The sequence below is a fragment of the Raphanus sativus genome, chromosome 3 (assembly GCF_000801105.2).
Source record: "Raphanus sativus cultivar WK10039 chromosome 3, ASM80110v3, whole genome shotgun sequence".
Classification (NCBI taxonomy): domain Eukaryota; kingdom Viridiplantae; phylum Streptophyta; class Magnoliopsida; order Brassicales; family Brassicaceae; genus Raphanus; species Raphanus sativus.
The window spans coordinates 1,226,915-1,298,650 of NC_079513.1; the positions used below are offsets into that span (position 1 = coordinate 1,226,915).

Genomic DNA, 71,736 nt, shown 5'->3' on the forward strand with positions numbered 1-71,736 from the left:
AAATAGATGAATATTCTCCAACAAAATTCATCTATTTTGATATACACAGTTAAGATTCATTCTATTAAATAAATTTATTATTTAAATTAGGAAAAAACATTAAATACTTAAAGTTATCATTTAAATAAGGAAAAGACAAAATTCTCTACTATCTTTGTTACCAAACAAATTTTTTTTTTTTAAAGATTCCTATCCCTATTACCAAAAAGAAGCTTAAAGTACTTCTACTTTAATAAGTTAGATATAAAACTGAACCACTCTTAAATCAACTTGTTCCATATCATTCCAAACATATGAGAAAAAATATCCGACTCATTTACAATGTAAGCATACAAAGACCATGTATGCTTATGCTCATTGATCTTCCAAAAACCAAATAATTGTGGCATAGACCAACATAGACTCATATTCGTAATACTAACTTTACTTTCATATATTTACTCTTCACCTACATCATATCACAACATACACAGTTATGCAAGAACATGATTTTTTTTGTTCAAACAACCAAATAATGGTGGCATATGGTCAGTAGATTTTTTAAATATGTTTTTTATATATTAAATTTTACGAGACTATGTGTATAAGTTTTTTTTTGAAAAAAGACATAACTATGTGTATAAGTTAAAAGGTAAAAGGTATGACAAGGCAAATTATTATACTAAAAATGAAAGAAGATTAAATACAAACTAATAACAAATACAACACAAATTATAACACTATTAAATTCTATATATATTTACTAAAATATTATATATATGTCTAATATGTATATATATATATATATAAATGTTACACAAAATATATATAATATTATATACACATATTATATATACCATATATTATTAATTGAAATTTGACAAATCAATTTCCGTCCTTTAGGGCGGGTCCTAATCTAGGTCATGATTAAAAGGTACTATGAATGAGATGAAATAGAATAACTTCCATTATTCTATCCTTTTCCAATCCTTTTTCTTAATTCTTTTCATTCAGTATATTCCTGTAATTTTTCATGCATATTTAGTTTTTTAACATTTGTATAAAATACACTATTGGTTATGAGAATTTTTCATAATGTTAGGTAAAAGTATTGTTAAGTGATATATCTTCTTTTACCAAAAAAAAGTGATATATCTTCAGTTATTGGAGCGGGGCATCCTTTTGTGATTGTAGGTGAAAATATGTGAGCGTGTGAAATGTCACGTGTGAGATGTGATGACATGCAAACGTAATGCTGTTGCAGTGATTTCCTTCACTTCGCTCCATTTTAACACTTCAAATATTTATGGGACATCACGGCGACGAGAAAAAGGCATACAATCATTCACCAAAAGATTAGATTTTAGCATATGTTTGAGTGAAAAAGGTAATAAGCTCATTATCTCAGAGCCCATAATGTACAAAAAGCGAGTGATGTCTCACAAGATATCGATACGTCAACTTTTTCTGACATCAACTTTAAAAAATGTGAAGTCTCACTACAAGAAAAATGCGTTTTAATAGCGGACGAATAATGCTATATAACGATATGATAGCGGTTTCTTAAGCGCTGTATCATCGCCCGTCATAATAGGTCGAGAGCATTAAATAGCGTTATTTCGTTGTGCTATATTTGCTTCCGCTACGATAGCGTTTTTATTTCTACAATTAAATATTCTTTAATAGCGTATATTTTTTGTTATTATTTCCATCATAAAAAAATTAAAAAAAAATTAAAAATTGAAAATTAAAAACATAATAAAAATTTAAATTTGTTTATATATTTAATTTTTTTATTAAATAAAATGATTTATAATTAAACAGGTTTACAAAAACAAAATATGATTTACAAATTAAAAATCTTAAACCAAAACCTACTAAACCTACTAAACCAAAAACCTAAACCAAGATTAAACCTAATTACTAACTAAACCTATCCAGCCGCCGCACATCCACCTTCATCGTTCTTCAGCTTCTGATCTTCAGACTCTTCGTGCCTCCACCTCCTTTGCCGCAGAGCTCCGCCTCCACCTTGTCTGTTCGCTTACTCCAACCATCACGAACTCCTCCACCACTTCTCTTTCCCATTTCACCATCTTCTCGCACCACCACTTCTCTGACTCCACTTCTCTTTCCCGTTTCACCATCTTCCTACTTTTCCCTAAAAAGCAAAAAACGTTTCAATCAATTTTGAATCCAGGTTTCTGGGTCACTGTAGTAAGAAATAACAAGAACATACCTTGCTGAGAATCAAATCGAATAAAGGAAACACGGCTAGAGGTTGCGAGAGATGGTGATTGAGAGAGAGGCAGAGACATAGAGAGAGAGAGAGAGAGAGAGAGAGAGAGAGAGAGAGAGAGAGAGAGAGAGAGAGATATGGTGGTTGTGACTCTGGAACGGCAAAAGAACGGACGTGGTGTGGTGGTGGTGATTGAGAAATATACAGATTCAAAGGAGAAGAAGAGATTTGTTTAAGATCTGAAACTAAAAAAAAAATAAAGATGTCGTGACAATGAAAGAGAGAGATGTGAGATGTGTGATTGCTAGCCATAGGATCAAAAAATAATCAATGGTCAAGATTGCTATCCTTGTCTTTGAGAGATTGACCAATAAAAAGAAAGAAAAAATAAATAAAACATTAATTTGTGGCCTTTAGATTGAAATCAATCAATGGTCTAAAATTAACTCATTAGAAAACTTTTTCTTTTCATATAATTATAATTTATATGTAATTTCGACCAAAAAAATATAATTAATGTAGTTATAGTTTGGAGGTAAAGTTTCAAAAAAGATTGAAAAATTTATAAATTTTTAAGTTATGAATCAATTTTATAAGGGTTTGGACTATGAGGGTTAAAGGGTTTGGATATTGATTTAAGATTTGATATTAACTTTTGAAAAATATTACTTTTGAGTTTTATTAAGATTTAAAGTTAAAGTAAAGATTTGATGTTAGATATTAGAGTTTAAAGATTGTGTTAATAGTTTAGGGTTTAATGTATCGGGTATAAAGATTGAAAAGCCAAACATAGCATTTCAAATTTTAAAATAAAAAAACTTGAGTTCAAATTCAAGATTTGAAGTTATATTACGAAAATATAAGAGTTTTAAGGTTTATATTTAGAGTTTAGTGTTTACAACTTGTTTAGGGTTTAGAGATATAAAAACCTAAATATAGCGTTTAAATTGTTTTGTTATCAAACATATGCTATCATAGCGTTTCAAAATATACTACTCTATCATAGCGTTTCCAAAAATACAAACGCTATCTAAAACTAATGGATATGTCAACCATAGCAGAAAGCGAAAAAACGCTATCCTGGTCTGCTATTAAAACGCATTTTTCTTGTAGTGTCTTTTTAATAGTTTGATCAAATTTCTCAAAACTTTATTGTAAGAATCTATTAACATTAGCTAAGGCAAATCCAATAAACTTTGAACGTTCTTCTGCTTCTTCCTCTTCCAGATTAATACAACAGTTTGTGCGATCACATGCATACTCTTATTACGTAACCCTTAATTTGAGGCTCTTCTATATATAGCTTATGTTGCAATTGAGAAATATGAACATGGTGGTGAAACCCTTTCTTCCTCTTACTCGGCATGTGTGGTGGAAATGGAATTAAAAGGAGCACATGCCATGCAAACCTTCTCGGGTGCTTAAATTTCAACTCCACAGTTTGGAAGGGATCACGTGTTAATATAATCACATTGTTTTAGCTTAATGAACTTGAAAAGTAGCACTAAAGCCACAAATACTAGTTTCCGAGGAAACACAAGATTATAATTTACTCTTTTTAACGGTTTAAAAGAGGTTGCGTGAAGATTCGTTTCTGCCTCATGAACGAAATAAATGAATGTCATTGCTAATTGACGACAGAGCTAAAATTATAATCACATAAAGAAGATGGACATATGGTTGATTGGAAAGTTTGGAGGCTAACAATCTGTTATTCTATTTTTCTTAAAACAAATGTTAAATAAGTCAAAATCCACATACAGGTTGTATAGAAATTTTGTCCTCACAAGTTTCACAAGTTCACAACTTATAACCGAAATAATATTTTTGGATTCTAAATTTAAAACTAAAATAAAATTATAAATTATAAAACATATCATTATATAATTTTTAATTTTTGAAATATTTTAGTTAACAAGTAAAGAGTATAAATCACTGTTTCAAATTTTAGTCTTTTTCTTCATTGCATACAAGGTTCAAAAAGAACTATTTGTTAAACAAGAGAATCATCTTTTATATCTTAAAACATTCAAATACGTACAGTTTTAATAATAATTTCTATTAAAATTATTTGTAAAATGTTATAAGATGATAAAAATATAGATACCAAAATATTAATGAATATAATACAAGATAAATGCAATTATTTTATAATAATGACAAGTTAGGGTTAAACCTATAAATTTTATAGGTTGAGGGGTCCAATGACGTTTTGTGTATGTGAATTGTGAAACTGTACCGTAGTAATTATTTGTTTAGTTTTCTTTTAAAAATTTAATTATTTGTTTGGTTAGCTTGAATAATTGTTTCTTATCATATATTTTTTTGTCTTCAACTTAAACAAACTCATACTGACTATTTAAACTACATCGGTAACTCCACATCCATGTGAACAACGAAATACAGTATTTTTGATACTTCGTGTCATACTATATGTCCTTAAATTCTGTGTTAATGATATATAAATGATCTCTGATTTAAGAAATTTCTTTTACAGGGATTTTGATATCTTCTAAATAATTTGTAAAAGCTGGATCACTGTTTTCGTTCTGAAACCATATCATCAACTGAGAATAATCTGTTGCAAACGTGATCTGAAACTGACGCAAATTCCTCATACACTTCATTGCCTAAAGTAGCGCTTCCACCTCCGCGTGAGAAGGGGAGAAAGAGTAGCCCTGACATTTCTTTCCCCTGTCAAACCTTCAAAACTTTCTAGAATACTATACCAACATTGTCTTAAAAAACTCCTCATCTTTCTAAAAACCATCTGTAAAACACCAACATCCTGAAAAATTAGCGGTAGATTCAAAACCTCTACATGTTGTGAAGCCCTCTTGTGTGTTCAACATTTGTGCTTCATTCCAAAGTGTTGATTCTATTTCCGCAAATTGAACGCCATGGGATCAATGTTAATATTACTGAAAATTTTATTATTCTTTCATTTTCAAATATACCATAGAAACCATGCAAATTGATGATTATCCAATTTTTAGGTGAACTTTCCAGAATAGATGATCCATATTGTGAAGAGAGAATTAGTGGAAAAATAACTAAATTTGATGGTATTTATGAAATGGTCCAAACCTGACGCGTTGGATTGCATTCGAAAGCACATGGTTTATCGATTCCTCTGAAGCCCACATCTGGCATAACATATTCCCCTTGTAGTCATCTCGCTTGCAGATTTTTCTTAATTGCTATACACCTTGATACTAATTGCCATAAGAAATGTTTAATCTTTGGTGGACACCGTACTTTACAACATAAAGTTTTCAGTATATCAATTATGGGTCCAAACACTACTGGTGGTTTTCCCCGTCTGAATAAATCTGTTCTACTTGGTAACCTGATTTGACCGTGTAGTTCCTATTTTTCTATGACATGTCATCCATCTATATCTACCATATGAATAATGTTCAGTGGTATACTTTCTATTATTTGTATATTCTGGGGATCCACCAAAACCTGAATTGCCTACAAGTTCCAAGTTTGCGAATTGTTTTTTTATTGTATTGTTAAAAATTATAATTTATAAATGTAAATTTTTCTCTTTCCTCTGATTAAATTGAAAACTTTAGTTCTATTTTAGAATCAATTTACCCTGATGAATTAAAAATTATACTCAATTACCATTACTAAAAAGTTGTTTCCATTTTAATTTTCTTTTTGAGAAAAACATATAGAGAATAAAAGTATTTACAAAATAGATAGACATTATATATTTAAGGAGAAATTCTGATGTTGCCAAAAAGTTTGATACCACTTATTAAATTTACCTTCAAAAGATAATCATAAACCATTTATAGTTTTTAACTTAATTTTATTATAAAATACTAAATTACCTCTCATAAATTATTTATAAATGTTTATAATAAAGTTTATAAACTTAACTATCCCTATAAATAATAAATCCTAAGCAATAATCACTAAACCCCAAAACCCAAATATTAAAGTATTTTTGAGTGAGTATATTATTAAAAAGAGGTATCATTATGGTATTTCAAATAATTTTTCTATATAAACGGATTTTATTTTTCTTACTTTATATTTTCCTTAAACAACATAAATAAAAAGGAAATATCTATACATTTTCAAAATGTATATTCTTATATATAAAATATAATTTACAAAAAATGACAAAAAGTAAAAATTTAGATATATAAAATATTTTATGATTATATTTTAATCAAATGAATATAAAAGAAATTAATTTTTAGCAAAATAAACTGATCATCTAATATCATATTTCTCAAATCACATACTAAATTAAGGAAAATATAAAATTATAAAATAGTATTTTACCTAAATTTCATAGATATAATTTATAAAATGTCTTCACAATCCTAATCAAGTGATTAACCAATTAATAGGACTTACATATTTTTATATATTCATAAATGTACATGAATTTTCAAAATATTATAAACTATGTTTACTAATGCAATTCCAACATTATACTTTTGTTTTCTTTTGCTTAAAATAACAATGTAGAATTATACAACATATATAAAATATATTAAAAACTCTTAGATGAAAAAATGAAATAAAATAAAATATTTAACCTTATTAAAGTGAAATAGAACCATTGTTTAATTTTTAATAATATATGCAACTCAAAATACCTAAAAATGAACACTTGAACTGATTCAAAATATTATGTAATGAGGTTAAATATCTAATTAAGACGAGAAAATACAGATAAATGCAATATTTTGAATATTTGGGGTATAATTACCTTATAAAATTGTAACTAATCGATGAAGTTCAATTTTATGTTTCTTATACAATTCTTACCCCCTTAACATTTCAAATTTAATAATTTTATCCAATATAACATATATCAAAATTTTAAAATATTACAAGTATTGATTAATGAAATTACGTCTTCATATTTTTCTCAAAAAACATATATCAAACTATAAAAACTTTTATAAATATATTACAAAACTAAAAGAATGATACGAACTAAATGATATTAAAAGAATAATTCAATTTTAAATTGATTTTAAATTTTTTGTTTAATATTTAAAATATATGGAGTTCAACAATACATGAACCGATCTAAATGAGATATGTTATTGGATGTATTAAGTCTTATTTGGCATAATACTATTAGTGTTTTGGTGTAGGTACTCTTTAATTTGTATAGTGAAATCAGGAGTTTTGTTAAATATTAAATGAAATGATATAAATTTATGATATGAGATATTAATTAATTATGTTAAGCATAAATATAGGAGTGATATTTCTTGTAATTATCAAAATAAATCAAAGACAGATTTTAAGAGATTTTATTTTAATATTGTAGATAATAATGTATTATTTTATCACAATATATTTAGTATGTTCAAATTAAAATCATGTTATGAATTGAAATAGGATTTTAAATTAATAGATTAGAATCATTAGATGTTACCAATTGAAATCTAAAACTGTAGCTTCGATTTGATACTATTGGACAGCATCTCATTTTTTGTCTCCTCTGTTTTATTCTTTCACGACTCTATTTTTTTGGTAAGAAAATATTAATACATTGAAAATGAACGAACAGCCCACGAAGTCCAACAAAAACAATTTATCTATCTTGTTTGATATTGTTGTCGGGCCTATGGGTCTACAGTTTGTTGTCATGTAGTATAACCTGCTTCACGTGCAAAACGACTATAGTCCTGTTCGTTTCGTCTAACACTGACACAGCGGTAGCGTCAAAAAATTAAAGCTTTAGAAATGGAAACACACAGCATCAGTGAAGCACCATTAACTGAATTTTACGTTGCTGCAGCAATAAACGGGAAATAAAACGGACGCTGAACATTGGCGTTTAATCAGCAGCAAATCTGATGCGACTACTTTGGCTGTTGACACTGATATTTTTTTCCTCTTTACAGTACATTTTTCTGCCGCTGCCGCTGAATCCGGCGATAATGAAACGAACAAGCCTTATAAGTCTAAGGGGGTCTAATTGAATTGTTGAAACAGAGAAAATTCAAATCAACTTATGGTCAAAAAATTTAAAAGTTTATATAGAAAAAGATTTGATAAAGTCTATGCAAATGACACTTTTAAGAGTTAAGATTTGGTTCCTCACATCATAGAAACATTAGAAAAAACATTATGTAGTTAGAACTTAGAAGTCCATTAGACACATAACATAAGATATGGTACAGCCGTACAAGTCGTTGTTGGCCGTCATCCAATACATTAAAGACATAAAGTTGGTGGCCAAACTATTTCATTCCACAAAATCTATAACCAATTTCCACCGGTAATCACAAACCGGTTTCGTCTGCTTGAAAGAAGAAGAAACATAACAAACCTTGTACCGGCATTACCCGGTTCATATACAATCATAACACCCCAACCCATCCTGTATACTGACGAAAGAAAAAAAAAGAGAACTGAATCAAGTTTTAACCCAATAAAAAGGATGAAATCAAATTCTAACCCATCTGATGAGTAAAAAGCACACTTTACATTTATCAAAACAAACAAATAACATGAAGACTGAAAGCGCATTATCAGCATCATTTGGTTGTGTTGTTTCACTTTTCATGAAGCTAATGATCTTGGAACTCTCATACCAAACCCATGCTTCGTCTTCTCAATCCTGTTTCACAATTTATTATCAAAACATTTTCAACAAATATCTCAGAACCTAACCTAAAAAGACAGTATGTATCATGTGTAACTTTGCTTACGTTGGGGCTAATCTGCCAAGGCTTTTAAGTTCTTCCCCTGAGTCTCCATCAAGGATTCTTCCTGAGATATCAAGAATGTAAGAACGGTTCTTGTCTCGAGGAAGACCACGACCCACTAGTAATTCCAAGTCTCTCTTGTGAAGCTCTCTTCCGTTCACATACACTTCCGTGTTTCCTGCAGCGCACCTATCCGGCATTGGATGGCTAAACTCCTCAATAAATGGCTGCAACAACAACAAGTAGCTTCTTCATCAGTTTCAGTTAGGCCAAGGCGTTTTTAACCGAGCCGAAGTCTCAAACTTAATCTGCACCGAAAGACCCTAAATCCTAGCCGAACCGTTGTAAAGAAATATTCAAACGGACTTCAAGAGCTCTGTACTTTCTGAGTACAGGTACAACCCGAATTGAGTCGAAATCCTAACTATGAAAATATCTGAAATTTGTTAAATATGTTAATCATTTTATATATGCTAAGTTAATCTAGATATTTTAGAGTACTTTTAAAGATTTTTGTAGTTTTTTTATTTGTTATTTTGAATACTTCTTAGTTAGTTTAAGTAGTTTAACTAGTTTTTAATTAGATTTTTAAATTATTTATATATTTTGAGTATTTCTGGTCAATTTTGTTTAGTTTCGTTTTTAGATTTCTAGGCTAACACAATCCGAACCGAATTTAGAAGGAACCTCACCTAACCGATTTCAGTTAGTAAAATCCGAATGGAACTTATCTATCTATCTATCTATCTATCTATACTATAATTTGCGAAGTGATTTTTCGCAATGGAGTTCTCACGTTAAAAGTTAGAGTGGTTAATATCGATACTACCCTTAATGAATTTGTATATAATTTATTATATAATTAAAAACGAATTTTAAGTGAATAATATTATTATTTATATCTTATATTTAATTATAAATTAATATTGTCAAAAATATAAAGGTAATTCTTATATATATTATGTTGTTATCTGAAAAAATATTTTTAATTTAAAAGTTAAAAACAAATTTTAAGTTAATAATATTATATTTATATGTTATATTAAATTATAAATTAATATTAATATATATAAGAATTAAAACGTATTTATAAATAATATTATATTTATATTTTATATTACATTATAAATTAATATTAATATATATAAGAATTAAAAATGAATTTATATTGATCATTTAGATTTATTTATTAAAAGAATATTAATAAATTAGATTAAAAGAATTATGCTCTCACGTTTAGATTTAGAGTGTTAAATTTTTTTATTATTCTTAATAAATAATTATGTTATATTTGGTAATATATAATTACCCATAAATTCAAAACAAATTTCATTAGTTTGGTATTCATCATTATCTAAAAGATTATATATTATATTATCTAAAAATATTTTACGTCATATATTTTAAAAATAAGAAATTGCCAAAAATACCATTTTCATAGTACCACTTTTCATGTTTACACTAACCACTTTTACTACTATTTTTAATGAAGGGTTTAGAATTGAAGGTTTAGGATTTAGAGTTTAGATTTAATGTTTTAGGGTTTAAGGTATATAGTTTAGGGTTTAGAGTTGAGGATTTAGGGTTTAGAGTTGAGGATTTAGGGTTTATAGTTTAGACTTTAGGGTTTAGGGTTTAGGATATTGAATTTAGGGTATATAGTTTAGGGTTTAGAGTTTAGAGTTGAAGATTTTGGGTTTAGAGTTTAGAATTGGAGGTTTAGTATTTAGAATTTGGGATTAGAATTTTGAAAAGCATATAAATACAAAGATATACGAGTTTTTACCATTTTAATAAATAAGGTATTTTTGAAAATGTGTCTTTAGTGGTGGTAAAGATGAATAATGGTACCTTGAAAATAGTATTTTTGAAAATGCCCCTAAAAATAAATATAATTTATGTATATGAATATTTTAAGTTTATTTTACGTAACAAAAGATATTTTATCAAAAAAAATTGAACACAGAAGATAATATATAATTAATTATTAAATATTTCAAAACCACGAGAATAGTTTTATCTTAAGGTTTTTGAATTTATAGTATATCTGATTATAATTTTTTTTAAACTATTAAGCCCGTAAATGCGGACAAAACACCTAGTGAGCATGGTAAAGAATATCCAAAATCTGATCAACCTAACCGAATGGGCCTAGTTTCACTGTTTCAGTAACTAAACTGAGAGAAGAATGTAAGGGGACTTACAGGTATTATACCAAGACACGGTTTGCCCATTACACCCCAGAACCCAGCTCGGTAGTCATACCTGCATCAGAGACATAAAGTTAGAAATCAAACAAGTAAACAAGCGCCAAAAAAAAAAAGACAAGACAAGGTTGAAGTTCATGGCATATTACCAATACTTTCCAGCTTGGATTGGTCCAGCTAGTTTCTCAGCACTGCTAACTAGCTCTTCTGGTATAAGATGTCCATTGACCCACACTTCTATTGACTTCCCTCCATCTTCTGTTCTGTTCTTGTCTTCTCTTCCGTTTGAATCTTCAGAGATGTCGGTTGTGTTAGAGTATCCATTGTAAGAAACCTCTGTCTCTGTAGCCACTACTGATTCAGGAGGCTTTACCGAGTCTTGTTTCTTGAAAAACTCTTCCTTATCAGGCTTGTGATAACCTAACTCTGCCATCCCATAAGCGAATGCAGCTCTGTTTACATTAGAATGCTCAAAGAGTTCAAGAAGACTTGCACTCTCAGGAGCAGCAGGTTCTGAGCCTCTAACTCGTCTACGAACAGATTTAACCTCTTTCTGTTGTTGTTCACAAGAAACACTCGATCTTTCTTCATCATCATCTGAGTGTTGAGATTCAGACCTGATGGTGTCCCCTTGATTCTTTACTTCTTGTACAGGTTCTTCTCCAACAACTGTCTCTGTTGTTCCTTCATTACCAGAAGTGAAAACGAGTTTCTTATCGATGATTCTGAAACTAGTGACTTGAGAGCAAGCACCACACTGAAGCTTATGGTGCCTCTCCGGAGACAAAAGCTTCTTCTTCTTAGGCAAGTACAAGAGCTCAAAGCAACTAGGACAAGCTATAAAAGGAGCACCACCAGCAAGAGGATGGCAACAACGACGAGCATCATCGCTATCAGAAACAGCTTTCTTAACATACCCACGAGCAAAAGCACCACCGCCCATCTCAGAATCAAGATCACTAGGCCACCTAGCGTAACCACCACCACCACCACCACCTCGAGGAGGAGCTGGAGAGCTCATGGAAGAAGGAAAACTAGGACTGTGGTTGTAAGGCGTTGTGAGTCTCTGGTGAGAAGAAGCAGGGCTGTAGGGAGGTATCATATCACCGTACCTACTAGGAGTAGGTGGATAATATGAATGTGGGTCAACATATTGACCACCTCCAGGGGGAGGATAACCTTGAAATGGAGGTGGTCTTCCATAAGGGTCTTGTTGATGATGATGATAAGGTTGAGGAGGGTAAGGATAAGGATGGTGGTGGTAATAAGAAGGTCCAGGACTAGGACTAGGACTAGGACTATGGACATGGATTGGTCTGAGGAATTGATGATTCTCGTTAACTGCACCACCACTACCACCACCACGAATGAGATGATCTTTGATGGAATCTAACCGTTTAAGAAGCTCGGCTCGCTCTTGCTCTGAGTACTCAATAGGGATGTTCTTAGAGGGAGAATCTGAACCAAGGTCTTGGCTTTTGCCAGATCTTTGAGACCCGTTTGTAGATTGCTTCTTCTTCCCCTTGAGACTCTCTTGGCTTCTTGAAGAGCCAGCATCTGATCGAACATCTGGTTCACCTCGTGACCTCATATAATCCAAAGGTGATATCTTTCAGGGTAATTGAACTGCAATTCAGAAGAAAGTCTTCGACTTTAGATTAGAATTCGAACACAAACAACACTGTGTGTCTCTTAATCGAATCAGAACACAACAACTTTTGAGTTGATGGGCACAATCGAACGAAGAATCAAAGAGAGAAGGGAACGAACCTTAGAAGAATGGCGTTTGCTGAGTTAGTTAGTTAGGTGAGCCGATGGATTGTGAATTGTGATGATGATTGAAATAAATGCAACAAGACGAGAAACCAAACCCTTTAATCCTCAACTAATTTTCAAAATGGGGGTCTGTCTCTATGTTTTTTGTTGAATGAATATTTCAGAAAAATAATGAAAGTCAAAAGGGGCTTTTTTAAAAAATTTCTTTCCTTCTCGAAGTATATAAAAAAGGGGATGAATCGTCTGTTTCTTGGGATTCTAATAAATGTCTGCTTACTTTACCTACAAATCCTGAGCTGTAAATTTTAGAGTAAATTTGGTCAATATCCTAAAAGAATCAACTAATTAGCTAAATACCCTGAACAAAATTGTGTGGAGATGATAATGCAAGTAGGAGATGCAAATTGACAAAACTGTCCTTATGTTACATAGGAAATTATTTTACGGTAGGCTAATATTAGTTTTGGGTTATGTTATTGGAAATTATCAATTTGTGGGGTTAAAAGAGATGTGTCGTAATGGATAAAAACAAGAAAACAACAAGACACGTGTAAGGTTGGGAACCAACATCTGAACAGAAAGAAGTTCAGTTTGTCCCAATACCATTTGATTCATGAAACATCCATTTTACAAACATAAATATGTAGAATATGTAGAATTATATAAATAATAAGTTTAATAGATTATATAGATGAAAATGATGTTGTAGATATGTAGAATTATATAAATAATAAGTTAAATAGAAACGTTAAATTTATAAATGGACTGGTATGATATATTGATAACCACTGTAGTCATGAGACATCGATTTTGTACACTTTTGATAAGAAGAATTTTTTTTTTAATTATTATGAATTGTGGCCAAAAATATATTTATTGGGTGAATAAATTAGTGGCCTAGTACGATTTGGATTCATGAAACATCGATTTTACGCTATAAATATGTCGCAGTAATTGTTCTAGCCGGCTAGAAATAAGATTATACATAATAAACATGATGGAGATATGTAGAATTAGCGCATAAAGGGGTAAAGGTCTAGGTGATTATTCTAGCCTGTTATTAATAATATTACATAAATAATAAGTTACGTAGCAAAGTAATAATGAAAAGAAAAGTTTAGTTAATTTGGTAACATGCTAAAAAGTTATTTGGCAAAGTGGCTGTCTGACTTAGACGGTGAAATTGTCCTTTTAACAAATGGTTATAAGTTATTAGCGAGAAGTTATAAGTCATTGACGAGTTAACTTTAATTGTGAGCAGATTAAATATAAATTGGTGGGATAAATGGGAAAACATTATTGAGTTAATGCTATCAAATACTTCATACAACCAAACTTCATACATGTAATAATGAAGAAGGAGGTTTAGTTAGTTTGCTAACAAGCTAAAAAATTATTTATTGAGGTGGTTGTCTGACTTAGACGGTAAGATTGTTTTCTTAACGAGTTATTAACGAGTTAGAAACATATGGGGCCTAAACGATATAAGATGAAGCTACAGAGACCAGTGGTGCGAATTCTGGATAGTCGTTTGGTCTAGATTCATGATTAGAAGTTTGGGTCAAAATCAAGAGATAATTTCTTCAATTATGGAAGTTTAGGGCAACATATAAATATATCAAGACTTTAGGGACCAGGTGTGTAAAAGGTTAAAATTGGCCATTGTTGCCTTCGATCGAGCTCACTGCGATCTATGACGGCGAGCTTCATTCCGATGATGACCACGGCCTCGACGGTGGAGCTGAGCATGGCGAGGAGATGAGCTGTGACGACAAGAAATGCCGTGGTGAATTGCGACAGAGTTGACTACGAGGAAGACGAAGTAGATTCATGGTTTGGTTCGAGTTTTGATGCTGAGGATAAGAACACGACGAGGAAGACAGAGACGTCGCAGAAGAGTGCGTAAGTGGTCCTATCGTGACAGAGAGCCGGCACAGATCTGAGTACGAAGACGGAGTTTGAGATGTTTTGGTTATAACGACTGGGAAAATTTTGTGAAGTTAATATTATATATTAAGTGGTCTGACACAAGTATATTTTATGTATAGATGGATAATCAGAAAAGTAATCTAAAGAAAATGTGGGTATCGTAACTGATAATCGAAGAATAGATGATATAAGGATATAATGGTCATAATAAAATTGACAATTACTATGACGACAAAATATGGGTATAGAGCTAATTATGTGATCTTTCTTATGTATACAATGCAAATCCCTATATACTAAAGCGCAAGTCGCCTTGCGAATCAAAGTATGACACGTGGAAAATTTTTACAAAATAATTAAAAAAGAAAAAATAATATTTAGAAAATGAATTGCAAACATGATTTCTTGCTTAAAAAAAAGACGATGGTCTCTCCAAACTTCCCATTCTCCATGATCCACCTTTTTCGTCCACAACTTTTTATTCTCTCATTTTCTATAAATTTGAATCCTGAGAGGAACTCCCAATCCGCCGAAAACAAAATTGGAAAAATCATACTCTCCATGTTCTTCAGTTTTTTTTTTCTCTTTCAGTTTCAATATTCTATTTCAAATTTCAAATTGGGGTTATAAAAACATCAAGAGTTTGGTGAGTTCTATTTTTCAAGTAAACGTTCAGCAACCTATACCAGTGACGCTGGAGATTCATCCGTGTAAAGATTCATCATGATAAAAGTCAGCCAGAATTGAAAGAGAAGGGAGGAGCAAGATAGGAAGCAGACGTATAGAACGATCAGAACATTGGATTTTGATAAAAGGTAAAAGGCTTCTATTAATTAACGTCCACCAAAAGGATTAGATTACTGAATTATTTTCATTGTGCAAAATAATTTACAGCAAAATGTAGACTGAAATACTATGGTGAGGATGTTAATACATTTTCTATAATTCTAATGTTTCGGTTATTATTGTAGGCTATGAACTTCAAGTGATGAAAAGATGGTAAACTTGGTACTGCCATAGGAACATTGATTAACTTCGAAGACCAAATCAAAACAGGTATATATTAGCTACATTTTAATAATATTTTTTTTTTTCAAGAAATTGGCCGGCATTCTCTGCATGTATAATTTATTTTTCAGATGTTGATATAAGAATACACAATGTAAAGAAAACCTATTTTTCAACTTTACTGCATCTTCTTGACTATCAGGAATAAACAGACACTAAAAAAACAAATTCTCTAATGTTTTTATTCTCTAATGTAACATTTCAAACGTCTTCGTTATTGAAATATATACAAGATTGGTTAGAAAATCTGAAATTTGGAAAATTCATTTTCTTTTTCTTCTCTGTGTTCTTCAATACTGACCAATGTGCCACTATCAATTGAACATATAATTTTAAGTATGCTTTACAATTATCATTAATTCTATAAGAGTATTAACTCGATTATGATTATTGATTGTGTATATATAAATACTCGATTAGACTAGAACGAGTATTAATTTTGTATATAAAAATATTAAATATAATGTATATAAATTTAACAATAATAAAGGTTATTTTTCATCTTAAAAAGATAAAATTTGATGTTATATTCTACAATAGTCTAATATAAAATATTGATAGCTTTTCAAAATAAAAAAAGTATATATTTGTGGCTGACAAAAAAAATATTAAATATTTTTAATGGAAATATTTAATATACAATGTTTGATACACAATCAATACACAATGTTTTTAATGGTTTATTTTAGAACTGGCTTTCTTCTTTTAGATGTTCGATATATTAATAAACAATGGTTAAAGAATAATAGGAAGATCAATGATTTATATTATCTACGTGTTTTGAAGTTTTTATGCACTATCTATTTCTTATAAATATAAGTTATTTTATACATAAAACTTTTAGTAATATAAAAAAATTATGAAGAAATACTCCCATGCGAAGCATGGGCTCAATACTAGTACTCTATATTTTACTATTTATGCCTTAAATTAAACATTAACATTTGAAAATTTGTTTGCTTTTCTCGGATAAGGCAAAGATTAAGTCTTGATTGGAAGAGCATTAGCATTATGCTCCACATTATCCAATCAACATTTGTTAGAAAAACATTTATAAAAGTATTTACTAAATGCTAATGCTCTCCAAATGCTCTTTAGCAAATGCTCTCATATGAAGTTTTTAGAAAAGCATTTGCATTTATAATTTATAAATTTAAGAAATAAATATAATTAATTCACTTATTTTATTTAATAATATCAAAAAATTATTTTTATATCCAGAAAATGAAAATTTGATTTATAAAAATAAATATAAATATTTTTAAATAGTATTTCACATTTAAATGTAATTTAATTATATAAATTATATTATATTTTAAATGCAAAATATTATTATTAAAAGATAGATATTTTAATTGTAAATTTTATTTTTAAATTTGATTTAGAAAATTTTCGATATAAACATATTTTTGAAATTAGTAAATAAAATAAATTAATTATATCTCTTTATATATTAATATATAAAATAAAAAGATATATAATGATAATTTATTTATTTTGTTTAATAATATTCAAATAATTTATATCCAAAAATAAATTTATATTTTTTAATAATATTCAAAATTATTTTATATCCAAAAATAAATTTATATTTTTTAAAAATTATATTTTTAAAAAATAATAATATTGCACATTTAAAATTTAATTTAATTTATGTTATTATTTGAGATTCATTATTTTTAATAACAAATATATTATTAATATATATATTATATTTTAATATATATAATTTAAAATAAATATATTATATACTAACTTTTATAAAAGAATTAAAATTGTATACTGTTAATGCTCTACCAATCATCTTATTAAAATTTTTAATAAGAACATACAGCTTTTACAGTATACTGCTTCTACAGCATACTGCTACTGCTTCTTCATCAGCTGTACCAATGGAGGCCAAGACTTCAAGCGCATAGTTTGATGATAAGACTTGAAAAATTAAGGAGGAACCAAGAAAAATGAAGCAAATAAGGCGCGTACGTACAGAAAAAGCGTGTGAAAGTACAAATCTGAATCAGTGTTTGAGCGGACTGGGTCTCGTTGACCCTTGCGATTAGGAGACCACAACCAAATCATTATTTTTCCATTTTACTTTTCTTTTTTTTTTGAGAAAGTACTTTTCTTTTATAATACAAAAAGATTACATAAAACTGGTGAATATGACTGTTTACCGACAAGTAACTAAATACATTTTCAGTAATCGCATTTTTTCCAATAAAGTGAACTACAAAATAATATTCAATTACTAGGAAAAACTCGAATTTTTATTCATCAATACTTACCGGTTTCATGTTCAAAATTACGACTAGTAGATGTCAAAGCAAAAAAAAAAAAATTACTAGTAATACGTATCAGGTATCACACAACCTTGTGCTAATTTCAGCATGATTTATTTATAATATTCACTAAAAATTTAATATATTGGCCGTTTAATTCTAACAAGAGACAAAATAATTTTGAAGTTAAATAAAGTCACCACCTAGTGTTTTCTCTTTATCCACAAATCATTACGTGCTTTTGTAACTATTAGCACAAACGTCGGTTTCAATTTTGGAAGCTTTTCATATCCATAACAAAAGTTATGTAGTATGTCAACTGTCAAGTAATGCTTCCATGTTCAGGATAGGTTCTGAAATTAAACTTAAACCATTTCCAATCCACTTCTATTTCATCTCTATAATTTTTTCTGAAATAAAAAATCTATATTATTAAAACTGAAGTACCTTTGGTCCTGTTTAAAAATAAAGATAGCATACTAAATGAGGATTGTTTGGAAACAAGGATAGCAGTTTAATTACTTCTTTTTATTTGTACATTTAACCATTGTTTTATAATAAATTAAGAATTTTTTGTATTTCTTTCTTATTTGCAGATTCTTCCATTTCATTTAAAATCAAATATTTAAATCAATTAATTACAATGAAAAAGAAATACAAAAAAATATTTAACTTACTAATATAGATGTTTTCTGATCTGAAAAAGGAATATACTCAGTTAAGCTTATTGATTTGAAATCATAGTTTCCCGAAAATAATTATATTTAACAAACTAATATACTGTGATTCTCTACAAATCTAACATTCTAATTTAGATTTTTATTCGTTTTTATATAAAATAATATATCCCAATTCTTTAAATAATTCAAATTGTATGTAGCATATAGTATATATTAATATGCTACATCCATTTTTCAAGAACAAATATCATAAAATTAATATTAATTCATTGAAAACTAATGGAAAAAATTAAATCATTTTAAATAAATAAATAAAAAGCAATAAGTTAATATATGAATATTACAATTACATCGAATCGCATCAAATTATAAAATTATAAATATAATATTACGTACAGATAAAAAATTTATTATCACACATCTAAATTATAAAATAATAAATTCTACTATAAATGTAATTCACAAACATAAAAATATAAATGAGTATTTTATAAAATCAGTGGTTTCTGAATAAAATATAAATGAGTATTTTATAAAAATGAGTGGTTTTTTAAAATAATTCAAATTGTATGTAGCATATAGTATATATTAATATTCTACATCCATTTTTCAAAAACAAATATCATAAAATTAATAATAATCATAGAAAACTAATGAAAAAAAAATTAAAAACTTTGAAACATGGATAAAAGTATGCCAAGAAGAAAAAAATAATGGCTTATGTTATTAATAAAATTGAAAATCCATTATATCAGTTTCGAAATATACAAAATGGACTAATCTAATTACCTAAAAACATTGTTTTGTCTAAAATAATCATAAAATAAAATTTAAATTTTATATAGATATTTCAAATCAAAATAATAATTTAAAATATGCATATATTCAAAATTTTATTTTTACTAAAATATTTTCCAATAACCATTATTAAAAAATGTTAAGAAAAATACAACAAAAAGATTAATTTTATACACCAACTTAAATTATGGTTTTTATATTTCACATTAAACTTTAAGAATATAATATATATGATTGTTTATAAGATTAATACATATAAAATACTATTACTTATATGATTATTTATATGATGGACCAATTTTTTTTTGGCGTCGAAAGACTACTCTATTGTTTATATGGTGGACCAATACAATTAATTATATGATGACATATATATGATACATAATAGTGACTAGGGCTGGGTGTTCAGGTATCCATTCCGGTTCGTTTCGGATCTGTTTGGGTTTACGGTTTCCAGGGTCAAAGTTTTCAGCCCTATTCATATATTTTTAAATTTCAGTTTGAATTATTACTAAGGCTGGGCGTTCAAGTATTCATTCGGGTCCGTTTCATATCTGCTTGGGTTTTGGGTTTCCAAGGTCAAAGATTACAGCCCCATTAAGATATTTCTAAATTTCAATTCGAATTATATTCGGATTTTCGTGGGTTCACTTCGAGTTCGGATAACCCATATAAATTATTTTTTAAAAATTTATTATATATTTTGAATTTCTTAAAATCTATAAATAAAATAATATATTGTATATAAATTTGAATAGCGTATGTCAGAATACCTAAACTTAACATATAAATTGGTTTGGTTTAAATTTTGGATCAAAAATGAATAATTATTTTAAATATTTTTGGTGTTTTGAGTGTACTTCCACTATGTTAGATATTTATATTTGACTATTTTATATACTTTCAAATATTTAAACCAACCAAAAAGTATCATATATATTTTGGGTGTTTTTATATACATTAAAACTAAAAATAATTAATATATATAAGTATATAAATTTTTTCGGATACATTTTGATATCCAAAATACTTTGGTTCGAATTGGTTATGGTTTCAGTTGTCTAAATATCAAAATTTTGAACAATTTGGATATTTAAACAATTTTGGTTCGGGTTTGGTATTACTCTTTCGGATCGTGATCGGTTTGGTTCTTCAGATTTAAATTTTTATCCAGTTTTGATATTGACATGAAAAATAAATAGCAATATATTTTTGAAATATACACCCGTACGGGTGTGCGGATCAAAATTTAATTTAAATTACAATGTAAATATTTAACTAATATAGAAATATGTCACATTGTTTAAATAAAATATCAATGTAAAAGTATTGTACAGTTACATTTGAAAATCATTTATTTTAACAACAAATCAAATAAATATGTTGATTGGAGAGAAAACAAAACAAAGCCAGAGAAACCATAGTTTATCAGAGACACTCTATGTGTCGAATCTATTATAAAGAAAATTTCATTAAGATAAATACATTCAATAACTACAAACAAATAATATATTTTATAAAAATCAAAAATAATATCCGCGTTTTCAAAATGCGGGTCAAAATCTAGTCTCCATTATAATAGTAGATCTACTCCAATTCATATTTTTGTAATAGAATTTTCCTATTTATAGAAAAAATATAGAAATACTATTTTCACCTATAAATATAAAATAAAATATAGCATTGTTATATTGTTTTTTTTTTTTGAACACTATTATATTGTTTTCTAAAATATAGAAACTCTATTATAAAAGCTACATGTATTGAAAATGCTCTTAATGCTATATTTACTTTTGCATTGTCAACCACCAGAATCATATATCTTTAGATTATCCCTTTGTCAAAAGAAAAATATTATGATAATCGATTATGTTTGACTTTAAGTAATCCTATCTCTTTTAAGTAATTCTATCTCTATCAAATTTAAATAATTTGGACCACTATTTATTCAGAGAAAAAAATAAAATTTATGGCATGGACGCATAGTACTATCTATAGGTTGCCTTTTTGACTATTTTGTGGTCATAACAAAAGCTAGCAGCTGCAAAGTCGTCTTCTTTGTACGATCATTTAAGATCAAAGTGCACTTAGTATAAATTATACTAGGTTAGATCTGTGCCTAATATTATATATAAATTATTTTTACCTATTATATATTTTTACATATTATAAATATATTTGAATAATTAAAACTTTAGTAACGGTTCCATATATAACTAAATAGGTGCAAATTCATAAAATAATTATTAATCCAAACATATACTTTTCTATTTTTGATCATTTTTATTTTTTTATAAAACAAATGTGGGATGTTTAATAGTTTTAGAATTTATAATTTTAAAAACATTTAACAAAAAATTTTAAATATAAATATTGATCTGTGAATATTAGTAATCTGTCAATATTAGTTCAATTTTTTTCTCAAAAAAATCAAAGCAAAGTTCGTAATTAAAATAATTATATATTTTGTATGGTATATAATTAAATAAGGCCATACCTATATAATTTTGTAATAATTTGTATCTTGTTATAACATAAATTTTAAACCATGGATCGCAAAAGTTTCAATATGATATTTCTAACAACTTTAGTTATTTATAGTCATTTAAAAAAATTCAAAATATAACATACAGAAAAATCTAAATTTTATTATATAGTTTATGTGGTTGTTTAATTCATTTTAATAAGTTATAATTTTAAGAAATGATAGATAATAAACTAATTTTTATCAAATCTTTATTATTTTAAATCATTAATTGTCATATATACTTAAGTTGCATTAGACAGTTTTGTGATTTTTATACAAAGAAACAATGAAAAGTATTTAATAAATAATTTATGGTTAGTTAGTTTAATAAAATAATTATTATATATCTAGATGAACCAATTTTGCAATGTTCTAAAAATAATTTTGGTGATGACACGTGATTACAAAAAATATTGTAATTATTCTCTTTTAATATATATAAGAGATGTGTAGGGTGAATGTAAATTTGTTTGATCAGAAAAACTCACATATCCATAAGTTTACAAGCGTAAGCAAATATTAATACATTATTCACCAAAGACAAAATACAAAAATCAATATTTTAAAAATAAATATCTGATCCGATATATTATATACATATATGTGTATGTATATACAAATTTATATATATTATATAAATTTTATAATTTTTATTCACTAAATTAGTTATTTAGTTACTAAAATTGTAGTTTTCTAAAATGTAATGAAATACTATTATTTTAAATTGATTATTTTTTTATTTGTTTTCTAAAAAAATATTTGTTATTTTATACAGACCACCCTGTATATTCGATAAAAATATTTATTTATGAAAATATCGAATAAGTTACGGATCAAATTAAATCAGAAAATCAGAATAGATTATCTTCAAAATTTTGGATATCCTTTCTCTACTCATATTATATACACACATATCGATAACGTTTGACAAATCTGAAGATATATTATATGAAATTTGATATATTTAAGCGTTGATTGACAAGTAATTTCAGGGTTATTAAAAATAAGAAAACTTGGTCGCAAAGAAAAACGAAAATTTGACCCCAAAAAAATAGAAAAAAAGAGTTATTGGCATAAAGCCGGCCAGGAATTCATTATAAGGGCCTATTTGTTTGGGTCCAATAGACCCACTATACGGCCATTGAAGCTAAGAGCAAATGATTGCATGGTGATATCAACTGGAAGTCGGAGTAGTGGGTTTCAGCTGTCGAACTTTGTTTGATTCTTATAAGTTGTGGTCACTGGTCATACACTCATACATCCACTTTTCATACACTATATATATATATTTTTTCTTTTTAAATAACAATAACAAACATAAAAACTCGACGTGGATTCTGAGGGTGATTTGATTATTCTCATTTTTGGGCCGAAAACAAGATTTGATGACACAGTTGTTAGTACTTGATACATGATATCACCATTGGAAAATTAGGAAGAAATGTTTGCCATATAGTGTTATTACTTTTTATTTATATCTTCATTCTTTCCCTATGAAGCCCAACACTATGTTAAATAAAAAAGTAAATATAAAATTTTCCATTACTGACAGAACTAATCTTGAAGTATGTGGAGTATGTAGCCTGAAATTATTAGAAATTAGTTTCAAAAAAAAGTATTAGAAATTGTAATAAGATTAATATTTTGCCTTTTAATGAGCCCAACACAAATTTATGTGGTTCGAAACATAACTCTCTTTTTCAGCGACCAAACCGGATCATAGTGGGAGTGGATCAAATCACTAAACAGTAACACCCATCTCCACGTGGCGTACATATCGAGGAGAGTTTATCTTACGCGCGCATCCATGTCATTAAACTAGCTACTTTATGCATAGATCCCTTAAAGTATGAAAATTACAAAATAATTCATCTGTTTTTTTTTCTTACAGTAACAACTTCTAATTAGAACATCTCCAATCATACTTCATTTTTTCCTCCAAAATAGAATAAAAATTGCTCCAACCAACTTCATATCTCACTGCATAATAATGTTTACTCCATAAATAGAGTAATCTAATTTTTGTTTGTTCATCACTTCATTATAAAGTGAAAAATGGAGTAGAATTGAAATATTTTTACTCAATTTTCACTTTTACTTCATTTTAAATGAAAAAATGGAGTATTACATCGGAGATGTTCAGAGACATATTTGTATCCTGGACAGTTACGAAATATTATTATCAAAATAGTATTCATTCATCACCTAAATGCAGAAGCAAAACTCTTTTAACCTTTTTCATAGTAGAAAACTAGAAAGGTTATTTTAAGAAACATAGTTAGCCAAGGTACTGATTTGTAAATATTCCCCCAAGAAAAAGGAAGCCAGTAAAACGGCGCCGTAGTGCATCAGTCTTCTTAATCAGTAGGTTGTCTTTTGGCGTTTATTATTATCGCCGCCGGGGACAGTGAAAGAGAAGTGCTTTGATCTCTCTTCTCCTCAATCTTTAACGGAGATTTCTGCTAGGGTTTTGGGTCTTCGTTGAGAGATCGAAGATCATAGGGGGGAGTGATTGCGATTTCTCTCTGTCTCTCTTAATAGGATGGCATCAGAGGATGTGAAAAGCACGGAATCGGCAGCTGTTTCGACGATCGTAAACCTGGCGGAGGAAGCGAAGTTGGCGAGAGAAGGAGTCAAAGCTCCGAGCTATGCTGTCCTCAGCATCTGCAAGTCTCTTTTCGCCGGTGGCGTCGCTGGTGGAGTGTGAGTCTCTCTCTCTTTTCTTCATTTCTCTTATGTTGATGATGAATCTCGAGAAATGTTAAATGGGTTTTCATTAAAAATCGGAACTTCATTGATGTTGAATCTGGTCGTAGTAAGATCAGTGTCTGAAGCAGTCAAATGTAGGTTTATGTCTGAAGGAGTAGTATGGTCAGACATTACTTGATTTGGTCTGAGTCATGTGATTGACATATATAAAAGAAAGAGCAGTTAGTCCCTTTATCTTTTCACTCTTTGACTTACTATCAATGCACACATTTTTTTTGTCTATTGAGTTAATGTCTGAAGGGAGAAGATGCGTGTTTTGTTTTTGATTAGGTCACGAACTGCAGTTGCACCTCTGGAAAGGATGAAGATATTGCTTCAGGTTAGTTGGTTTCCCTCTTTTTTTTTTGAAGCATTTAAATGAACTGAAGAGAGTGGAGAGTTAAAATGTTCATTCATTGCCAATTACGTAGGTCCAAAATCCACATAACATAAAGTATAGTGGGACAGTCCAAGGGTTGAAGTATATTTGGAGAACCGAAGGCCTTCGTGGTTTGTTCAAAGGAAATGGCACCAACTGTGCTCGTATTGTTCCTAACTCCGCTGTCAAATTTTTCAGCTATGAGCAAGCTTCTAAGTAAGACCTTTTTGATTCTACTCAATTTAGATATCTTAATCTAATCTATTCGCTCCCTCTCTCTCTTTTAGGGGTATACTGTACATGTATCGCCAGCAGACAGGGAATGGTAAGTTGATTTCAAGATAAGACATTATCTATGCATGAAGCCTTTTGTAGCTTTATTGAACTCATAACATAAGCTTTTGCATCAATGGTGCAAACAGTACTCTATTTATAAGATTTTATGGTTAATGGTGCTTCTGCAGAGAATGCGCAACTCACTCCTGTTTTACGGCTTGGAGCTGGTGCAACTGCTGGAATAATAGCCATGTCTGCAACATACCCGATGGATATGGTTCGTGGAAGGCTAACTGTCCAGGTAACTTTTTTTTTTGTAATTTGCTGGGGGGACTTAATTGGTCATCTTTGTTTAACTCTGCTTACATGGATGTATTCACAGACTGCAAACTCTCCTTATCAATATAGAGGAATTGCTCATGCTTTGTCAACTGTCCTGCGAGAGGAAGGTCCACGGGCCTTGTACCGTGGCTGGCTTCCATCAGTCATTGGAGTTGTATGTCACATTTCTCTTTTCCTTTGGTCTAACATACAAACTTATCACATGTCATGAGACCCTTGTGATCAATGCAGGTTCCATATGTGGGTTTGAACTTTGCGGTCTATGAGTCTCTAAAGGACTGGCTAGTCAAAGACAATCCGTTCGGACTAGTGGAGAACAACGAGCTGACCATTATAACGAGACTCTCATGTGGTGCTATAGCTGGAACTGTTGGTCAAACCATTGCTTATCCGCTCGATGTGATTCGTAGGAGAATGCAAATGGTTGGATGGAAAGATGCTTCCTCTGTTGTTACAGGCGAGGGGAGAAGCAAGCTTGAATACAACGGTATGGTTGATGCATTTAGGAAGACAGTTCGTCATGAAGGCTTTGGAGCTTTGTACAAGGGTTTGGTCCCCAACTCAGTGAAGGTTTGTTTCCTATAAAAAAACCCCATTTGCATTTAGTAAATTAAAATTCCTTTCTCAAGAGTGTTGTTGTCGTGTTGGTATAGGTTGTACCATCAATTGCGATTGCATTTGTGACATATGAGATGGTGAAAGACGTTTTAGGAGTGGAGTTTAGGATATCAGACTGAGTCCATTTGATGATATCTTCAAGAAGAGAGAGGGAGAGAGAGGACACTTCTATTTTTGTAGCCAGAGGAGACAGAAGAGAAGTACAACATTTTAGGGTCTTTTATTTGATCTCCTTTCAGCATCCATGGAAGAGATAAAAGGCTATAGAGCTTTAGCCAAACTTCTATTTTTTTTTCTTTCTACTTATAGGTTGAGTTTTCTTCTGAATCAAAATAAGCCAAGAGGCCAACTATATCAAACCTATTTGGTACTGGAGCTTGTGTGTTTTACAAGTTTTTGTTGGGTCTTTTGGTATTAAGTTATTATTATTGTTATCACTCTTATTGGTACTTTGTGGATTAGTTTGAATAATTATGCTATTTATGTAGTTTTCTTACTGAGTTCATATGTCCTGCTAGTAGTATTTTGTGTATGCATTGTGGGACACACAAGAAACTTGTAACTCAATCATTCCATGTGCTATGGGTGTTTTAACAAATTCATTTGTCTCCATATTCATTACAAGACAACAAATACATGGACTCATGGAGAATCACTAACTCTAAGATACTACTATAAGTAAATCGTCTTCAAAATTGTAAAATATTGGATCACAATCATGTGAAAGCATTTAAGTAAATACAAGAAGGGTAAAACAAATACAGAGTGGTCATTAGTGAAGCTGAAACTTCGGCGACGTATAATGAATGCTTGAATCTTCGATGACAATGACACAAACCATCACCATTGCTTACGAGTGTAATTTAATCCTGCAATTTAAATAATTTTATCTGTCACTAATCAAGTTTACTTACACCCTAATCATTAATCAAAGGTAGTGTTAGCACTAACGTACCATTTAAGCATTGTGATGGTGCATTTAGCCATCTGTTTATCCAGCGTCTGTAGTGTCACGCCACCGCAACTGAGACTGATCCCCACCGTAACAATCTTACGCCTTCCCACAGCCAATCCCACCTTCGTCTTAACGGTCACCTTCACCACCAACTTCTTACTCTTCATATCCGCTCGAAGCCTCTTAACCGTCAGATCATCCACCTGTTGTCCCTTCACGCTGATCGGTACGATCACGACCGTCCGATTCCCCGGCTTCTCCACAAACCCGTTGACTTTCGTTGACCCTAAACTCGTCTCGAAATCACCATCTCCTAAGGTCACCGCCACGTCAGCGTCTCCGTAATAGTACCTTAGCTTCCCGTTGGGGTTTCTAAAGTCGAGCTTCGCCGTGGTCTTCGCCGTTAGTTGCGATAATCCGTCGTCGGCTTTTCCGCGGGAGAAGTTGAAGTCGGTGGCGCGGAAGGAGGCGAGGCGTACGACGGGGAGCCTCGGGCTGTACCGGAGGAAGAAGACGGAGATGGTGAGGACTAAGAGGAGGATGACGATCGCGACGGCGATGCAGCAGCTGCAGCAGAAGAGGCGGCAGCGACTCCACCGTCTCTTCTTCTCCGGGTAAAAAGACGGCGGGATCATATTCTTAGGCGGCCGGCGACGTGATGATGTGTTTGGAGTTTCAGGAGGCGCGTGAAGCTCACGGTAGCCAGGTGGTTTCTGAAGCACCGGTTTTAGAAACTTCTCCGCTTCCATATCTTCGTCGCCGTTAGGGTTTGTTGTGTGGTCTCTCTTCTTATGAATATGCTTCAAAATGAAATTTGAAAGGTCTTGGATTATGATTAAATATTATCTTTTTTTGTATGTAATCCTACCAACAGAAAACAATAATGATTTAAAAAGATTTTCTGACAATTTGGCCACTCACTCAAAGTCTTCCAACTGAACTGACGTGCATTTTGTCTCTCTGGAATTTTGAACTACTCAATGTTTTCTATTTATTTATTGAAGAAAATATAAACAGGGCCACACAGAATCTGTAAATGATATTACTAGAGTGTTGGTGTGTTAGTAATCAATAATCATCTGTCACAAGTAGTATAAACAAACACTGCCGTCACGTCCCACCTAGAGGGAAGCACGTCGATATATAGAATAAATGACCAGTCTTGCAATACGTATAAGGTAAAACTGGAAAACACACACATGGAAGGTGTATTTCCATTAAGGAAGAAGAATACAAACACAAACGATTACGAAGCAGAAAGACTATCAAATACATCTAATCCAGTTGCTTATATAATATATAACCTTTTTCTTAAGTTTATTCCATTGAATCTTCCATAAAGGCAATAACACGAAGCTTACATGCATCACAGAATCGAAGAAAATCGGTACAACCATAACCCAAGTAGTTTAGAATCCGTTAGACATCGCAGCAAAAGCTGCCGAAGCAACTCAGAATCTAACTTCTTCTTTACTGTCAATTTAGTTAATCTGGATAAGGAGCGATATATTAACACCCCACTGCTCATCCGTAAGCAAACTCCGCGTTCTGTGACGCTCGCAGAGGAGGAACATTAGGTTATGATGTTCGTAATGACAAATACACTCATCAAGGTCTTCACAATATAGACTGTTGTTACCAATAAAGTCTCGTTCTCCAGATGTAGTTTCTATGAAACATTGTTTAGTTGACTTAGTTTTGACCCCAGAGTCATATTCTCGGTAACTAGTGCATCAACCTTGACAGAGAGTTCTTCAGTTTCAGCCTATGTGAAAAACCCCACACATTAAGTTGATTGGGCGTTCAACTTATATAAATCTATAAGCTATACCATCGTAATCGTGAGTCTTTAGTTACAAAGTGTATGTGGTAATTAATCACCTGCTTTCTAAGTCTTGACCTTCTTGATTCTCGGTTTGGCTGTTTTCTCTTCTCTTGTTTAACCTCTTTTCATTCTGCAGATTAACACACTCACCGTAAATCTAATGTAAAAATTGTGTTTGTTCATATGTTCACATCTGTCTATGAAGCGCTGTATATCGTCATCGCCTGTCATAGCGGCTTTTTGTAGTGCTATCTTATTATTAGATACCATAGCGCTTTTATATATGCAATTAAAATTGTTTTAATAGCATCTATTTTTGTTATTATTTACACTGATAAAAATTAGAAAAAAACAAATCCCCTATATATTAAAAGAGGAACATTTTTTAAGTTGTAACATTATGATTAGTGCTGAGGTGTCACTCTCACAAAGCTTCTCACAGGCTCAATTAAAAAGGCTTTAAGTACTAAAGATATTACGTTCAATGCCACTATCAATCGACTTTATATTATTATGTTTCGTAACGATATCTTAACCGGGCCATTAAATATTTGTGCTGAACCAAACGGCACATTGATGATTGCAAAATTCATTGCAAAGTTCCTTCTTCTAACTCCATTACGAATGAGAAATTATTTCTTCCAACAGTTACATATTTGTTTGACACTTGCTAGAATAAAATAAGCATAATCATTATCATCACTATAACTATATAATTGTTTGTTCAATATTACAAAGTTTCACTTCTAATTGAGAAAGTCTTATCAACTCAATAACATGTTACATAATCTGAAATACAAACTAACTAAACATAATTCAACAATATATATAACAAATAACACGTTTGAAGTTTCAGTATGTGTTCTCAATATAATAGCTTTTTGGCAAGAACATGTTACATAATCTGTTCAGACCAACTAATTCAATAGAATTCAATTCCATACATGAATAAACTCAACACGTATGAAGTATCAGAATTGGATGTAGTTCACTTATTTGACTAAGTTGATTATATAAACCATATAATTACGCTAAAATATATGTGACCAGGTTCATATTCCTATCTTTTTTTTTTTTGGTTCATATTCCTATCTTTTGACTTCAAACGTAAGATAATACATAATTCAGTCCAAATGAAAGCTCACTAGAGTTGATAAAGATCAAAATAAGCTCATGATAAAACATGGTGTGGTCATGTAAAAATGGGTTGGTTAATATACGACATAAGGGATAAAGTTTATGATTTCGGTTTGGTTAACTTCATGGTTGGTATGATATGATAACTTGGACTCTATTTGGTTAACATTAATGTCATTTATATTGTGCGTGAACGTAAAGGCAAACCATTTTCTTTGTAAGAGCTAATTTATTAGTTTTTGTAACAAATTATGTATAGAATAATGCAGTTAATGCATCTTTTGATAGCAAATAACTCTTTTTTTTGCAGCAACAAAAACAGACTCATATACACTTATACACTTAATATTATCAGAGAAATTCTTAGGTTCACCCCTATAGTGAACCTTTAGGTTCACCCAATCAATAGGATTTCATTATTTCATATTCATTATCTTTTTAAAAAAGGAAACAAAATAATTTCAAGTTATATTATGTATTTAAACTAAAAAATATAAATAAATAAAAATAATATTAATTGCAAATAAAAACACATTTAAAAAATTATTTTTAATACCGTCAGACAAACACTAAACCCTAAACTCTAAATCCTAAACCCTAAACTTTCGGATAAATCCTAAACCCTTGGTAAATCCCAATCACTTGGATAAATTCTAAATCCTTAGGGTTTAGGATTTATCCACGGGTTTAGAGTTTACCCAAAGATTTAGAGTTTAGTATTTAGAGTTTAGGGTTTAGTATTTAGGATTTAGTATTTTGCTGACTGTGTTAAAAATATATTTTTTTTAAATCCAAAGATTTAGGATTTATCCAAAGATTTAGTGTTTATCAAGGATTTAGGGTTTGTGATTTAGGGTTTAGTATTTTTGGTGACGGTATTTTAAATATAAATTTTTTTGCGGCTACTATTATTTTCTATTTTTTTATTTTAAAAACATAGTAAAAACTTGACAATATTTTGTTTCCTTTTTTAAAAGATAATGAATATGAAATAATGAAATCATATTGGTTGGGTGAACCTAAATGTTCATTCTAGGAGTGAACCCAAGTATTTCTCGATCCAACAAAAATCTGGTTTATATTTTGTAAAAAAACCCAATATTTTAAAATCTGCAAGAACCCGTACAACCCATGAAAACCCAAAACTTGATACCAGTTGAACCACTGGTTAAAGCAATAGATAACTTTTACTTTCATTTTTATTTTTAATTATGTTTTTACATCCTGTTTTATATTCAAAATTTCCAATTTTAAAATTAGGTTTTACTTTTTCAGTTTTATTATCTTCTTTCTCTGCCGATCTCTACCAAAATTAGTTGATGTGATTTGATGTTAGATTATTTTTTATTGACAATTTATTACAGTGATATTTTACTTTTTGTTTATTTTATATTTGAAGTTTAATTTATTATTCATATTAGAAATTTAAATATTTATGAATTTTAAGTCCTGATATTTTTTTAGATGTCATAAAATATTCATATCCAAACTATTATTTTATGTTTTTTTTTTTAAATTAGAAATATTTAACTTATTTTTTTCATGGCCAATATATTATTATAAAATAAAATTTATTTATTTATTAACTAGCGGTTCATCCACAGTGGACCCAATGACCCGGTGATCCGAGAAGTCTTCTGATCCAGTATCCGGGTCGGGTTTAAAAACATTATATGATGGCAATGCTTTGAGAAGATCAAATAAAATACACATATGTGTTAACTACATACCAAATATTCTTCTGTATACTTTTAAGCTAAAGTTTAGATGTGTATTAATTGTAGTGACTTATCGAATTGGTTATGTTTCGTTTGGTTTTTGATTTTTTTTTGAAAAATAGAAAAAACCACAAACATCCGAAAATATCTCAAAATACCCGAAAATAACCGAAAACCCGAACCGAATTACCCGAAATAATCAAAAATAACCAAAATAACCGAATATAACTGAAAGTATTTGATTTTTTGGAAAACTACACTGAAATCTAACCGAAACAAAAAAATGTCGGTTAATTCAGAAATAGATTAAAAACCAAAATAAAACAAAAATCAAACCAAACCGAACCAATTTTTTTGGTTCACTTCGGTAGATATGTGGCTGAACCGAATTATCCAAAATCAAAAATATCTGATCCGAATAAACCTAAGTATCTGAACTCGCAGGGGTAATAAATAGTATTATGCATATATATATTTATATAGCGTTTTCATCCCGCGCAAGGCGCGGGTCATTACCTAGTAATAAATTAAAATATAGAATAAATTAATTTTTATTTACGAAATACTTTAATTTTATTTACAAATTAAAATTGTTTTATAAAAAAGTCATTTAGATAAATATACATGAAACACCTTACAATTGCAAAACGTGTAATACTATACATAATTAATCTATATATACACATGCAGGTGAAGCAAATGACGCATAAACCTTTTGTTCTAAACTCTAAACCTAAAACTAAACTCTAAATCTAAGGGTTAAGATTAACTCTAACCCTAAACCCAAGGATCAACTCTAAAACCCAAGAATTAACCCTAAACGTAAGGATTAATTGGTTAATTTCATTGCCAACATTAATTGCTCTAAGAAGATTATATTTAAAGGTACGCATGTGCATATATATCTTACTTCGATTAGTAATGGTAGAAGTTAAATAGGGCCAAAACTGGAATAACTGAAAGTGAGCAGTGCATGAATAGTGGCCAGCGTTAGAAAACTAGTTACGACTACATCCATGTATATTCACTGCAATTGCTCTTTACAAAATTAACCAAATTAAAAAAAATAACTAAACCTAAAAGATATTCACATATTTTAAAAATAACCAGATATTTTAAAAGTTAAATCTAATCTAAATCTCATCTTAATTAACCCTAATCAAAACCTAATCTCCTCGCCAACTTCGTTCCTCGCCGCAAGCACAATGACCACCACCTCTTCTCATCACCACCAGCTTCTCCGTCGCATCCTCGCCGCAAGCCCCATGACCTCCACTCTGCTTGCGACCACCAGCGACGTCTTCGTCTTCTTCCAGATCGTCAGCGCCGCACCACCACCTTCGTCGTCGTGTTCTTCCATGCCTCCGCCTCTGCATCTATTTTCGTCACGCCTCCGCATCTGCCTCCGTTATTCGCGCCTCCACCTCTGCCTCTGTTAGTCGCGCCTCCGCCTCTGCATCCGCTGTCTCATCTTTCACCTCTGGTGCACTTCCTTTCCGGTTCGTCACTAGAGCTTATCTCCAATCCAGATTTGGGACCGGATATGCTTGTAGGGTCTAGATATAGTGCCGAAATCAAAGCTCCGTGTAAGAACAACGCCAACGACGACAGGAGAAATAGATCTGGTGAGTGTGTCTCAATCCTGGCGCTGATGGTTGGAAAGGGAGAGGTTTTGCAGGGGCTGAGGGCAGTGCCGGACTAATCTTTTATATTGCCCCAATACAAATTTAAAATTATGCCTGTATGCATAATTGTTTTTTGTTAACACTTTGTGCATAATTTTTTTTGTCAACACTTTATGCATAATTTATCAAGACCACAAAACAGTACAAAAACAACATAATTTTTTATTTAGAAAAATCAAATTCCATAGTCTACTATCGTATAAAATATAAATATACATATATATATATATATAATTTTTATCAAATTCATAAGTATTGTTGAAAAGTCCAACAAATCTTATTCTAATTAAAAATGCCTAATAAATAATATTTTAACAAAAGAACCCACAAAATTTATTTATTTATCAATACTAATAATTTTTCTTTTGAAAATATGCCCCATTAATTTGGATGATAAGCATAAGCCCAACAAATCATATTCTAACTAAAACTGCCTAATAAATAATATTTTAACAAAAGAACCCATAAAATTTATTTATTTATCAATATTAATAAATTTTTTTGAAAAATATGTCTTATTAATTTGGATGATAAGTCCAACAAATCTTATTCTAACTAAAAATGCCTAATAAGTAATATTTTAACAAAATAACCCAAAAAATTTATTTATTTATTTATCAATGCTATTTTTTTTTTTTGAAAAATATGCCCTATTAATTTGGATGCCCCAATCTTTGGTTTGGGTGGCTTCCCCTCTACGTCGGCCCTGGCAGAGGGTGGAAAGGGATTCGTTTGAGAATATTGTTTAGTCTGATGGTGAAGAAGAATGAAAGACAAAGAGATGAGATCTCTTTTTTGTAGACAAAGAGATGAGATATATGAAAACGATTTTAGGTCTTTAAAGCATAAATATTGGTGGGTTCTAACATTGGTCCTAAGTGATTTTGGTGTGGAGCCCATCACTTTTTCTCAATTACTGAACCCATATGTCCTAATATAAGCAATGTCTCAAACTGTGCCCTTGACATTCATAGTTCTGTGTTGGTATGTGATGCACCTGTCGGCTTTGGGTTACGGACGAGATCGCGAAGGTCGTATGATGCTCTCCGGTGAAGGATCTCAGGCGAAGAAGGTTGCGCAGTGGCGTTTTTGAGGTGGTGCGGCGGTGGCCGCGGAGATTAGGATTAGGGTTTGCAACCCTAGAATGGTTGGGCTTGGGCGTGTGGCCCAGTTGTGGTTTTTTGTTGTATTTTTAGTCGGGCCGGCTTCTTGGGCCTTCGTGTATTTGGATTCGTTATGGGCTTTGACCCTTTATAAAATTCTTAAGACGGAAAAAAGTAATGTCCCAAACTGTGCCCTTGACATTTTTTCTCTTCTTCCTCCATGTGATTGGTTTATTTTTATTTTATTTTTTCAGACAAAAATAAAATTAAAAAAAAACAATTTACCTTAGGACTTTCACAAGTCCTATTGATAATGATGCGATCATCAATTGTTAAGAATTGTAATCCTTGTCATTAAAAATTTGACCAATAAAAAAAAAAGATTAACAAAAGAATGATTTATAGCCATTAGATTAAAAACATCAATGGTCAAAACTGATCAATCAAAAATTGTTTTTATTTAATAGTTGTTTAAATATTATAATTTGATTGTTTAAGTAATTTTATCTATATAAAAACTAACTTTTCATTTATATTTGTAAATTTAATTATATATAACTTTAACAAAGTGATTAGATTTTATATTTATAAGAAATTTTATAAAAATGCATTTATGTAAAGTATATTTGTAGATAATTTAAAATATATATATATATATATATATAATTAGTGCAAAGTACATATGCAAATAAATTAATGTTTTTATGATTTACAATTTATGATTTGATGTGTTAAGTTTTAAAAGTTTTGACTTAAAGTTTGGAGTTTAAAATAAATGTTTGATTATAGGATTTGAAGGTTAAAGTTTGTGTTTGTAGTTTAGGGTTTAAAACTTGTTAGGGTATAGGGATTGAAAAAGCCAAACATAGCGTTTTAATTATGTTTTGCTATAAAACATAAGTGTTACGTATAAAAATCATATGATATCATAGCGTTTCCGAATATGTCACTCTATCGTAGCGTTTCCAAATATACAAACGCTATGTTAAAACTAGAGATATGTGATATATGGTGTTTTAAACATCTTGTATATATGTTTTCCAATTGGTTTTCAAGTCTTTATCGAGTCTTCCTAGTCCTTTTCGAGTCATTACAGGTTTGGAGTTGTATTGGATTGGAGATGGACCAGCTGGAACAAAAGAGGCAGAAAAGAGTGCAGTCTAGTGATTTTCACGCAGAAAAGTCTGATGACTGTTCGCGATCGAGCGGAACAACCCAAGTGATTGTTCCAGCGGCAGAGATTTTTATGGAAACCACTATTATTTCAGGATTTGCCCTAATTATCCTGTTTTTCTCTCCCAGCCACCTGTGGCTTTGATATATCATATTTTCTGTTTCTCTTTATTATTCTACGCTTCTTTTCAGAGAAGAAACCATTGGAGACTTGCTTTTTGATTTCATACTTTGTAAAGGGAGAAGGATCTCTCTCTCTCTCTCTCTCTCTCTCTCTCTCTCTCTCTCTCTCTCTCTCTCTCTCTCTCTCTCTCTCTCTCTCTCTCTCTCTCTCTCTCTCTCTCTATCTATCTCTCTCTCTCTCTCTCTCGTTTTAGAGAAAATCATCCTGAACCCTCCTTTTGTTTCTGTTATTTTTATGCAGTATTATTCATCTATGAACTCTGTGTTTTCTCTGTTCATGGCTGAGTAGTCAGCTAGCTTGTCTAGGGTTCTAGGGTGTTAATTTCGTGAGCTAGACATAGATAAGTGAATCCATTGATTGTCTTCATTCATAACTGTTCTTATTGCTTGCATTAAACTGACCGCTTAATGTTAAGATCATAGGTTTAACCTGTTCATTAACCGTGTAATAGGTTGCTAGATCTGTTTTGAATGAGCATTGCATCCATAATCAGCGAAAGTAGATATTAGGGTGTTTTGTGAACGGTGAACCTATCGGACCTTATCTCTATTGCTTGACGTCGCTTCTCACCTCAACGACAGTTAGACGGTGAGATCGATCAGCATAGAGAGCAGTACCACGATAGTGGACTGTTCTACTTGAGTGATCCGAGTTCTAGACTTACGCTTAACTATGCTTGAATAATTGTTTGGCTCACAAGTATTAACACCCCGCTGAAGTAACCCTAGGATGGCTTCTCTTTAAATTGAATTCACATTTACATTATTTTATTTTCTGCTTTGCACGTTACAACCAAATCAAAAAACCCATATTGTCTTAGCTTAATTTTGATCTCATAGAAATAAAGTGTAATAGTTGGTCTCTGTGGATTCGATCCTAAAGTGCTACATCGACATACCATTCGATTTTGGTAGTGTGGACATTAGGTTAATTGGTGTGCGTATACACGAATATCAATATGTTAACTATAGCACAATCGAAAAAAGCGCTATGCTGCTCTACTATAAAAAGCCTTTTTCTTGTAGTGTATTATCAGTTTCGAAAACAATTTCTCCCACATCAAGCTCATCTGATGCTTTCTCAGGTATCTCATTCTCTTTATTATCTTCCACATCAACAATATCACCCATGGTTAGCTGAGGAACAATCGGTTGAGACTCCATCACTTTCTTTATTTTCATTAGATTTGCTCTCTTCTTCTTATTCTTTGTTATCAATTTCTTCTTCTTCTTCATTGTCCTGAAGTTTCCTATAGTTTCCTTGGCTTCTCCAATTTTTTTTATTATTTCCTCATGAAGCTTCCTCACTTCATCACGAGCTATCAACCACTATTTCGTCTGTTTCTTCAAGTTGGCTTCTTGAAGCCAAAGCAATCGATCAAGACAATATGATGCATAACGATTGAGCGTATTATATTTATAATACAGAAGAAGAAACGTAACTCTCTCTTTATCAATGTACTCATGTTTTTCTTTATCATGAATTTGCTTGTAATGCATGGTGATTGATCATTGATGAGATAGAAGACAATGCATATCATCTATACAATTCAAAGAATAAAAAAGTTCTGAGATTTTTGATAAATCCGAGTTATATCAAGCTATCTATTCAACTTGGCTGTGTGAAATAAATCCTATGGTTGTACCGATGTTTTGCTCAAGAGCAAGTATTTTCAATTTCTAGGCTCAATATTATAGTAACGAAAGGTCAAGTATTCACGATTTCTTAAAATATTTAGTGCAATTTTGTTAATGTCACGCAGTCGGTGGGTTCCTTCGTCTACATTAATATTTACCAAGACATACTGTTAAAACATTATGCTAAGATACAATTAGTGAATAATGACAAAGAATGTAATAAGTTTAATAAGGATAGGATTTCTACTTAAAGAAGTTGAGAAGAAATATGGTGTTGCCACGTAGGAAATGACATTATTGTTAATAACACATGAACATAACGTTAGTCTCTAATAATGATTATATTTTAATATTAAGGGGATCTGAATTGAAAAAAAAAATGCACTAAACATGTCATCTTTTTATGAAATCTCAGTTCAATCATTTCATATATGATATAAATATGTGACTATTGTATATTTTTGTTGAATAGTTTAACATATGCATTATAATAAGGTAGTCTTTATTTTGTTGCATTCATTATGAATCATAAACTAGATTTTTTTTAATGCAATTCTTACATCATTTAGCTATTAAGAAGATGATATCAATATCTCTCTAAGTAAAACAACAACATCTTGTAGGCCAAAGGACATTAGGACCAGGACTAATACATCTTCCGGTTCGATGCCCGTTTTTAGTACATTCAGTAAAGCACAAATTTGGTGGGTCGTTGCCCGTACAAAAATTAAGGCATTGTGCAATCTCTTCACCTACGCAACCACATAAAACATATATGATATTTGTTAATTCTACAGTTATTGTCTTTATCATTATGTCTAACTTAGAATAATGTAAGAGTTGCATTATTGTTAACATATATGATCTTAACATATATGATTTTTGTTATATGATCTTTGTTAATTCTACATTAAAATGATCTTTGTTAATTCTATAGTTTCAACATACCTGAAGCCAAAATGCTATTGTTAAACATTGAAGCTGCTAATATCACTGTTAGAGAAAAAATCATCAAATTTTTTGTGACTGCCATAATTTTTTTTCTTTTGTATATAATATAGCAAGAAAAATATGTTTAATTTTCTCTATTGTAGAAAAGCTCTATTTATATAATTTTTTGAAGGGGTGTATTTAACTAATAGTTTTAGGTGATTTGTATTAATATAACAAATCATACCAAATTCTCAGATTCAATAAGCCTTCCTTAAGGGGGTGATAAAATGAGCTGTAAATTTATGTTTTTGGCTGTAGATTTAATCTGTAGATTTATTTGTAATAGATTAGTTTGTTTTAGTTTTGTAAAGCACTATTTTTTGTTTTGGAAATAAATCTCTCTACAGCTATATTTTGATTTTGTAAAAATTTTTTTGCTGTGAGTATTTTAAGAAAAGAAAAGTTTGATTGGTTGACATATATTGCTCTAGACTATATTCTGATTGTCTATAACATCTACTGCTGTAGTTAATCATCCCATTAGTTTTGCGGAATCACAAATTTCCATTTCTATATTATTTTATTTTAATTTATCTTCCATATTGATACATACAAACTAGTGATATTTATTTATATATTTAACATATTAAGTTATTTTTTAAATATGGTCAAAGCAAATCTATTGTTCGAATATCCGACAAGGCACGTGTTCTTGAGGCAATTCTAACAGAGAGCCACTTGATGCGTACAGTTAAACAGGATCGAAGATGTACATTTACGTCAATACCCTCCTTTGTAGTCGGGGTATCCAGATCATACTTTGAATAAGAAAGTCTGTCCAACTCTTTCTTCATACAACTTTCCTTGTTGGTACAACTAGCAAGCAAAGTAACAAAATTTATGTAATATCCCGATTTTTCCAAAATATATAATAATAATAATAATAAATAATAAATAAAGAAATAATCCTGAAATCTCCATAAATCCAATAAATAGCATTAAATCCAAGTAGTATAATAAATCTCAAAATCTCGGTAAAGCATAAAACCGGAAATCTGGAAAAGAAATAAAGAAAACGCCATAAAGCACCAATCCGATATCAATCACTCATGTCTGCCAGGCTCCCCTGAAAGAGAAAAGAAAGAGGGATGAGCAACAGGGGAGTCACTCAGTGAGGTATGGGATGCTAACCCGCAAACCACAGACTCAGTGCATAGCACTACGACTATGTAGGAATAGCTCTAGCATGAACAGACAAGATGCCTAGCACATCACACAAAACAAACAATACGCTGATGGTACATAGCTAGTCCACACACCATGCGTTCTCCTCATACAGATATACGATATCATAATATGCGTCGATAGTCCAGACATCTCTGGACCCCCACACTCCACCAATATGCGTCGATATGCAAACGTCTCTGCACCCCGCACCACACAATATATGTCGCTAGCTCAGACATCTCTGGGCCCCCGTACTCATCCACTATGCGTCGCTAGCTCAGATGTCTCTGTGCCCCCGCACTCTATACGTCGCTAGCTCAGATTTCTCTGGGTCCCCGTACTCATATGCGTCGCTAGCCCAAATCACTATGGGCCCCCGCACTCACCACATAGTCCTTACTATATAACTACATATATACATATATATAACAGTCTTTAATATCAATCATTTCACACAATCGTTGAATCCTCTATTATCCTATTTCCAATTTAACAATCAAAATAATAATAAGCAACCAAGACTTTCAAACATACTCGATTCACAAAGACGGATCATGTTTCGAAACTAGACTTTCAATAATAATATTACTAAACTAGCTCAGGATTTAACGGAATAGCCCTCACATTAGCAATTGGCCGGAAAGAACAATGGAAGATGGTAAACTGAGATTAACTGCAACACGAGGGTTAACGACTTATGCTCAGAGTCGTAGGAAATAAAGTTTCCAAAAATGGAATCTTTCCTAAAATAGAAACTTTCCCAAAATAGAAACTTTTTTTAAAATAGAATTCTCTACAAAGATTCCTATAACTAGAAAATGGAGGCGAAAAACTTACTAGGAAAACCGCTGGAAACTCGATCGGAAATCTCACCGAAAGTCTGCCCGAAAATCTCCCCAAAAGCTTGCCCGGAAATCCCACCGGAAAAAAATTCACTAGTGACTGATCGTTGAATAACTCAACAACTTGTCACGCGCAAAGAATAGTTTGACTTGATGAGAAAAAGAGAAGAGAAGGAGTCTCTTATATAGGAGAAGGGAAAGGAGGTGTGATGCTCAAACTTCCAATGTGGGACAGAAATAAAAAAAAAAGATGGGTTTTTCATTAAAATAAAACAAATGGGCCTTGCCCCTAAGATCCGGGTCGTTATAATTCTCCCCCACTTAAGAAGAATTCGTCCTCGAATTCAAATTCTGAGCCGAGAAAAGAAATAACAAGTCTTCAACTTGACTTAACTCTGCTAGAAAAGATTCTTGGCCAGTTGCATACACTCCGAGCTATGCGAACCTCCCACATCTAATACGATGAAAGCTCTCACACTCAACAGTAACCGATCTAATTAGACACGTTTTTTTTCCTACCTATACATGATAACCACAAAACAAGAATACTCAAATCAAACGAGTATGATAAAGATATGTACCTCCTATCCGCTCAGCTCCATCGGCTTCTCCCAAAGCATACACACGTGGAGCGATGGCCTGACGCTTGGCCGCAGGACCCTTAGTCGGGTAAAACCTGGAGATATGACCAAGCTGGCCACAAGTGCAGCAAGCTCCTGGTGCGACTACTGCAGCAAGCTCCTGGTGCGACTACTGCAGCTGCTGGTGTTGTCTGTGCTCCTAGTGCTGTCTGTGCTGCTGGTGCTGCATCCTGGGCACCTAATGGCCTATTTCGACAGTTCCTTTGAACATGACCATACTGCCCACAACTATAGCAGTGGAAACACTCTCCGAAATGGGACTCTCCGAAATGGGGCGACGACAACGCCCACAATTGGGCGCCCCAATATGATCCCATGTCCTCTTCTGTGACTCAGAAGTCTTCTCGAACTTTGATTGAGCTGCTTTGGATTGTTTCTGCTCCTCAACAAGACATGTCTCCTCCACAACAGCCTTCTCTACCATATCCTCCAAGCTGGTGTAATTAGCCATACTGCATCTGCCGCGGAGATCCACTCTCATCCCATTTAGGAACATCCTCATCAAGTCCTCATCATCGAAATGGGTACCAGCAAACATGCGAAGCTCTCTGAACTCATGCTCATACTGCCTGACGGTATTGCTTCCCTGGGTCAAATGCTGGAACTCATTCCTCTTCTGGTGTAAGGCCTCCTTGGGAAAGTATTTCTTGTCGAACGCAACGAGGAATTCAGCATAGGTCGGATAATCCTCCTCCTCGCGCATCGAACACACTCCCTCCCACCAAACTGCTGCATCCCCACGCAGATATAACTCTGTAATATTAAGGCAAAGGTGGAGTGGACACTTGATAGTCCTCAAACACTTGGTCAGTCTGTACTTCCACTGGTAAGCTTCGGTAGCATTCACTGTCCCCCTAAATTTCTCCAAGTCCACGTGTTTCATTCGCCCCATCACTCTCATGAGGTCCTCATCAACTCCATGCTGCTCTCCCTGCTGCTGCACTGGATTAATAGGTGGCGGTGGTGGAACTTGCGGGTTACCCTGAACCTGAACCGGGGCACCCTTCTAGACATGAATCTGCGGCCCATGCTACACCTGAATCTGCGGACCACGCGGCACCTGATGGGCCTGTCCCTGCTGAGCTGCAGTAAACTGTCTGGCAACCTCCTGTGCAGCTATCCTGGCAGCCTCCTGTGCAGCTACCCTGGCAGCCTCCTGAGCAGCCTGCTGAACTATCCCCTGAGCAGCCTGGTGTACCATCTGCATGATAGCAGCCTGATCGATCGGTGGAAACGCCGGCGGTGGAGGCGGTGGGATCACTGGCGGTGGAATCACTGGCGGTGGAATCACTGGCGGTGGTGGCGGTGGTGGTACATACTCACCTCCACCCTCTCGAGCAGCACTGGCGGCCGGGTTACGAACAACTCTCCTACGCGGCGGCATCTGAAAGGGATGGACAACAATTAATTTCCGCTGAAACCGAACACCATCAATTCAAGACATAATAGCAAACAAAATGGTGCTTATTACTTTTGTTTTTAAAATCCCCCAAACTCCCCAAAAATAATATCTAAAAATCATCTAAAACGAATAAAATCGCGTCCCACAAATCGCCATCCCCGGGTCAGAGCCAGGACGGAACCCCGCTCTGATACCAAATTGTAATACCCCGATTTTTCCAAAATATAATAATATAATAATAATAATAATAAATAATAAATAATAATAAAGAAATAATCTTGAAATCTCAATAAATCCAATAAATAGCATTAAATCTAAGTAGTATAATAAATCTCAAAATCTCGGTAAAGCATAAAACCGGAAATCTGGAAAAGAAATAAAGAAAACGCCCAAAAGCACCAATCCGATATCAATCACTCATGTCTGCCAGGCTCACCTGAAAGAGAAAAGAAAGAGGGATGAGCAACATGGGAGTCACTCAGTGAGGTATGGGATGCTAACCCGCAAACCACAGACTCAGTACATAGCACTACGACTATGTAGGAATTGCTCTAGCATGAACAGACAAGATGCCTAGCACATCACACAAAACAAACAATACGCTGATGGTACATAGCTAGTCCACATACCATGCGTTCTTCTCATACGGATATACGATATCACAATATGCATCGATAGTCCAGACATCTCTGGACCCCCACACTCCACCAATATGCGTCGATATGCAAACGTCTCTGCACCCCGCACCACACAATATACGTCGCTAGCTCAGACATCTCTGGACCCCCGTACTCATCCACTATGTGTCGCTAGCTCAGATGTCTCTGTGCCTCCGTACTCATATGCGTCGCTAGCCCAAATCACTCTGGGCCCCCGTACTCATATGCGTCGCTAGCCCAAATCACTCTGGGCCCCCGCACTCACCACATAGTCCTTACTATATAACTACATATATACATATATATATATAACAGTCTTTAACATCAATCATTTCACACAATCGTTGAATCCTCTATTATCCTATTTCCAATTTAACAATCAAAATAATAATAAGCAACCAAGACTTTCAAACATACTCGATTCACAAAGACGGATCATGTTTCGAAACTAGACTTTCAATAATAATAGTACTAAACTAGCTCAGGATTTAACGGAATAGCCCTCACCTTAGCAATTGGCCGGAAAGAACAACGGAAGATTGTCAACTGAGATTAATTCCAACACGAGGGTTAACGACTTATGCTCAGAGTCGCATGAAATAAAGTTTCCAAAAATGGAAACTTTCTTAAAATATAAATTTTCCCAAAATAGAAACTTTCCTAAAATAGAATTCTCTACAAAGATTCCTATAACTAGAAAATGGAGGCGACAAACTTACTAGAAAAACCGCTGGAAACTCGATCGGAAATCTCGCCGAAAGTCTGCCCGAAAATCTCCCCAAAAGCTTGCCCGGAAATCCCACCGGAAAAAATTCACTAGTGACTGATTGTTGAATAATTCAACAACTTGTCACGCGCAAAGAATATTTTTTCATTAAAAAGAAAAGATAAGTTTTTCATTAAAATAAAAAGATCCAGGTCCTTACAATTTATATGTAAAGATATGTTATTGTTAATTCTAGATCATCCAAATTAAGACATATTCGATCAATAAATCCAAAACTTTGCTTTGTTTTTGTGGTATTCGAATATTCAATCTAGTTTTTGGTGGATTTTTTCAACAGGTATGGTTATGAAATTATCAAATTTGTGCAACCTAAGCGTAATTGGCCACTGAGGATCGGGTAAACGCAAACATTTTTTAAGTTGGACTTTATTAATCCATTATTGGGCTTGAGAGGGATTGTTAGACCCAGTTTTTTTAACAACTACTAGATTTTGACCCGCCCTTCGAAGGGCGGGTATATGTTTTGTTTTATGTTTTTTCAAATAATTTAATTTAATTTTTGTGTTTTTCGTGTTTAATATTAATTTAATTTAATATATTTTTGGTGACTATATTCAATATGTCAAGTTACATAACTATACACTTGTACCATATGTATTTCAGAAACATTTTAAAAATTTTAATTTTAGTTCTAAAGTTTGCAACATATTATATTTATTTAGCAGTTACCTAACATAATTTAGCCAAGAATATTTATATCCCAATCGGCCCAAAAATAAAAGTCTCGTACTCTATTAGACATGATCTATATACTCGAACGGATTTTAAAGTGTTATATTCGAAAACTAATATCAAACTCAACCCGCACCTAAAACCGAACAAATTTTTTGAAATTTTTTTAAAGAAATAATTTTTAACATATTCTGTTAGATATATAGTTGGGTTAATATGGTTTTACTAACTTTAAGTAAAATCACATTTAATAAATATTTTTTAATCGAATAACCTATTTAAAACCCGTTAAACTAAATGAGTTCATATGAATATTTATCTCTATTAAAAGTTCACTTAAACCTGTTAAATCCCATCAATCATAAAATTAAATTTTATTAATAACCCGCTTCCACCACTAATTAATATTAGTTAACTTTATTAGTTAACTTATTAAAGTTTCATTTTATAGTAAACAAACTTAAGAAATATATTTCCATCAGTTTATATATATTTCTGTTTTAATTTTAATATATATATATTCCGAAATATTTAATATTTTGTAAACAAAACATATTTTGTGTTGTACATTTTTTAGAAATTTAATTTTCATTTTATTTTTTGTAATCATATTTGTGTTTGTTGTTTATAATCATATTTATGTATAAATCTTAATCAAAAATATATTCTAATTAATTTTAGGGCCCTTAATTTATCTTTAAATAAAAGAAAATGTTAGTTGGAGTAAATATATATCAATTGATTATGTTCCAAATTTAATATAATAGATTTTAGTTTGATTAAATAAGATATATTTATGCATTTACAAATTTGGTGCTTTTTAATTAAGTTTTTGAACTATATACGTTGAAAACAGATTTTTTTGGTTAAATAAATGTTTTTGAATCATGTTTGAGTGGTGGGTCCCTAAAATTTAATTTGATTAAATAAGCTATTTAAACCCATTAAACTAAATGAGTTTATATATATATTTGATTCCTGAAATGTTCTTGTTTGTTATATAAATACTCAGAATTTAAATTAGATATGAGTCTTATTATTAGGTAACAAATGGGAGTAAAAGAAAATATATTAACCCTTTTGAATAAAGAAAAACATATACGTTATATTATTTTTGGGGGATAAGCATTGAAGGTCCTACAATTATGGAGTAAAGAAATATATATCACGTTTATATTTAAATGCAATTTGATGATTCTACGTAGTATTTAAGAGGTGGTTACTTAGATGCAGTTAACAAATAATTGTTACACCACTAAACAATATTTATAAAGTGATTATGGTTATTTAGGTGCAGTTATAAAATAATTAGTTGGACTCAACTAATATCAATTAGACATGTTGAAGAATTAATAGAATAGATACCCACTTTTTTTTCTATTTATCAAAAATAAGCAAACTAGTGTATACATTTTATTTATAAAAAATAAAAAAAACAAATGAAAAGGGACTGATCAAAATGTAGGGGTGTCGATTCGAGCTGATCCGGCCCGGTCCGGTTCAAACCCGCTAAACCCGTAAATATTTGAGCTCAGTCTAGCCCGGTCATAAAATATTTTGGACCTAGAATTCAAAGCCCGGTCCTTAAAGGACTATAAGGATTTTCGGGCTTTTTTCAAAAATAATTTGTTATTGTCATTTTTAACGTTTTAATACATATGAATTTTCAGAAAAAAAATCAGTTTCAACTTTTGTTTTAAAATGTAAAGTGAGTTTAAACATTTCTTCTTTATCAAAAATATTTTAATTTTTCGTATGCTTTAAAGACATATTATAAACTAAATAAATTTAATAAGATTTAAATAATCAAATATAAATTTAAACTAAACATATAAGAGAACAAAATTTATGATAAACATGATTAAACATTTCAGACTTCATGTGTTGAAAAACTATGTTATAAAATGAGAAACTTTTTTTGAACACATTTTGAAGTTTTATTTGCAAAAATACGATGTTTGTAATGATCAAACAACAAGGTGCATTAAGAGCTTTTCTATTTTTTATTAGAGTTTGGATTAAAATTAAAATAATATGGTAATACTAATAAAGGTTTCGATTACAAGAATGATAATATTTAAAATAAAATACAAAGTTTCGGGTTTTCAAATTGGCTATAACCCAAACGAGCTTAAACCCACAATATTCAAAGCCCAAAAAGACTTAACCTGATAGACCTGATTTTTTGAGCTTATAAAACTAAGCTCAAACCCGATAACTTTTAGGGCCATACGGGTTCGGGCTGCAGGCTTCAGCCCTAACTGACATGTGTATCTAAATGTATAGTAAAATGTAAAAACAATTAAGTAAAGAAATCCTTGAAGTAATTAACACAATAGCTAGTGTCTTTTAACTCATAAGAGGTCATTATCATAAAACTTGTGTATATACAATAATACAAACAGACACAAACGGACACATCAAGTCACGGACTGACAATGACAAGTTTATATAGCACCAAATATCTCCATCGTCACTCTCTTGACACACTCACAAACATTTGGCTCAAAGTGAGAGAAATGGGTTATGTTCTAAATAGAAGAGTATCTTTCTCTCTTCTAACAGTGATCATTGTGATGTTCTCTTCGTGTAAAGCTGATTCAAAATGTGAATTCAAGGCAATTTTTAATTTCGGAGATTCGAACTCTGACACTGGAGGATTTTGGGCTGCTTTTCCGGCTCAATCCGGTCCATGGGGAATGACTTATTTCAAGAAACCGGTCGGTCGTGCTTCAGACGGCCGTCTCATCATTGATTTTTTGGGTAATGAGTACTCTTTAATATTCCACATATATTTCAATGTTTCCGAAAGTTGTTTGCTTAATATAGGAATAAATGTGAATTTCAAATGTTTGTTTGTTAATATAGAAAACAAATTCAATTTTGTTTCTCCGGAACAAAAGTTTTATTTGCATGTGCTATGATTTCAGTTTAGTACTAAAAATGTAATGTCGAACTCTTTCTAGCGGAATCTCTTGGGATGCCTTTCCTAAGCCCATATTTGCAATCAATCGGATCGGATTTTCGACACGGTGCAAACTTTGCGACCTTAGCGTCGACGGTTCTTTTGCCAAACACGTCCTTGTTCGTCTCCGGGATCAGTCCTTTCTCACTCGCTATTCAGCTAAATCAGATGAAACAATTTAAGGTTAGAGTCGACGAGTTCCATTCCTCGGACCTACCAGGTATATTCAAAATGATATATACATATAACAATGGTAAAATTAACAAAACAAATGATGTAAACATGCATATGATACAACAGGGTTGCATATCTTACCGCCTAGCAATATTTTCGGAAAATCGCTTTATACGTTTTATATCGGCCAAAACGATTTCACATCCAATTTAGCTTCCATTGGAGTGGATGGTGTAAAACAGTATCTTCCACAAGTCATTGGCCAAATTTCTGGAACCATTAAGGTACTGCATGCCTCCCGCTTCTAGTACATTTTTTTTTCCTTATAAAGGTTGTCTTTTGGATGTAGGAGATATATGGAATAGGTGGTCAGACATTTTTGGTACTAAATTTAGCACCGGTTGGATGTTACCCGGCGATACTAACCGGTTACACTCATTCCAATTCGGATTTAGACAAATTCGGATGTCTCATTCCAGTAAACAAAGCTGTCGAGTACTACAATTCATTATTGAAAAAGACATTATCTGAGACAAGAACCGAATTGAAAAACGCTACCATTATATATTTAGACACTCACAAAACACTGCTCGACCTTTTTCAACACCCCCTATCCTATGGTACGTAATGTCACAACCGATTTGGTTTAACTTGACTTACCATATGTAAAATCCAGTCTTGGTATTTTTCTTAATAGGTTATTTTTTATTTGTTGGTTGGTTAAGGTATGAAACACGGTATTAAAGCTTGTTGTGGGTACGGTGGACGTCCGTACAACTTCGATCAGAAGTTATTTTGCGGCACCACAAAAGTAATCGGAAATTCTTCTGTGACGGCCAAGGCTTGCCGTGATCCACAAAACTATGTGAGTTGGGACGGAATTCACGCTACGGAGGCTGCAAACCACCGCATTTTGACGGCCATTCTTAATGGCTCGATATCATATCCTCCTTTTGCGCTCAACCACATATGTCCGTCTGTTTAGCAATCTTATTCTTTTGTCTTAATACTTTCACATGCAAGTACTTTTGGGTTTAAAGCTAGTCTTATAATAAGGCATGAACACTATTTTAAATCAATAGTATATAATGCAATCTCCTAACATCCACGTTGTTGTTCATACTGGAAGCATATTAGTTGAGCGTGACTATCTTGACACAAGAATCAAAGGTTTGCACTATTTTTTCCATGTTTCCTCGCTTATAAGAAATAGACAAGAAAACGACAAAATAGATAAAATACGATAATATGGTCCATTATTTAAATGGGCCTAAAAGAGGCCTTAAACTCCGCAGAATGCGAGTATTCTATAATCACCACTGAGTAGGATTTCTGAAGATAAGAGCATCGACCAATAAGAGCAGGAGAAATGTCCACGTGTCGCTACACGGAATCTTGTCTGGTCAAAAGCGCAGCAGAACAAACAGAAAATAAAAAATCGAGTGTGGAGAAATTAGAGAAGAAGCTGAAGAAGAAATAATCGGTGTGCTTCGATGGCGATGACAGTAGCAGCTTCGTCCTCTGTGGCAGTCATGATGCCACGTGTCCACTCCGTATCCGCCTGCTTCTCAGCGGTTCCTTACCTTCCTCCTCGCTCTTTTGGCCGATCCTCTCTCACTGTTCCGGTGAAGCTACTTTCAGGTGACCGGTTTATTTCTCCCAGAATTAAATATTAACTCATGCGGCGGTTCGGTATATATAGTGGACCGGTTAGAATTCGAAATCCAGTTCGGTTGATCCGGTTTATAATCTCCCATCACATATGCTACTTACTCAAAGCTTTGAAGCCAGTTGGTTTAATTTCAAAACCGGAATTGGAGGTTTAATCGAAACCAAAAAGCATTGAAATTCTCCGGTTTAATCGTAGGGAATGGTTTACACAAGGTTGAATCGATGAAGACGAGAGCTTCTTCATCAGAAGATACATCAGCATCCATTGACACCAACGAGATCTTCAGAGACTTGAAGGAAAAGGTAAGAAGAAAGCCATTTGCTTGAACAGAGTTGTATTTGGCTTTTGTGTTCTGTTTTGATTTTGGGTTATGGTGCAGTGGGATGGTCTTGAAAACAAGTCAACTGTAATAATATATGGAGGAGGAGCTGTTGTTGCTGTTTGGTTATCTTCCATTGTTGTTGGTGCCATCAACTCTGTTCCTCTGGTAACAAACCGATCTTTTAATATACCCTTTAAGTGTTAGATATCAGAAAATGATGTTTATTTGTTTTGAGTGTAGCTTCCAAAGGTGATGGAACTTGTTGGTCTTGGGTACACAGGATGGTTCGTCTACAGATACCTTCTCTTCAAGGTAACAAAGCTGCTACTAAACTTTTATAAAATTCTATAAAAGCATAAGTAAATCTGACATGTCTCTGTAAATCTTGTTTCAGTCAAGCAGAAAGGAGTTGGCTGAGGATATTGATTCCTTGAAGAAGAAGATTGCAGGGACTGAATAGATTCTTTCAAAAAATATAAACCAGCTTTCTCTATGGGATTTTCCTGTAATATGATATGTTATACAATATATATATATATTTTAACAATGTATCTTCTGAGGTCTGAAACTATTCTCTTAGATCCACCGTCAGTGAATGCAATTTAGTATTAGGAGAAATGTATATTTATTTATTCACGATCAATATACAAACCTTAGAAGGGTATTTTGATCAATAAAAACAGAAGTTAACAAAGTTCAAAGGTAGGAATAATTTTAAAGACAGATAGAGAGCTCGGCTCTGAGATGAAGAACGTCATTGATGAAGTAGGGGGAATCCTCACCAATGAAACTAGCCCATGATGTCCCAAACAAGTCCCTGAATCCAACAGATTCAGCTCCGGTGAACTTATGATTTCCTCTGCCTCTCATGACAAATTCATGGGTTGGCTTCCACCTAGCTGAAAACTTGTAGTCTACTGTCATACTCACCGACCCGTTTACTTGTGCCCTAAGATACAATCCAAAACTGTGAAACCCATTTGGCTGGCTATTGTTGCAACAAGCCAAGAGAAGGAACGCTTGTCCTCCCAAGTGAAAGTTTTGAGAGAAAATCGGATTCGATGGATACAGAGCATTGCATTCTCTGCGTGTCAAGTCCAAGTAGACGATGCATTGACGGTGAGGCACCTCGAACTCCATAGTTCTGATGGGTTTGTATGTGTAGGCTCGCTCAATAAACCGTTGGTCACGTGAGCCGGCTATTATGGCGGCTCGATGAGCCAGTGATGATTCTGATTTGAACAAGAGAGCTTCAAGGACAAGTTTGTAGCCGACAGAAGGTTTAAAGTCATCTGATGTCAAGATTTTATGGAGTCTGGGACATGTCATGTAAGAGAAACGGATGTAGCGAGCGAGACGAGCGAGGATCCCTTGGCGTTCTTCTAGAACCGAGTAATTTGCTTTTGCCCATTGTAAGACAACTTCGTAGACAGTGTCCTCAGATGCAATCATCAGACGGTTGCTCATTAGTAGTGTGATGATACCTACTAACGGTAAAGCCATCACCTCTTCTTTTGGAAACCTATCAAACACTCAATATATAAAAATACATTTTTTTTACACACAAAAAAAAAAGCTTTGGAAGTTTCAATGTATGTATATACTCACTTGGTTATATCCTTGTAGTGCATGAAGATGAAATGCCTTGCAGCATTTATCAAAGGCTTTACGGAACCAGCACGTAGTAGGGGCCAAGGAAGACGAAGAATATAGAACGCATAAGGCAATGTCATAGGAACAGTAAGCAACAAACAGGTGCAATACTTCATACACGAAGCAACTTCAAACTTGTCTGCGGCCATTAGAAGGCGAACTAAAGCCCGGACATTAGTGACTGATGACAGTGAATTTGTATACATGAAATGCAACAGCTCCATTACAGCTGCTTCCTCTGCAAACAAATGGAGAACAAAATCACATTTTTTTCTATACCAGAATAAAGTTAAAATTTTCAAAACTAATACCATAAGCTTTGATTCTCAAGGTGATATGCTTTTGCTCCGACTCAATCATTCCATTAGAGAATAGCTTGAAGAAAAATGGGCTTTTGTCTGCCAAAACAAGAGAGTTTATATGTAATTCTGTAACTCTCGGAGTTGGAGGGTTACACTCTTTCTCATTTTCACCACCTACAGCTGCCATAATATTTCATAGTTTCCAAGTCAGTCTTTAGAAATTCTGATTTAAAGAATAACAATTTTGTATTAAAAGTGGTTTGAGTCCGCGGCATGAGGGAACCAGTCCCTCGCATAACCACTAGACCACCAGTATCTTGGTAACCACGGAAAACTGAATAATTTGGGCTTAAACAAAACAAACCGCGAGTGTTGACATCTGTTCTCCTGCGTTTGTGATCCTGAACCGAATCGACATTAGTGATCTCACCGCCATTCGTGATCTCGATGCGAAGAAGACGGTCGGAGAAACGAACATTGTTGAAGGCAAAGCCAAAACTACGGTAGGAATCTGAATCCATAAAGAAATATCTGAGCAAAGAGATTTTTAAGATTTATCAAAAGGGTGTACAAGATGAATAAGTTTAAATCCAAAAGCTTATTGGCTTTATAGGGGGAGTATTCAACGTTTCCTTTTTTGGGCGCCCTCTCTTTCCTTATACATTCACTAGATGCCATTTTGACTTGAAGAACATATCCGGAAAATATTTTTAATGTAATTAATACTTTTGACCAAAATTAACATTTTTTTTTTGAAACACTGACCAAAAGCCCATTAACATATCTCAACTAATTAATGCACAGACAAGACTGAATAAGAATGATTGTTTTACCGAGTGTTGAAAAATATTTATTTTATGGGGTATTACTGAACGATGAATTTAATAATGATTTAAATCCAACTATAATCTGATCTGTTTACTGTTTCAATCAAGAATTATAAATTATGTTTTGATCAATGTATTTTTTTTTTATTTGTAAATCTTGTATTCTAGATAATAAATTCAGGTTTATTTAATAAAAATCTCAAATATTTCACTAAACTCCAATATTATTCAAATGAATTTGTACTTTTAAGTAAGGTACATCATATTTTATGAGTATAATATTAAAACAAAATCTAAATTATATAGCAAAGGTTTTGAAATCCACATATATAAGTTAACAAAAATGATATCAAATTATAAATCTTATATATTATGAACCTATAAATGAGTTTAAAATCAACTAGGGTAAGCATTATGTATACAAATTATTTTACGTACTGTTACTTATTTTCTTTTATATATATTATGAAATAATAAAATAATTTTTAAAAATTAACTGAAAATTCAGTAACAATTATGTATATAATTAAATTGGCACGGACACAAAAAATCACTATTACTTCCTCCGTTTTTAAATAAGTGGTACTTTGACATTTTCACATAAATTAAAAGAAATAACATAAATATATGTAAATTGTTATTAATTACACATTTGAACAATAATATTTGAGATAAATAAAATTATTTATAAAATCAATGCAGTTTGCAATTAATTTTCAGCTGAAAATAAGTATAATTTGTATTGGAATCATAAAATGATATTTTTGTGTAACAAGAAAAAAAATGTTAGAATGACACTTATTATAAAATAGAGTGAGTATATATTTAAAATCTTATGGCAAAGATTGTAAAGAAGGTGATTTCAGTTCTATTTGGATATTTCTAAATTTTACTTCGGATTCGGTTCGAATCTTTACGGATTCAGTTCAGGTTCGGATAACCCATTTAAACGATTTTAAAATTCATTATATACAAAAAGATTATTATATACTTTAATTTTTCGAAATCTACAAACAAAATAAAATATTATATATAAATTGAATAACATCTATCAAAATACCTAAACTTAACATATAAATTGATTTTCACAGATGACAAAAAAAAAAAAAAAAAAAAAAAATGATTTTCATTCAATTTTTGGATAGAAAGTCAATAGTATTTTAAGTATTTTTGGTATTTTGAGTATACTTTACTATTTTAGACATTTAATTTTGACTATTCATATATATTTGCAAGTATTTTGGATAATTTTAAAAGTATTTTATATATTTTAGATATTTTTAATATACATTAGATCTTAAAATAATTAATATATTGTTTATAAATCTACTTCGGATACATTCGAATACCTGAAATATTTTAGTTCGGATCAGTTTCGGTTCTTTAAATACCAAAATTTTGAATCTGCTCGAATATTTAATTAATTTTGACTCAGATTTTATACTACGTTTTCGGCTTAGATACTACACTCAAAATATCGACTCTCTTCCTATTCATACTAGTGGCAAGCCCCCGCGCAAGCGCGGGGTTGTATGTAGTTGTTGTTCAATTTGTAAAGAAATAAACTCTGTTAGTAACGTTGTTAAACTTGTGATGTTGCGTTGCATAAATTTGAATATACATAGGTTGTACGTGGGGAACTATCAGCTACGTGTTGGTGTGTTGTTGATTGTCGAGACCGCTTTGCAAAAGAAGAGCAGTTGACATGCCTGTGTTCCTTGGTGTGTATTTACTTGCCGATAAGATGCTGCCCCCCTCATTGAGCAAATAAATAAAATAGCCATGTTCTGGCATTTTTCATGCCTTTCATAGGAACATTGATCATTGAAGCTGAGATTCTGGACCGGCATTTTTCAGCTCTGCACCCATGTTGATGCATCTTATAATAAAGCTTCTTGATGAGTCTTATCTGTGAAGAAACGCACCAACCCTTTTCTCCTTTTTTGGAGGGTTTCTTCTATATACATACGCTAATAGCTCAAAGAAATCAAATTATATTCGAGGAATCTGTTGAAACAATCAAGACATTAAGAAAGAACAATGATAATACACCACATCAAATACTTATGGATTATGGTCTTGTCTGAATTTAAAAAATCCAATGCAAGAGATCGAATCTTTTACCTGTAAAGGAAAAATATCTTCCAGAGAAGTAATGTGTTAAGAGCTTATGTATACTTTTCTCAAAAAAAAAAGAAGAGCTTATGTATACATAAGAGACAAGAGAGTGCATCAACATTCATAGCAATGGGATGTTGATTCATATAGATCTGCAAGACCTTCATAAAGAGAAAAAGACCACTGGTCGTAGATTATTCAAAAAAAAAATTAAAAATTTTTAATTAGCAGATAACATGAAGCTCAATTTACAGGACACCACACCACACCCTATGTGAAACATGCTAACGACAAATGAAATCAGGGACACGTACACATGCAGATACCAAGAAAGAAGCCTTTCAAAAGGAGCCTTCGTGCACTTCTTCTGGGTTTTGACTTGTCAGCATCAGCAACAACTTACCAACCCAATCCAAATCAACAAACAATAAAACATATAAGTTTTTTGAAAAGATGAAATGCAAAATGCCAACTTGCGGTCATATCCACTACGTTGCTATACGTATTAGAGAAAAGAAAAAAAAACAGAGAGAACTCATACCAATCAATATATACATACATATGCTATGATAAATAACATACTTGTCTCCTGCAACGCAAGTGTTGACATGTGTCCTGTGTTCTTGATAGAGTCTGGCCATCCCAAAATCTGAAATCTTAGGAACTCATTTCTCATCAAGCAATTTTTTTTTGCAACCTTGATGTCTATGTGGATAATGAAGTTTGGTGCGTCTTCATTGAGATAAAACAGTCCTCAAGCAAAAATCTATTATGATCTCAAACCTCTGCTTCCAGTGTGTATCTGATCTTCTTCTGGATTCTGCTGGATTCTGCATCCAACTGGAGCAAACCACCACATGTTGAAAACGTCACATAGTTAAAAAAAAAACACAAGTGGTAATGATGAGAGAATGAGGTGACAACTTAACTTACTGAAGATGACCTTGCAACGCTCTCATTAGCGACATACTCATAGACCAAGTGTTTAGCTAACAACTTGGCTTTGTTCACAAACTCCCTCCTCCCTTGTCTTGATTCTTGAAGCCTGAGATAGCTTCATCAATGATATGTCTCGCCTGTCAAGTAACCTTCTCTATTACACAGCATGTAATCTCATCAACCAAACCAACAAAGAGCATACACATGAAACCCTTCAGACTACACAAGAAAAGAAGGAAATTTTGATATGTGAGCGTGTCAGTTACCTTGAAGACGGGTCCGAACTCACGTTCGCCGAGTTTGTGGGTCGGGTTGAAATATTTGGTAGTGGAGGAAACTTTTTGTTTGACAGCAGCGATTGTCTCAATTGGCAAACAGAGGAGCACCAAACTGAAAGTAAGAAGATTTAAAGCATTGGGCTCTTCGTAAACTAAATTATCAAAGTGATTCCCATGAACTCACCATGCTTCTCGATGTTTTTCCAGTCCCAAAAATGGATAAGCCGATCGACAATGAACTGTGACGATCGACCAAGGCGCGTCGAAGGCTGACTGCGTAATAACAGCATCCGAAGAAGATATTTTCGAAGTTTGTTTCTACGGTTGACGAAGGAGATTAACTGAGAGTGGTTGCCAAGGTTCGCCAGAGAAAGATCTAGACAGATGCGGCGGAAGCCTTGGACGTTGTTTCTTTTGTTCCGTCGAGAAGAGAAGTGAGAATAAAAGATATGGGCTACAGAATAAGTGTTTTCATGAGAAGCCCAAAATTAAAAAAACCCATACGCTAAAAAAAATGCTGACGTGGCGCGCTGGGAGAGCCCCAAGTCCCCTATTATATTATAGATTCAAATAAATATCTACATCCAATATTTGACCGAAAGTATGCTCGAGTCTGCCATCAAAACTCAGTTTTATAGATCCCTCTCATTATCGCCGGAGAGTTAAAGCGAAGAGAGGGTGAATGATTAACACAATTTATACAATTATCTCTCTAAGCAAATGAATGAAACAAATCATTAATCTGTGTTTTTATGCGTCTCCGTTTTACAAAGTGGAGTTTCCCGTAACGGTTCCGTTCTCCGGCGGCGGTTTTACATATTTTCCAATGACTTTCTGGCGACTATTTCTATTTCTCATTCTGTTCAGCTTATCTTTACTTCTCTTCTTCTTCTCTTCTTTCTCTACATTCTTCCTCTGCCTCTCTTTCTCTAATGAACCTCGCCACACCACCTCCCCTGTCCATGGCCATATCCAGTGTCCCACACGACGGTCTGAGTCTGCTTCCTCTGCAAGATCCTCGTCCATTGTTTTCAGAGTTGTGTACTCAAACCACTGCACCCACATTTGCCCTCTCCGGTTCTTCTGTATGTGTTGCTCCTGCATCAAACCTGTAGCAGGATCTACGTAGACAATGCGTCTTGCGCTGTGATAAGCCCACACGTTCACCAGAAGCTCTAGTAACCGTGAATAGCAATGCTTGTCCTGTGAGAAATTTGAGCACATTATGATTGTTCTATGCTTAGCAGATACAATATGGACTTTGGCAGAAGAAAGGATCATTTTCTTACTTTGGTTAAACTCAGATAGCAACGGTTGGTTCGATGATGCTCTTCATATATCTGTGCATCCAAAGAATCCACAAACATCCTACAACACAAGAGAGAAGAAACACTCTCTTAAGTACTCTTTTCTTTTTGTCAATGAGGGTCAGGTTGAAACGATCAATGGGTAATAACAACTAACAAGTAAGCACCTTGAGAACATGACAAACTCTAGGAAGGACCTTGTTGGCAACGCCCAGCTCTGCATCACTGACCATGTATCCCCATCCTCGGGCATTGGAGGCAGTGAGTCCACATTCTTCACACTGTACATTTTCTTCAGAGTTTCATTGTAAGCAAACCTTCATCAAAAGTCCACAAATTGCAAAAAGTCAGTAATATGATATCTCAGAACATTATTATAAGAAATCTGTATGGGTTTTACCTGCAATTCCCAGCATTTATGGAGTCACAGAACGACCAAAAGGGTTTCTGCAGAGGATTCCTCGGATCTTTATCCATGCGAACCCAAAAATACAAAGCATCACCGTGTTTCCGTGTTTTTATAGCATTCAGTAATGCGTTCTCAGCAATCCTTGATAAAGATTCCTGTTTTAGCGTTCCAGATCACATCACAAGTACTATTATTAGTACTGGACCATATCATTCTATAGCAGCAAGGGAAGGTGTGTCTGTGTACCTTCCTGGCGGTAGCTCTCCAGGACTGAAACCCAATCCATGCATTCCTGTGTAATCTATCAATCTTGTTTGAAATTGCAAAGAATGCTCCAAAGTCACCAAGAGCATCGCGATAGTACGGATTGTTGAAGAGCGGAAGACGTGATGATGCATCGATATCATCCATCCCAGTCCTCCTTCCTTTAACCGACTGCAATACGATGCATTCACATCAATTTTCAAAAACGACCATGCAAAAACAATATATTGCACATGGAAACTCACCATGCCCACCCCACGATAGAGGGGATATTCATGTAGAAACGACCAAGTTCCTTCACCAAAATAGGGTTCATATATGCATAACGGTTGACCGGTTCGCAGCAGCTCCCCTTCATCCCTCTCGTGTAGATCATTCTTACTTCGATCTGCCCTTTTGGCGTTTTTATATACTTCCTCCCATGTCCCATGATACTGCAAGGCTCTGCCTTTCAGCTGCGCAATAACACAAAAAAAATTGACACATCTGGAACTGGAGATGAGAATTCATTTCAAGAACTCGCATCTGAAATGCTTACCTCCTCGTCTTCTTGTCTTTTCTTACTGTTAATCACTTGCAGATATCTCTCATCTTCCCATATTTCATATACATATGAATCATCATTAACTACCTCAAATTTCATAGCTTCTCCTGGGGTATGATTCCAACGTCCCTCAATATTCGCTATGAATTCATAGCTTCTTGCTGTTTTATTATGAGGCGATGCATTCATGAGAGTTTCGAACAGATGCCAACTCCACCCTTCTCTCAGTTTTGGAGGAACTGTCTGTACATCCTTAGGAGAAGCAACTTCTGACGAAAGCTTGAGAATATTCTCTAGTAGAACCGCATAGCCTTCAATGGTTTCCAGCGCCATCATATTTTTAACAGCTGCTTTCCCCATCAAGCCAATATTCCGAGCAAACGGAGATATTTTTCCTTCTCTTATCACTTCAAGCACAATCTGCAACAGAACCTCAGGATTCTTCTTGGAGTAAAGATACCCAGTAACCCTGTCATCGACCTATTTGATATTTTGCCAATACAGTCAGTATGCCACTACACATCTTCACGGAGAAATAAGCAAATTAAAAAAGGAACATACATGTTTTTTAATATTCAAGAGGTCCGGTGCGACTATGGGTTTCCCAAGTGCCATGGCCTTCATCAAAATTTCTGGAAAAGATTGCTCCTCAAGAAATGATCCGTATATGACAAGATCAGAACTTTCCAGTATCTTATCAACATTCCCAGCGACGCTTACATGCTTCACAGCATCTTTTGGATATGTCAAGTTCTGGGAAATTGTCTAAGAAGTTCAAAAACAAACAAATGAACAAGGTTTTAGTGATTTTTTTTGTAATCTCTGCCTTCAAAAGCTACAAAACCATTTCATTAATAGTCAAAGCAGACCTTTGTTATACCTCAATAGCTACGCTGTAGTTGGAAGCTGACTCTCCCCCTAAAACTATGATCTTGAGATGGGAGTTATAACTTTCAGTGTTAAACCCTGAGAATAACGGCTGTAGAGATTGCAGAAGAAGAGCATGTTCAAGCCATTGGCCCTTGTACAAGAACTGACTTCCCACAATGGAAATGACAATGTCATCTTTCTGTGAAAAGTCCAGATTCTTTGCTTTCCATGCTTCTTCAGGAGATCCGGGAATCACATAAAAGTTGCCAGCATCAAACTCGGAGTAGAGAATCTGCATGAAACAAACAGCAAGTCAACTGAGAAGAAGCAAAATTGAATATTTTTCTGGTGGTTGCACTCTAAAATAATAAAATAAAATATTTACCGGAAGGAGAAAATCATGGAAGACTACAACCGAAGCGCGGCTGAAAATCTTTTTCCAGTCCGTTAGGAGTTCAGTGTGGCCTGTTGAGTTATACTGTCTAGACCGAACAGCAAGAGTTTTTTCATTGATGACCCAAACAAGTGGCAAAGACTTGAAAGGTTCTTGCATGAAGCTGTCAAAGAATAAGAAATACACACATTATCATTTCAATGCACAATGATTAAAAACCAAAACCATGTGATATACACTCATACCAAAAGAAGTGAAAAAGTCTTACCAAGTAAACATAGTCCTAGCTTGGAGAGAGTTTACAATGACGCCATCATAGCTTCAAGATAAGAAGAAAGAAAATGATCAAATGATCAGAAATCATCTTGTTGACCAAGTGAAGTCAACTTAAGTTGTGCATTACAATAATAGAAGATAAGAACACCCATAATGCAGTGGATCAAACTCAGATCCATCCACATTATCCAATTAAACCGAGTCACATGACAACATTAAATTAATAACAGCCTTCAAGATTAGTTCCAATAAGACAGGCTAAACTAACTAGTTTGTCCAACAAGTTTTGAAGCAACGGAAAATGCAAATATACATACGAGAGCCAGTCGATGACGCAGCTTGATGAATGGTTAGTGTCGAGTATAGTGACTGAAACTCCCATTTGCTGCCAAACTCCATGAACTGGACCGTCTTGAAGTGAGTACACCTAACAAAGACAATGTTAGGATTCGAGTTATCATCATCATACTTCACACAAATGTATACATACCTGAATAGCATAACCAATCTGTAGCAGTGCATTGGAGATAGTCACCATTTTCAACTGTTCAGGATCAGCTAACAAATCCGCAAAAACCTTAAAAGAAGAAAACGTTAAGTCATCAGATCTCTAACAATGCAGTCAATCAATCATGATCTAAAAAGAGAGAGAGGTGAAGTAGAGAGAGGAGTGACCAGAGCTAGGTTGGGCTTTCGGAATCCAAAACGCTGCGTAGAAGTAGTGAGATTGAAACCACCATCACTAGTGTCTCTCCGGAATTTCATCAGAAGCTTGGACGGCTCTAACCTAACATCCTCGCCGAAATCGAAAACCCCACTCTCCTTGAAAACGACCAAATCAGGTGGAAGAAGAAGCGTATCCTTGCTCTTCCGTGGCGGCGGTGTATCGGATTTGTCGACGACGAGACTGGGGAGGAACAGCTGGAAGAGGAGGACGAAGAAGAAGAAGACGCACATGGAGCAAATCAGTTGGATGTAATTGAACTTGTTGAAGAGGAAGAATCTCGAGAGCCGCCTCGATCTGTTTCTCTGCAAGTAAGGCTGTTGCCTTCCCCATCTCGCCGGGGAGGAGGAGGTTTCTCTCTTGGACGGAATCCCAGATTCCAGAGATCCCATTGAGGAAATTACATGCAACAATCTCCCGCCCCCGAGATTCCAGATAACGGCAAGCCTACGAAGAAGAACTCAATTTAAATCGCAGTGGAAGTGCGAGCGTGTGGTTAATTCAGTTGACGATCTGTGAGCTTAATTAGCTAAAGGTAAAGAGAGAGTCAGAGAGGGAGAGAAGCTGTTTGTTTCTTTGGCGTCAAATGGCAGAAGAATCAATGGAGACTGTGTGTGAGCTGTGCGGATTCGAAGGGAGCCCGCCCCCAACAATTATTTTCTTCCCCCTGTCTGTCTAATTCCAACCTTTTTATTTTATTTTCTTTTCTTTTCTTTCATTTTGGTCCGACTTAAACATATATTTTATCCTTTTAATTTATTTTTGATTATGTTATCTTGTTTTTTCAAAAGCTAACATAAGAAATATTATCTTGTTAGATATGTTACGCGCGTAGTTTACTTTTATTAAAATCTGATCGACCATTAATCATGCATAAAACTGGAACACACAAAAAAATGAGATTCAATAAATCAATAAATCAGAGCTGGAAAATGTCTAGTGAGCCAACTTTTTCTTTTGACATCCGTGAACCAACATTACTATTTAGGCGTCAGAAACACTTATTTATAGGCGCTGGTCTGATAATTTTCATTTCTGATTTGCATTTTCGGTATATCTTACATAAGCACCATCCTCAAAAAGCCTATCAATCGTAAAATCAGTCACATGTTTCTGAAGTATGGATGATTTTTATATATATTAGTGTTAAAATAAATAAATAAAATATATTATTAATTTTGACCCAAAAAGAAAGATATATATTAACAAGCAAAGTGGACCCTCATATCATATGCTAGCTGTCAGTCTTAATTTTGGATTTTTTTAAAGAACTTTACAAACCTCGTTGTCAATTAGTATCATTCCAGTTCTTCGTATATATGTGTCAGATTTTTCTATAAATAGTTTAAAGATTTTTATCTTTCTAGATATATATTTTTAGGCTCTGAATAGATATATAGATCAAGCATTGCAAATCTAACAGATCAAACGGATAGAGCAGAACAAGAGTGATTCAAACGAATCAAACAGTAAATGTAGATTTAGCCGTTCAAAACATATATTTGAATTGTGAAAGTGTGTAAAAAATGGTTCAAAATTTCATAATATTATAAATTAATATTGATTGTTTTTTACATCAATATATGGAGACGCATCTAAGATTCTGCAAACAACAACAGGAATTCGGCATCTATATAAACGACAAAAGACGATTATTGCTTGGCCCGTGTAAGACTATATGCCCTTGTATTATATATCTGAAGGATATAAATAAGTTTTGAGTGATTGAAACTTTTTTTTAATTTTTTAATATCTTTTAAATAATTTGTAAAACTAGGTCATTCTTCTGGTTCTGAAATCATCTTCACCAATAGAAAACAATCAATAGTAAACTTGGCGTGATACTATCTTAAATTCGTCATACATTTCATTGCCCATTAAACCATCAAAACTTTCAAGAATATTATATCAAATCTTTGTCCATGATTAATATTTATTGTTTATAAGTACATATAGTTGTTTCAAATAAATTTTCATCAAATAAGTAAAAATTTAAATACATAAATCATACATATGTGAATTTATATTAGTGTGAAAATATTAGTTTATAAAAAAAAATTTCACTTAATTATAAATAATATTATATTTAAATTAAATATCAATATTGAATCCAATTTAGTGTGAAAATATTATTATAGTACTTTTATTAAATATAAAATGTTATTTACTTAATGTAATCATATTAATTAACATTTTTATTATTATTTATTGTTTTATCTAGAACACAATAAACTGAATATCTCTATAATATTATTTGAGAAGTCAGTTTCCTATGTGTCGCGCTTACGTTAACTCTCACGATGGTTGATTACATTGATACCCTTAATGAATTAAAAATATTACATTTAATACCTATTATTTTTTAAATTTCCCTTTTGAAATTTTCCATACAACATATATATTTTTGTCGGCCATATAACATATATATTAAAAAGGAAAATTTGTAAATTTTAAAAATCAAATTTAAAAACGAAAATATATGTATATATAATATGATTTCATTAAAAAAGAAAATTTCACAAGATAATAGTATTCTATTTTAAAAATATTTTTAAATAACATAAATTATAATTTTGAAGTAATAAATACTTACTTTATATCTAATGTTTCTTAGATGAAAAATATATTTGCATATAATGTGATTCATAAAAATAAATTTCAGAAAGATAATCTTGATATTAGAAAAAGAAATATTATTTATTTTAAAACATAATTTTAAACAATACAAATTATATATCTATCTATCTATAATATAATTTGAGAAGTCAATTTCCTATGTGTCACACTCACGTTATTTCTCACGATAGTTGATTACACGGATAACTTTAATGAATTAAAAATATTACATTTAAATATTATTATTTTTGTAGTTTTCTTTTTTAAATTCTTCATATAACATATATATTAAAAAGGAAAAAAAAAATTTAAAAATCGAATTTAAAAACAAAAATATATGTATATATAATATGATTTCATTAAAAAGGAAATTTCACATTATAGTAATATTCTATTTAAAAAAAAAAAACATAAAATATACTTTTGAAGTAATTTTTTTTTTTTTATCATCAAACATACAGACTCATATTGACTCTGTACACCAAACTGGTAGCTCGGCATCCATGTGAATGACAAAAGACGATTGTTGTCTGGCACTGCGTGCTAAACGATCCGCCTTTGTATTTGCCGTCCTTGGTACATGAATGAGCTGTGAGCTATGGAAACTACTTTGTAGACTCTTAATATCCTCCAGATAACTTGCAAACGCCGGCCACTCTTCTGGTTCTGAAACCATCTTCACCAACTGAGAACAATCCGTTGCAAACGTAACCTGAAACTGACGTAAATTCCTCATACATTCCATTGCCCAAATGATGTGGTCATCAAACCAGTGGTTGAACCAGAGGTCAACCAAGCAGTCCAAACCGGCCACTTTGGAGGTACCAGCGACATAGGTCCAGTCCACGGCGTATATCTCGACAACCAAAAGGAGTTTTGGAGTGAAACAAATTTTAATGGACTCTACACTCCAGAAGGAGTCCAGCCCAATTGGAATTTCCAGAAAAGCTTACCGGACCAAGGAGTTATGGATTTTACAAACTGGAGGTTCTCCAGCCCATCTATCTGCGAGTACCCGACTTTTGAAGGAGATTCAAGCCCAATGAAGAAGCGGCCTGAACCAAAGCCAATCATAGGATTCAAGAGGAGTCTCTCATATTTCCAGGAAGCCCAATATCAGGAGAAATGGCCACATAATTATGAAGTTATGATCCATTCTCCAAAACCGGTCAAACCAGTTCTACACCTGCCTCAATTGGAAGCTAACCGGTTCAATCAGCTTCAAACCAGACATTGGCGTCCAGGAGATCATTTCAACCAATCAGGAGGTATTCAAGAAGTCCTTAGCTACACCAGAACCCAGGAGATCAGTTGGTTCAATGAAAGTTCACTTAAATCAAACCGGAGCTATTTATGGAAAGATTGGACAATCTTTCGGTTTGATCATTTCCAACCAAACCAACTCCGACCAGAAGACAATAAGATCAATCCAAGACTTCCAGAAGACATTATAGTCATTCAAGAGGATTTCTACAAGTTCATACCATGCACCAGCCATCATAGGATCAGGAGGATCCCCATTAACACCAAGCTGCCTTATTTGGAGATTCTTGCATTCAAACTCCAACAGCTCTTTTTCCCTGAGTTTATGCACGACCTCAGCACCTTCCAAGCTATCAAGAAGATTCCCATGAAGCTCACTTATCCCCTTAAACCATCCAGGTTCAAGAAGATATCAAGATACAAGATCATCTCATTTGGAAGAAGGCATAAATCAAGCTAAAGGAAGATTACATGGAACCATCAAAGCCTTTGCTTCCAAGATTTTTATTTCAAGTTTATTTCTTTCCTTTAGTCATTTTTAGACTGTTAGAGAGTCCTAAGGTCGAGCCTATATAAGCTCAGTAGTTGTCTTTGTAATAATCACCCTTGAATTTTATGAATGAAAATGCAGTTTTTTCTAGTTTTCTTAAAACTATTATCTAAGTCTTTTGAGTGTTGTGAAAAGCAGCTCTTGAGCAACCTGACTTATCAAAGCCCCCTTTCACAGAGCTTTGTGGCGTCCATCATTCCATTCCACCCACTGATCTTGCTTGAGAGAGACTTAAGTCCAGCAAGCAAATCTCATATCTATCCATCTTCCATCCATTGATCTTGTTGAGAGTGACTTCAGTCCAGCAACAAAGATCCCATCTCCATCAATCTATCCCTTTTCTATTTGCTTTTATTCTTATTATCATTCTGATTCATATTCATGTTTGCTTCTGTTTGCATCATAAACTTATAAAACTCATAAAAAGGTTCACTCTTTGTTTCAGGTACCAATCCGAACTATTGGACTAAACCTCAGTTCCATATTTCCGGAAGGCCTGACCCTGTGCCCACAACATTTTGGTATCAGAGCTCAAAGCTCCTGAATCAGGTCCATTCTGTCCTTGCATCATTCATTTGTTTGCATTTGTTTTCATCTTAAATAAAAAAAAAACAGTTTTTGCATTTTGTGTTCTTTGTTCATTATAAAATTGAAAACCATAAAAAGTGTGAGGTAGGAGACGACCAGTTGTTAAGTTTGATTCATTTCAATCATAAAAACAAAAGAAAAAATTGTTTGCATTCATTTAGCTATTTGTTTCCATTTTTCTTAAAAGGGGTCAAAAAAAAAATCTGCATTTAAGTTGTTTCCATTTCTTTTTGCATTGCATAAAAAAAAATCTGAAAATTCAAAAAAAATCATCCTAGTTATCATTTCATACCATTTCTACTTGTCCATTTCGAGCTTGCATCCAGAAAACCAAAAGAAAAATCATTTTGCATATTTTATTTAACTTCGGTTTACATTGCCATATTTTTCTCGGTTTAGTTTTAGTTAGCTTGCATTTGGTTTATTTTGGTTCAACCAGAACTTCCCTATTCTTCACTTGATCTTTGAGAGTGTTTCAGGAAGCCATGGTAGGAGAAACACACAGCCAAAGTCAGATGGCAAAGAAGAACCAACATTTGACAGCTTTGCAAGAGGTTGAACAGATTGCTCAGTTGAGGAAAAGAAGAAAGGCACAAGGCCAACGTCCACAGCCAGGAGAAAGAAGATTTGGAGATGCACCAGAGGCTGTCTATGTCGAGCCCAAACCACCAGATCCTTCAAGGATCAATAAAAATCCAAATTCTAAAACCCCCAAACTTAATGTTGTTAATTCTCATTTTGATTATAACTCTTTTGCTAATAAAGTTGAACTCTTTAAATTTTCAGGAAAAAGAGGTTATCTTAGATGGGAGAGGAACCTTGATGAATGGTTTCACTACAACAACATCTTGAAGGAAGAAAGGCTAGCTTATGCCATTGAACATCTAAAAGGAGATGCCTTTAAATGGTGGGTTCAAGAAGTAGATGATAGATGGTTTTACAAGGAGCCAACTATCAAAACGTGGGGAGCACTTAAGAAAGCCATGAGGTATGAGTTTGCACCAGGTTTTACAACATCTCAAATCAAGGGGAAGTACCCAAGGAGGTATCCAACTCATGGTTCCCAAGAAGCAAGAGAAGCTGTCCAAAAAGAGGGTCAAGGAAGCTTGCCTCAACAAACCAACTTTCAGCCAAACCAGTGGCACGCCATTGTCCATTGCTTAGGCCAGAAAAGTGACATCCTAAAGGTTATGGAGGTGAGTAAAAACGTCAGCCAAGACACCTTGAGCAGACCCAAAGAAGAGCTTAACAAACAAGTACTTCAAGCAAAGGCTATGGTAAGTCCTATACTTGATAAATTGGTTTATATATCATCTCCCACTGGTATGAGTCACTTGTCTTTGTCCAAGGATATTAAGACAGGTCTTGAGGTCCAGAAAGACATGACCCCCACACCCTTGTTGGAATCAAGAGTTGTCCATGATTTATTTCCAAGAAAAATGGAGATTCCAAACCAAAAGAAAGAAGAGGCATCAACCCAAGGTAAGTCTTCTAACTTTAAAAATTTAAAAGATCAGACATGTTATAGATGTCATAAAATAGGACACTTTGCTGTGACTTGCCCCACTAAGCAAGCATTGATACAAACATCACTAGAAAAGAAAACAGATTTATCTATAAAAAGTGATAGTTTTATTCAATCTGATTTATTGGTTCAAAATTCTGGTATAATGCACTTGTTTTTGCCAAGGAATTTTGATCCAGGAATAACAAAAGAAAGAGAGCCTAGAGGAAGAGATCCCACGTCCCTAGAAAGGCACACCATCAGCATTACATGTGCAAAACAGAATGAAGGAGAAGCTGGCAACAAAGAGAAAATCATACTTCAACTTTTTGATGCAATCAAAGTAAGTATGAATTTTAAATATTCTGTTTTTAAATCTTCAACCACAGATATAATGCATTTGTCTTTGCCAAGAAATTGTTTTTCAGATACAAGACAAGAAGAAGATCACACCAAACAAGATAAGAGGGTGCAAGAAAGGCAGCCATCAATCCAAAGCTGTCCAAAGAAGAATTTAATTCATCATCATGCTGATGCACCTATGGTAAATTCGACCATATCACATTCTGTTTATGAAACTCCAGTATCAGATATAATTCACTTTGTCTTTGTCCAGAATGTTGAGAATTTTTCAGGTTGCAAAGAAGAAAGCTTAAAAGAAATCACACCGGATAATCTTTTATTACTTGGAGAATCAGTCCCAAAGATGATCAACCATGAGGTTACCACTAGTGTGAAGTACCATCAACTCCAGAAGAGAAGAAATGACACTATCCAGGCCAGAGGCGTGATCATTTCCCATCTTTTTAAAGAAGAGCCACCAGATGCACAACCCATTACCAAACCAAAATTGTATCAAGGTAAGGTTCTAAACTCCCAAAAGAGAATGAAACCTGACTTGCTCTATTGTGGTGTATCAGGTTATCCAGTTTTGAGGTCAAAACCTTCACAAGGGGGAGGGGATGATGTGGTCATCAAACCAGTGGTTGAACCAGAGGTCAACCAAGCAGTCCAAACCGGCCACTTTGGAGGTACCAGCGACATAGGTCCAGTCCACGGCGTATATCTCGACAACCAAAAGGAGTTTTGGAGTGAAACAAATTTTAATGGACTCTACACTCCAGAAGGAGTCCAGCCCAATTGGAATTTCCAGAAAAGCTTACCGGACCAAGGAGTTATGGATTTTACAAACTGGAGGTTCTCCAGCCCATCTATCTGCGAGTACCCGACTTTTGAAGGAGATTCAAGCCCAATGAAGAAGCGGCCTGAACCAAAGCCAATCATAGGATTCAAGAGGAGTCTCTCATATTTCCAGGAAGCCCAATATCAGGAGAAATGGCCACATAATTATGAAGTTATGATCCATTCTCCAAAACCGGTCAAACCAGTTCTACACCTGCCTCAATTGGAAGCTAACCGGTTCAATCAGCTTCAAACCAGACATTGGCGTCCAGGAGATCATTTCAACCAATCAGGAGGTATTCAAGAAGTCCTTAGCTACACCAGAACCCAGGAGATCAGTTGGTTCAATGAAAGTTCACTTAAATCAAACCGGAGCTATTTATGGAAAGATTAGACAATCTTTCGGTTTGATCATTTCCAACCAAACCAACTCCGACCAGAAGACAATAAGATCAATCCAAGACTTCCAGAAGACATTATAGTCATTCAAGAGGATTTCTACAAGTTCATACCATGCACCAGCCATCATAGGATCAGGAGGATCCCCATTAACACCAAGCTGCCTTATTTGGAGATTCTTGCATTCAAACTCCAACAGCTCTTTTTCCCTGAGTTTATGCACGACCTCAGCACCTTCCAAGCTATCAAGAAGATTCCCATGAAGCTCACTTATCCCCTTAAACCATCCAGGTTCAAGAAGATATCAAGATACAAGATCATCTCATTTGGAAGAAGGCATAAATCAAGCTAAAGGAAGATTACATGGAACCATCAAAGCCTTTGCTTCCAAGATTTTTATTTCAAGTTTATTTCTTTCCTTTAGTCATTTTTAGACTGTTAGAGAGTCCTAAGGTCGAGCCTATATAAGCTCAGTAGTTGTCTTTGTAATAATCACCCTTGAATTTTATGAATGAAAATGCAGTTTTTTCTAGTTTTCTTAAAACTATTATCTAAGTCTTTTGAGTGTTGTGAGAAGCAGCTCTTGAGCAACCTGACTTATCAAAGCCCCCTTTCACAGAGCTTTGTGGCGTCCATCATTCCATTCCACCCACTGATCTTGCTTGAGAGAGACTTAAGTCCAGCAAGCAAATCTCATATCTATCCATCTTCCATCCATTGATCTTGTTGAGAGTGACTTCAGTCCAGCAACAAAGATCCCATCTCCATCAATCTATCCCTTTTCTATTTGCTTTTATTCTTATTATCATTCTGATTCATATTCATGTTTGCTTCTGTTTGCATCATAAACTTATAAAACTCATAAAAAGGTTCACTCTTTGTTTCAGGTACCAATCCGAACTATTGGACTAAACCTCAGTTCCATATTTCCGGAAGGCCTGACCCTGTGCCCACAACACCAAATCAATGCTTCCACCTCCGCGTGCAGGGGAGACATATTTGCCCGAACATTTCGTGCCCCCATTAAGCCCTCATAATCCTCCAGAGTACTGAACCAACCTTGTCCCGAGAAAGAGTCCTTATCCTTCCACGAACCATCTACGAAGCACCATCTCCCTGGAATTGAGGGAGGCGGATGTACTTGCGGTGGTATGGATTGTCGGATAGTCAAATCTTGGGCCGCAGCCCACATAGTAGATTCCGTTTCAGCCAACGTTAGTGTATCCCTGGCATCCACATCCAGGTTACTAAAAACCTTGTTGTTCCTTGCTTTCCAGATATACCATAGTATCCATGCAAACTGATGATCATTCATCTTGGGTAGAACTCTCCAGAATAAATGATCCATATTAGTAAACAATGATTCCGAGGGGAAAACATTTGGATATAACTTTTGAAGTAATAAAATACTTACTTTATATCTATTGTTAATTATATGAAAAATATATACATTTGTATATAATGTGATTTCATAAAAACAAATTTCAGAAAGATAATTTTGATATTAAAAAGAAATATTGTTTATTTTAAAACATAATATTAAACAATACAAAATATATATTTTCAAAGTAATATAAATATTTTGATATATCTATCTAATTTCTTAGATGATTACATAAAATAATTAAGTAACATAAACTAATCAACCTTAAATCTAAAATAATAGATTATATTAAAATTAAGGAAGACAACAACCAACCTAAATGTAAATAAGAAAATTAATCAAATTTTTAATATATTTAGAATAAAAAATATTATAGTTGAATTCAGAGAAATAAATACAATCCAATATACCTAAATGATAACTAAATCGACTAGATATAACATATCTAAAATCATATGTTTAGTTAAAGTAATGTAATATTATTAATATAAATTATGCATAAAATTTATAAATATTTATGTCCGTGCATGAGCACGGGAAAATCAGCTAGTATTATTCTATGTATGAAACTATGGTTAAATAAAAGTGTAAACATTGATTCATATAAAACTAAAGTTTTGTGGTATAATAACATTAAAGACCACCTGTTACACTTTAAACAATCGAAACATGGAGTATTTTTATTGTTACTAGCAGTTCATTGTTTTTGCTCTATAAACTGAACCACTTGTGTCTCATTATTTTTTATAATGACATTTATAGCAGATGATACACAATTGTTAATTCTCTTGAATGGCAAATTATGAAGCGGAGGCTTCACATTAATGTATGAGCAACTTTTGCTCCACTCCCCATTCTCAGCCAGTCAGATAATATCAGTAAAATACTTTTGTTTACTAATTTAGCCGCTAAAACGTATAAAAACCATTGATCAGGATTTTATTATTCTCACTGCAACATCAGTTATATTTGACAACTGCAAGTGCCATTGCCAGACTTGAATGAAGTAATCATAGAAATGCCAGACTAAATGCAATTATACCTTGATCAAACAAAAAAAAAAGTCAGTTATAGGAGTACGTAACGTAT

At 33.0% G+C, this 71,736-nt stretch overlaps 7 protein-coding genes across 12 annotated transcripts; 3 read left to right on the forward strand and 4 right to left on the reverse strand.

The window, feature by feature from the left end:
* Positions 1 to 8,373: 8,373 nt before the first annotated feature.
* On the reverse strand, positions 8,374 to 13,095 carry LOC108843874 (uncharacterized). Its single transcript, XM_018617019.2, has 5 exons — positions 12,894 to 13,095; positions 11,273 to 12,749; positions 11,121 to 11,181; positions 8,920 to 9,143; positions 8,374 to 8,828 (listed from the first exon to the last, which is right to left on the reverse strand). The coding sequence occupies exons 2-5, from the start codon at positions 12,712 to 12,714 to the stop codon at positions 8,771 to 8,773; spliced, it is 1,785 nt and encodes a 594-aa protein (XP_018472521.1). The 5' UTR covers positions 12,715 to 12,749; positions 12,894 to 13,095; the 3' UTR covers positions 8,374 to 8,770.
* Positions 13,096 to 24,550: 11,455 nt separating this feature from the next.
* On the forward strand, positions 24,551 to 27,046 carry LOC108848110 (mitochondrial adenine nucleotide transporter ADNT1). The gene is made up of 8 exons (XM_018621526.2): positions 24,551 to 24,883; positions 25,220 to 25,268; positions 25,360 to 25,523; positions 25,595 to 25,632; positions 25,772 to 25,884; positions 25,966 to 26,079; positions 26,157 to 26,495; positions 26,579 to 27,046. Exons 1-8 carry the CDS (start codon positions 24,723 to 24,725, stop codon positions 26,660 to 26,662), a joined length of 1,062 nt encoding a protein of 353 aa, XP_018477028.1. The 5' UTR covers positions 24,551 to 24,722; the 3' UTR covers positions 26,663 to 27,046.
* Positions 27,047 to 27,218: 172 nt separating this feature from the next.
* On the reverse strand, positions 27,219 to 28,445 carry LOC108846182 (NDR1/HIN1-like protein 6). Its single transcript, XM_018619408.2, has 2 exons — positions 27,499 to 28,445; positions 27,219 to 27,412 (listed from the first exon to the last, which is right to left on the reverse strand). Exons 1-2 carry the CDS (start codon positions 28,245 to 28,247, stop codon positions 27,394 to 27,396), a joined length of 768 nt encoding a protein of 255 aa, XP_018474910.1. The 5' UTR covers positions 28,248 to 28,445; the 3' UTR covers positions 27,219 to 27,393.
* Positions 28,446 to 47,593: 19,148 nt separating this feature from the next.
* Positions 47,594 to 49,368, forward strand: LOC108844651 (GDSL esterase/lipase At4g01130). Its single transcript, XM_018617934.2, has 5 exons — positions 47,594 to 47,886; positions 48,090 to 48,308; positions 48,389 to 48,546; positions 48,612 to 48,882; positions 48,988 to 49,368. Exons 1-5 carry the CDS (start codon positions 47,643 to 47,645, stop codon positions 49,245 to 49,247), a joined length of 1,152 nt encoding a protein of 383 aa, XP_018473436.1. The 5' UTR covers positions 47,594 to 47,642; the 3' UTR covers positions 49,248 to 49,368.
* Positions 49,369 to 49,684: 316 nt separating this feature from the next.
* On the forward strand, positions 49,685 to 50,841 carry LOC108845947 (protein CURVATURE THYLAKOID 1A, chloroplastic). Its single transcript, XM_018619152.2, has 5 exons — positions 49,685 to 49,903; positions 50,130 to 50,236; positions 50,314 to 50,421; positions 50,497 to 50,568; positions 50,651 to 50,841. The coding sequence occupies exons 1-5, from the start codon at positions 49,756 to 49,758 to the stop codon at positions 50,714 to 50,716; spliced, it is 501 nt and encodes a 166-aa protein (XP_018474654.1). The 5' UTR covers positions 49,685 to 49,755; the 3' UTR covers positions 50,717 to 50,841.
* LOC108836889 (BTB/POZ domain-containing protein At4g01160-like) lies at positions 50,816 to 52,889 on the reverse strand. The gene is made up of 5 exons (XM_018609984.2): positions 52,874 to 52,889; positions 52,576 to 52,722; positions 52,221 to 52,391; positions 51,865 to 52,147; positions 50,816 to 51,778 (listed from the first exon to the last, which is right to left on the reverse strand). The coding sequence occupies exons 1-5, from the start codon at positions 52,887 to 52,889 to the stop codon at positions 50,971 to 50,973; spliced, it is 1,425 nt and encodes a 474-aa protein (XP_018465486.2). The 3' UTR covers positions 50,816 to 50,970.
* A 2,435-nt stretch (positions 52,890 to 55,324) lies between these two features.
* LOC108844542 (uncharacterized) lies at positions 55,325 to 61,834 on the reverse strand. Of its 6 annotated transcripts, XM_057006594.1 has the most exons (18): positions 61,113 to 61,834; positions 60,928 to 61,014; positions 60,755 to 60,864; positions 60,430 to 60,480; positions 60,153 to 60,324; positions 59,778 to 60,059; positions 59,459 to 59,662; positions 58,892 to 59,377; positions 58,599 to 58,808; positions 58,336 to 58,524; positions 58,081 to 58,244; positions 57,848 to 57,997; positions 57,663 to 57,741; positions 56,558 to 57,576; positions 56,362 to 56,485; positions 56,090 to 56,232; positions 55,739 to 55,996; positions 55,325 to 55,554 (listed from the first exon to the last, which is right to left on the reverse strand). In XM_057006594.1, exons 1-14 carry the CDS (start codon positions 61,551 to 61,553, stop codon positions 57,139 to 57,141), a joined length of 3,063 nt encoding a protein of 1,020 aa, XP_056862574.1. In that variant the 5' UTR covers positions 61,554 to 61,834; the 3' UTR covers positions 55,325 to 55,554; positions 55,739 to 55,996; positions 56,090 to 56,232; positions 56,362 to 56,485; positions 56,558 to 57,138. The 6 variants fall into 6 exon arrangements, with proteins under 6 accessions (XP_056862574.1, XP_018473309.1, XP_056862575.1 ...); XM_018617807.2 differs by having other exon boundaries at positions 55,739 to 56,232; XM_057006595.1 differs by having other exon boundaries at positions 55,698 to 56,232.
* Positions 61,835 to 71,736: the final 9,902 nt, after the last annotated feature.

Coding starts and splice junctions, on each gene's coding strand:
- LOC108843874 (XM_018617019.2), bottom strand. CDS start 12,714: ATGAGGTCACGAGGTGAACCAGATGTTCGATCAGATGCTGGCTCTTCA. Junction 9,144..11,120: donor CGTGTCTTGGTATAATACCT/GTAAGTCCCCTT, acceptor TTGTTGTTGCAG/CCATTTATTGAGGAGTTTAG. Junction 8,829..8,919: donor CTTGGCAGATTAGCCCCAAC/GTAAGCAAAGTT, acceptor ATTGTGAAACAG/GATTGAGAAGACGAAGCATG.
- LOC108848110 (XM_018621526.2), top strand. CDS start 24,723: ATGGCATCAGAGGATGTGAAAAGCACGGAATCGGCAGCTGTTTCGACG. Junction 24,884..25,219: donor GGTGGCGTCGCTGGTGGAGT/GTGAGTCTCTCT, acceptor GTTTTTGATTAG/GTCACGAACTGCAGTTGCAC. Junction 25,885..25,965: donor GTGGAAGGCTAACTGTCCAG/GTAACTTTTTTT, acceptor ATGTATTCACAG/ACTGCAAACTCTCCTTATCA.
- LOC108846182 (XM_018619408.2), bottom strand. CDS start 28,247: ATGGAAGCGGAGAAGTTTCTAAAACCGGTGCTTCAGAAACCACCTGGC.
- LOC108844651 (XM_018617934.2), top strand. CDS start 47,643: ATGGGTTATGTTCTAAATAGAAGAGTATCTTTCTCTCTTCTAACAGTG. Junction 47,887..48,089: donor TCTCATCATTGATTTTTTGG/GTAATGAGTACT, acceptor AACTCTTTCTAG/CGGAATCTCTTGGGATGCCT. Junction 48,883..48,987: donor TCAACACCCCCTATCCTATG/GTACGTAATGTC, acceptor TGGTTGGTTAAG/GTATGAAACACGGTATTAAA.
- LOC108845947 (XM_018619152.2), top strand. CDS start 49,756: ATGGCGATGACAGTAGCAGCTTCGTCCTCTGTGGCAGTCATGATGCCA. Junction 49,904..50,129: donor TCCGGTGAAGCTACTTTCAG/GTGACCGGTTTA, acceptor GTTTAATCGTAG/GGAATGGTTTACACAAGGTT. Junction 50,569..50,650: donor ACAGATACCTTCTCTTCAAG/GTAACAAAGCTG, acceptor ATCTTGTTTCAG/TCAAGCAGAAAGGAGTTGGC.
- LOC108836889 (XM_018609984.2), bottom strand. Junction 52,392..52,575: donor AACAGATGTCAACACTCGCG/GTTTGTTTTGTT, acceptor ATATTATGGCAG/CTGTAGGTGGTGAAAATGAG. Junction 51,779..51,864: donor CACTACAAGGATATAACCAA/GTGAGTATATAC, acceptor AGTGTTTGATAG/GTTTCCAAAAGAAGAGGTGA.
- LOC108844542 (XM_057006594.1), bottom strand. CDS start 61,553: ATGGGATCTCTGGAATCTGGGATTCCGTCCAAGAGAGAAACCTCCTCC. Junction 60,865..60,927: donor AGATTGGTTATGCTATTCAG/GTATGTATACAT, acceptor TGTCTTTGTTAG/GTGTACTCACTTCAAGACGG. Junction 60,481..60,754: donor TGCGTCATCGACTGGCTCTC/GTATGTATATTT, acceptor CTTATCTTGAAG/CTATGATGGCGTCATTGTAA.